This window comes from Myripristis murdjan, chromosome 17, assembly GCF_902150065.1.
Source record: "Myripristis murdjan chromosome 17, fMyrMur1.1, whole genome shotgun sequence".
Classification (NCBI taxonomy): Eukaryota; Metazoa; Chordata; class Actinopteri; order Holocentriformes; family Holocentridae; genus Myripristis; species Myripristis murdjan.
Window position 1 is genome coordinate 22,530,518 of NC_043996.1, and position 71,470 is coordinate 22,601,987.

The 71,470-nt window shown below is 41.3% G+C and overlaps 5 protein-coding genes across 6 annotated transcripts; 1 reads left to right on the top strand and 4 right to left on the bottom strand.

Moving 5' to 3' along the window:
• Positions 1–10,837: 10,837 nt before the first annotated feature.
• snap47 (synaptosome associated protein 47) lies at positions 10,838–19,996 on the bottom strand. 2 transcript variants are annotated; one of them, XM_030074045.1, is made up of 6 exons: positions 19,774–19,996; positions 19,103–19,641; positions 18,141–18,640; positions 16,911–17,035; positions 14,269–14,460; positions 10,838–13,759 (listed from the first exon to the last, which is right to left on the bottom strand). In XM_030074045.1, the coding sequence occupies exons 2-5, from the start codon at positions 19,612–19,614 to the stop codon at positions 14,314–14,316; spliced, it is 1,284 nt and encodes a 427-aa protein (XP_029929905.1). In that variant the 5' UTR covers positions 19,615–19,641; positions 19,774–19,996; the 3' UTR covers positions 10,838–13,759; positions 14,269–14,313. The 2 variants fall into 2 exon arrangements, with proteins under 2 accessions (XP_029929905.1, XP_029929904.1); XM_030074044.1 differs by having other exon boundaries at positions 19,767–19,996.
• Positions 19,997–20,038: 42 nt separating this feature from the next.
• Positions 20,039–23,070, top strand: jmjd4 (jumonji domain containing 4). The gene is made up of 6 exons (XM_030074043.1): positions 20,039–20,712; positions 20,808–20,973; positions 21,082–21,207; positions 21,306–21,573; positions 22,302–22,448; positions 22,531–23,070. The coding sequence occupies exons 1-6, from the start codon at positions 20,460–20,462 to the stop codon at positions 22,861–22,863; spliced, it is 1,293 nt and encodes a 430-aa protein (XP_029929903.1). The 5' UTR covers positions 20,039–20,459; the 3' UTR covers positions 22,864–23,070.
• A 4-nt stretch (positions 23,071–23,074) lies between these two features.
• On the bottom strand, positions 23,075–25,868 carry iba57 (iron-sulfur cluster assembly factor IBA57). The gene is made up of 3 exons (XM_030074046.1): positions 25,371–25,868; positions 23,885–24,240; positions 23,075–23,759 (listed from the first exon to the last, which is right to left on the bottom strand). Exons 1-3 carry the CDS (start codon positions 25,733–25,735, stop codon positions 23,374–23,376), a joined length of 1,107 nt encoding a protein of 368 aa, XP_029929906.1. The 5' UTR covers positions 25,736–25,868; the 3' UTR covers positions 23,075–23,373.
• Positions 25,869–27,908: 2,040 nt separating this feature from the next.
• Positions 27,909–35,207, bottom strand: gjc2 (gap junction protein gamma 2). The gene is made up of 2 exons (XM_030075470.1): positions 34,777–35,207; positions 27,909–30,321 (listed from the first exon to the last, which is right to left on the bottom strand). The coding sequence occupies exon 2, from the start codon at positions 30,290–30,292 to the stop codon at positions 29,039–29,041; it is 1,254 nt and encodes a 417-aa protein (XP_029931330.1). The 5' UTR covers positions 30,293–30,321; positions 34,777–35,207; the 3' UTR covers positions 27,909–29,038.
• Positions 35,208–62,198: 26,991 nt separating this feature from the next.
• Positions 62,199–63,763, bottom strand: LOC115375222 (7-alpha-hydroxycholest-4-en-3-one 12-alpha-hydroxylase-like). The gene has a single exon (XM_030074611.1). The coding sequence runs from the start codon at positions 63,752–63,754 to the stop codon at positions 62,219–62,221; it is 1,536 nt and encodes a 511-aa protein (XP_029930471.1). The 5' UTR covers positions 63,755–63,763; the 3' UTR covers positions 62,199–62,218.
• Positions 63,764–71,470: the final 7,707 nt, after the last annotated feature.

Below are 71,470 nucleotides of genomic sequence, written 5' to 3' on the forward strand. Positions count from 1 at the left end.
ATCCCCTTGGCCTTTGTGTCTTACGCAAAGAGAAGAGGAGAATGGCTTGTGTTGGCTAATCCACTCGCCAAATGCAGCCAGAAACTGAGTTGTTCTGGCATAATTAGAACCTGCTGCAGATGTCTGAGGTATTACCTCATAGCAAAGTACACGGCTTCCCCAGCTAACAGCCCCAGCTGCCTGGATCTGGATTCTGTTCCACTACTGATCAATGGGGAGCTCCCTGCGCTTACGGCCGCATCTAGTACTATATATTGAACCAGTCAAGCGAGGGAGGGGAACTGGGGGTAAGATTCACTCTTCCATCAGGCTCTTTGCTGAGCTGGAGCCAGATTTCCTGCATGAAATTGGCTGGAGTGCGTGCATTAGGGCATCACACCCAAGGTCGTCCAGGAGAAACTGTTTCCTCTTCACAGATATGTGTTTTATTCACTGGGGACACTGGGCTTGAATCCTAGACACTCTTCCTTTTTGATGGATGGTGCACTAATATCCTCCTATTGCGAATATGCACATACAGTCACTAGGGGAGCCAGTAAAGTGATGTATACTCGGCAGTATCAGATGTGAAAACGCACATGCAAAATACTGGATAGTCCCATTACAATCTGATAAGTATCCAGAAATCATTCATAAAACAATAATTCGAATGCAGAATATAAAATGTTATATACGGCATTGTGTGGTCATTGTGCAGACTCTACTATGTCTGTGTGCACTTCCCTGCTGGCATAGCATAAACAGACTCTCACAATAAAATTGTAAGGGACAGGCCGGGGATCAAGGCTGTCTCCAAGGTCTCCCAACTGCCTGAATATAAACTTAAGGTCATTCCTCTGCTGCTCGACCAATTACCCATGCACGCAGCTCTGCAGATTCTCAGCCAGACGCGTTGGCTGAATTGTTCCAGCACATCTTCCTGTGGGTTTACATTGGAAATACGGGCTGCCAACGACTGACATTTTTCCATCAACCACCAATATGCAGGAAAAGATTGGAGGACAAGGTAGGGCGTAAGGGATTGATTTTGCCACTTTAGTCTGATATTAACTTGCATTGTGGCTGGGGGTTACTACCTCTCTTGTTTTCTTTTCTGTTCTCTCTTTTGTAGCTGGTAAGGCAAAACACGGCATCTTAGATTCCTTCTGTGATTGGAGAACTGATTGTTGAAGAGTATTCAATGACATATCACTGCTTGTATGACCACAACATGAAGCCAGCACATTTTGATAATTTTCATATCTCCAAGGAAATATAGCGACTTACTCTGATACTTTCTCAAGGATGTGAACGTTTTTAGTTGTCTGAGACTTGGTGTCATTGACATCAGGCGCATATTTCTAGACACTGTTTGGTGGGGTGAGTCATCTGATTGGTCTGTATGTGTGTTCCATAACCCCCGGTCCCTGTAGGGAATCTCATTACAAGGAAAACGGCAGTGATTGTTTTTTGTGATGGGAGGAGGAATCCAGATATGTCAAAGCATAGGCGCACACCGTGTAGGAAATTATGAGGACGCCTGCAAATGTAAGTGATATTAATGACCAAACATAACCAAAGAGACAACTGTGTTAGTAGTGACGTCAATCCGGCACGACTATCGGAGGTGTGCTTCTGATTTTCAAGACCAAATACATGCACAAGACTCTTACCTAAGACAAAAGTCAATTCAATTACACTATCATGTCTGGCTTTCCTGTCAAAAGCTTCTAGTAACTTGATTAGAAAAGGCAGGGATCCAGGGGCCATGTGCGCTCTATAAAGTATTGAAAAACGTCAACACAGCAGGTCAAAGACCAGTTTGTGTGGTAAACTGAGAGGTGAGTACAGATCAGCAATCAATTTTTTGGAAGATTCATGAACATGATTCCACGGTAGAATGAATGAAATCATCACTGTTAAGCGGACGTCATGCAGCAGTGATTTACATGCACACAATTGATCTTCAACAAATGTAAGAAAATCCTGCCTTACCTCAGTCTCCACAAACGGCAGCACTGGCTCTGACGATAACTGATTCACTGGAGCTGCTGACTTGTTTGACATGTCAAAAATGTCTCTGTTGTATTCTGTGGGCCCAGGACATGATTATTTTGTCCTAATTTCCAGCCTTTGTTTCCATTCCTCTTTCCTTTTGCAGCTGAGGGACAGAGGTTTAACCGATGCTCGTTGAACCCAGTGCACTTTGTAAGATCACTGTGCGATGCTGAAGATAAAGTATGACAAGAGAGATTCTCGTGATTTTGCTGGAGACAGTGCTCTCATCAAAATGCAAAATAGCAATAATAAGCAGCACCACTGTCAGGAAGGAACTTTTTGTACATTTTCACATACAAAGAACACTGGCAGACTGTATATATCTGCATCCGATTCATACTCATTTGGGGCGGATAGATACAGTTTGCCTGTGCTCTTGGGCAGGAAATATTTCCCAACAAAACTCTTTACCCCCAAAGGCTGTGGATTATGCCAGGTATCTGTATCATTATTTTTTGAAAGAGCTATTTTGTAGATTTTTTATTTTTTATTTATTTATTTATTATTTATTTTTGGCATGTCCAGCCCCACTGCATTGGGGTGAAGGGATACAAGGGAAGACAATGGCAGACTGGAAACCTCTCCAAATCACTCAGAAACTCTCTGAATAAATTGTAACAGGGGCAAGTGAGAAAATATCTTTTTCTTTCTTTCTTTATTTATTTCTTAGGAATGTTCTATTGCGCAAATGCCACACAAATTTGCTCTCACAAGTCAGAGCATTTGAATTTCATCCAGCATGAGATGTAGTTTCAAGGGATTTTTTTTTAAGGAACACTGAAGACAAATGAAAGAAAACAACTTTGATGCCTATGTGTGCGCACATGTTTGTATCTATCTGTAAACTGTACATGTGCATCTACTAAATGCATTGTACCTGTAGATGCATCTGCCAAGTCAAATCTGCTGATGCACTAAAAAGTTCATTTCAAACCCCATTTACAAAATGGACATGCTCTATTCCTATTGAAAGCCCCAGACAGAGTGTGTCCATTTTGATTTATGGAGAGGAAATAGTTGCGTTCTCCTTGCGGGTGGGCCTGTAAAACCCATGTCCCCCTTGCTCTGGCCTTGTGTAAGCTGCAGTGTAAGCCCAAATCACAGGAGGTCACCATCCCCAATAGTCAGTTGTGAGTCTTAAATTACGGCTTGGTCACTGCGGAGAAATATTCCCAGATGTAGCTTCAGTTTGAGGAGTGAACCAGAAAGAAGATACTCGATCACCCCAAGAACTCTGAGCAGTAAAGGCTGTCTTCCAGTCCTTTTAGCGGACAGAGTGGAGTGAATCTCTCGACCACTGAGATGAAGAGAAAAGCTGGTACTTATTAAAACTGGAAAAGCTATTCATAGAGCAAAACTAATGTGTAGCAGGTACTCACGCTCATCTACAAGACAATGAGCATGAAGTATGCTGTTGTTATAGCGACCAATGTATGAACTGGTTTATGACACATGAATGTAATAATAAAACCAGACATGGAGTCATTTTTTGAAAACTCATTTACAGCTTCTCTCGCTCTGAGTACTTTTTCTATGGAGTATGAAAAAGCAGGATGTGTTCCATGAATTCCCATAATCGATGGTGGTTATTACCTCCCCGAAGACCTTGAGGAGAACGTATCAGGAGCAGGTGTGCGCATGCAAAAAGCGTTCCAAAAGCACAGCATATGACTTCGCAAAATGAAGAGACAAAAATAACTTTATCCAGCACCTGGAAAAATTTATAATAATACAGCACAGTGGGCATATGAAACTAAAACAATCATCCAAGGAGGTTAATAGGGGTCTATAGCCATGAAGAGAAATATTATGGTAAAGCACTCCAAACCAGTTCAGATGTCATGCGTTGCCTCCAACAAAGGAAGTTATTTTCTTGAGGATGATCAATTCCAAATTATTCCTCACACAAAGCTGTGACATCTATGTTGGCCCACTTGTCCGCGAGACATGATGTAACTGTGATTTGCTGGTTGGTTTTGTTATCACGTCTGAATAATCGGCTCATGGTGTCGTTGAGCAACGTGTTTGTGCGCTCCAAGGACCTTGGACCCAAACGGGAGGAAGCTGCTTAATAGTTCTGTAACTGATCTAACAAGCACAACATTTATTTTTCATTTTCTCACAAAGGTCTGGCATATCTCTGCGGAAAACAAATTGTGAGGACCAAACTAATAAATTCTAGTTTTTATACACTGTGAAATATTAAACCCCTATAAATCAAGTTAAGAAACTTGTGACAATGGGTGTGAGCAAGGGACCCACCAAAACTCTGGTGTTTCACTTATTGGAGTGAATTGAAGCACAGGGCTTTAAGTGCTGTATATCTGCTGCACTGCGATGCATGCAAACCCTACAACATTAAATCAATAAAAAATATCGATCTCTGTGGCTCTGAAATCATCCATTTAGTAACAAAGCAAACTATTCTTCACTGATGATTCACGACTATTTTTAAATCCATTTACAATGTTCACTACTCAGTTTAAATTTGTCCAGTATGTTTTTCCAAGAAGTGGTCAAATCCTGTCAAGGCATGGTATGCCTCAGAAAAGTGATAGCGTGGATCATTGCAATAGGTCCAAGAGGACAAATGAATAAATAATAAAACATAACAGAATTTAGGCGCTAAAATACATCATATTTGACAGTGGTGGGCTGATAAATTTGATGCATGTTTTTTTATGAGGCCCGCTGTGCAGGAGAAATTCCTTGCAAAGGTCTTCATTCATAAAGATCTTCATTCATTCATTCATTCATTCATTCATGCATATTCAGTTGTATCACTGGTGTCTCTTTGCTGCACTGACGTCTGGTGTTTTACTGTTTCAACAGAAATTTTGCCAGAATTTTGTCGACACACCAAACACTGACTTCTATTTCATCAGCAAAGTCATGTTTGTTATGTAGATGAGATTGTCATGTTATTGTAACAATCTTCATAACGGATTACATCAGCGTGTAAGAGGTCACACACTGTCCAATGCACAGATTGGTCACACTCTGAATGTGGACTACGCAATGCCTAGAAACCAGAAACACCCTGCTGTCTAATAGACATCAGGTATGTAAGTTCCCATCCAGATAAACAGCTGAAACAGGTGCATATAAAAAGAGCTGCCGTGAACAATATGACTTAAGGCAATACTTTTGGTCTAAGTTATTCCTTTATATTTACTGCTTTTCTTCTTTGGAATAATGGTAACACTTTACAATAAGAGTACAACAATTAACGTTAGTTAATGTTGTAATAAACATTAAGTAACAGGTAATAAACATTAAGTAACAGTTAACTAACTGTTAACTAATGTGGCTAAGAATCATTTACTAATGCTGTTCATGCTAAGGTATTAATTTATATGTTATTTAAGGATTACTGTATATATTATTAACATTAGTAAATGCCATAATGATCATTAACTAACAGTTAATTAACCATGACAGCATACTTTCAAACCATAACGTTAACTAACGTTAATTGTTATTATAAAGTGTTACCGGAATAATCTATGAATGCTGCCATGGCTTAATATGCTCATAAGATGCTCAGTAATCTTCATTTAACAGCCAGTGAGACACATGAATTACATATCAGTTAGCTGCCCATTGAAAGGGAAACTCTCATCACTGTCTTCCTGTTTGCAGATGTAAGCAATATTTAATGATTTACCCCTCTAATTTGGAGATTAAAGCTCACCACTAATGACAGAACGCCACTGTAGCTTATAGATCTCCCCGGTCCAGAAAACCACAGGGGAGGAGAGGAGGGAGGAGAGTGACGCACGTTGTCATATATATAGCCAGGGTGATTCCACCTCTCTCTCACCAGAATGGAAAGAATGTCTTGATAGGTCCAGCCCGATCAAGACACGTACACACACACACACACACACACACACACACACACACACCAAAAACAAAACAAAACAAAAAAAACCTTGCAAAAACTTCAGCTCAGGACTATAACGTTAATGTGCAACCACTCTAGGAAGTAAAAAGCTACAAGAGTCATTACACACTTGTCCAGTGTGAAACAAGTAAAGAAGTACACTCAGTGCAATGCAAATACATTGACATATGTGTGTTGGTTCAGTATGTGTCCCATATGACAACAGTATTGCTGCATAATTGTCAGTTATGCTATGACATAATACAGAATACGTCAAAAAAAAAAAAAAAAAAAAAAAAAGTTGACAGGGGCTGCAAAAACAATGACATAAACTGCAATCTGCTAACACTCAGTTTGGACATGAGATGATCTAATCAAAGCGGTTGGCACGTACCACTATTATTACCACCAGTGTAACTCCGTGACGCCTGCCATGCAGCAGGATGGGAAGTGCTGGGCTTCCATCTCCAAAGCTGTTAGCCTGTGTCAGTCTCAGTATCTTTGATCCAAGTTTGGTTTTTCTGTCTGCTCGGTATGGTAATGCCAATACGTCATGGTGAGTTTACGGTTAAATGGTTCATGATGAATGACAAATTACGTTGTAGGCCTACTGTGAAATCGAGGGCTCAAAAACTCAAGCAGCATGCAACTCTATTGTCCCAGTTGACCTTACTCGGTCACATGCAGTCTGAGATTGTTTTTGGGATGAAGTTGGATTCCTCCACAGGAGAAAAAGAACGCAAATATTCAATGTTTCTGACTCTCAAAACATTGGTCTACCACAGGTGCAAGTTTTCCATACCAATTAGCAAGTGCTCCACCCACAAATTTTCCATCAAAATAAACTGGGAACACATAAAAAATGCACATTAAAATGGGAGTGATTGTCTTTGATATTCAATGCTTTAATTGAAACCAGGCAGCAGAATTACAGAGCTGTTTTGACGGCTCCATGGTTTCCATCAGTAAAAAAGGGGATTCCTGACTGATATCCCGAGGAGCCCTACATTTCCTTTAGAGGAAAACCAACCAACATAGCACGTCATTGTTTTCCATTAGCTTCATGGTCAACTGGCATTATAGTTTTTTTTTTCTACCTGTAATGGACACTGGGTCAAAGGTTCACACTCTCCTTCTGTCTGCCACTCACACATTTTGCACATAAGTTCAGTAACCACCTCACATATGGCAGGGCTGGGTAAACATCTGGTAATCTTTGTTTCAGCTTCTCAATAGCTCACCAGGCTATGGTCTCTCTGTGTGTACTCAATCTTCTCCAATTACATAGTTGCTGGCTGCTCCCCTGAGGTTACGTGGACAAACCGTTTGGGATTGCGGAAGGAGTTTCCACAAAATAGGTGTTGTCCAAAAATTCCTCGCAGTTATGGAAATAAACCCACAAAAAGAGGAAGAGATATAGAGACTGAGAAAAATAGAGAGAAGGAGCATGTGTGCGTGCCCAGTGTTGGTGTGCTGTTTTGGGTACATTCATGCAGGAGTCTTGGAGTAGTCTTTGTCTTCAGACTCTATGGTTAAGTGGAATACCTCCAGTGACAAAATATTTCAAAAGATATTTAAGTAAAAGCAGACAAAACAGAGAACATATGGGAAGAGGGAGTGCATGGTGAGCACACATCAAAAAATGTCTGCGATATAAATTGATGAACTCTGAAGGCATCAGGACTGCAGAGGTTTCACTCCGTTCCTAAATTAAACCCATTCTCAGCTCAAAGATGGTTATAATTATTCTTTCCGTTTAGGGTTGTATTCACTTGAGAAGTCACAGCCAGTGGTATTAGACTGGCGGCTTCCTTTTGGAAGTTCTTAAAAGACTACGTCACAATTATTCCAACCTGACCTTGCTGGTCCCCACCCTCGTTACAGGCCCGCACCATTGTCCTGGCATGGTTTCACTTTGTCAAACATGCTCTCTGCATTCTGTTGACTTAAACCTACAACCGATTCTGCCTTTGTATTCATTTGCATTTAAGAAGTGGCGCATCTGGACAATGACTTCACAGGTCCCACTGTCAAGGCTGTTCTTACCATGCTGGCAGAGAGCCAGGCGAGGCTGCCGGCCCAGGCTCCTTTTCCCAAGTCCCACCCAGACGCTGCGTGCGCCGTCATCCTGCTGAAATGTAAACCCCAGATTCAGCTGTGTTTGTTATGGTTGCACCGGCCCTCAGTGAACACACAACGCTGTCACAACGTAGCTATAACAGCGGGGCAATATTTCAACAACAATCTATTTGGTCAGCTGCAATTACATCACTAGGTGGTCAAACACATAAGTTTGCAGGAATGATAATTAGGATTATTTAGCGGGCACTCTTAGCGAGGGAACTAGACACAGTTCTTATTTCCTAACGCACCTGGACATTCAATACAGAAGTTTAAGTCAAGTGCTTTTAAGTATGTTGTCACAGTGTCTGAACTCGACCCCAGCGGACTGTGTTCAAAGCAGAACCATCATTACTTTGCTCCGTGGGGGAGCTCAGTTCAACAGCAGGGCCTACTACACAACATTGTCTCTTTTAATTATAGAACTATAAACAACAGTTTAGACTGAATAGTAGTGTTGCCCCCAGGATCACTGGCCTGCTGCACTAATGGCTATTTACTTTCCAGAGAAAATGAGTAACCAAGACTAAGTCTATTTCTATCCTGAAATGACCCCCGTCTCAACCCCACCGAGGTGAGAGGGGGACAAGTCCTTAACTTTAATCAAACCGCTGGCCTTGAACGCTGCATGCTAGTACAACAACCTCGATGTCATTAATTTTATTCTGTGTTATTGTGTCAGTTCATGCAATTCAAAGTCACCATAATGCAGTTAATTTGGAAAAGGCCAAATATGAAAAATCCATAGTCTGTTGTCTGTGCCTAGCAGCAGCAGAGCTGGGGGTCCATGCAGCGTGGCATCACTCCGGTGGGTAATTTATTGTGGGAGCTAAGTGTTTCCATTTGCAGCAAGAGCCACTAAAAACAGTCTTGCTGAAGGTTTCTGGGGGGCCCACTCGTAAAAGAACTGATGCGGTGTGAGCTGGCTCCTAGCCTGACAACCTGTTTGGGGAGCTGTATAGATGGGATTTTAATGAATACATGATCCAGTCATCACAAAAATGACTCCTCACACTTGCCAAAGGCACACTCTTGACCATTGTGTTTTTATTCACCTGATGCAGGGGAGTGTGATGCATTTTTAGTAGAGGTTTCAGAAAGAAAACAAGACCTGCTGAGACATTTCTCGTTGGTGGTTTCCATTACTATGCTTTCCGTAAATTTCCATATGCAAGGATTAAAATGTGGGGCAGACCTTTCATTTTTACTCATGACTAAGACAAAACAGGTGACCCTGACTGCCATTAAAATGAAGAAATAGAGAAAAGCATTGATTCATGGATGTATTTTAGCTTTCCAAACACAGGCCAACAAATGACGACAACATATAAAATTAAGTGTATATTTATAAAGTATATAAATGTAAGTTATTATCCCAAGGCACAGTACAATATCTCTGCCAGTCCTGTACAGTAGCTGCATAAAAGTGTCAACAAATTAAAACTATCTTCATTACAATAGTCAAAACGTATTTGAATGCCATGTTTTCTGTTGATCAATTAAATCTCATAATCAGCAACTCACTGCTGCCCTCTATTGAAGCTCATGAATACACATAACACAACAATCATGAGAATCTGCTCTCACCTCAACTAGAAATAGAATTTGCCCATTGCACCCCTGCCATAATAAACCTGCTACAGATCCTCCACACAGACAGCAGGATAACTTGGGCGCAAAAAAAAAAGAAAAAATAAGAAAAAAAGAAAGTCCTGTGGGGTGGGGTGGGTGGGCGTAGGAGATATTCTGAAAAGGAATAATTTCTTTAAACCCTGAGGTGGTATGGCAGCAGCCTCAGATCCATTTCACTTCTCTGCGGGAATACTCAACAAAGACACACATGATACAGTATGCTTTTGCTATACAGTCCTTCAAAAGAGTTCAGGTAGGTTGTAATGTGGGATTTTACCTGGAGGTGGTTTGACCCCAGACATATACTACTGTATGAAACCACTGTCAAAGTTTGGTTTGGCTGCCCAGCTGTTAGCAATGTCAAACAGAAAGGAGAAGGGTTTAGGAAACAAAAGCCAGAAAGCCAAAGTGCGCCTCAGAAACCAAAGAAAACATAACAATAAGTGCAAGAGCACATGATATCATCATGCCACTCAGCATCTGGGAAAGTACCATATTAACAGCCATGCAGAGGGCATTTTTGGTTTACCTTACCCCACAAAAGATTTCAAAGTCCAAATCCAAACAACATATCTGCAAAGAATGTAAAATCACTATGAAATGACACGAGCCAAAAAAAAGTCCATGGGTAATGCCTGTAATGGTGATTGATGCGAAGAGAGAATAGGAAGTGTTACTACACTGATAGCCAAACACTGGTGTTGACGTGGTGTGTCATATCACTTTCTTTTGGAGACTACATACGCCCCCCCTGGTTGGACTCAAGCACCTTCCTTCCAAGAACGTTTTCTCCCAGTTCTAACATTAACCAACAGGCCTTATTTCCTGAAACCAGAAACTCCCTCAGCAAAAGGAAACCCAGCAACACCTGCATCAGTAAGAGGCCAGCCAGGACGTGAGTCAAAAATCAGGCCATTACACTCAGACGTGGTCTAATAGTGCACTGGAAGTGAAAATATGTATTTGTCCGATTTCCACTTAATAGGTTTCAGGTTTACCACAGATCAACAGCTGAGATTTAGACTAGTAAATGTTGATAGATAAAGGTTGCATACTGTTAATATATCAGCAAAACAAATACAAAAGGTTACTTGACAGGATAAATAGAGAACAAAAGAACCACAAGATTATTTCCTAAATAATTCAAAATGAGCAACAAGGCAAGAGGAAGGACGTAGTTTAATTTCACAAGGTTGTTACAATTAAAATTCATAGATATTTTCCTAAGAATGACAAATCTAACTTGGTTTATATTACAGTTACATGGCTCCTTCTTTTAGAGCAGAGTGCAACCCACATGTGCCCTCACAGCCCACAAACTCAGGCTGCTTTTTCCCAGCAAGAGTTGATTGATTTGCCATCAATTGAGACACGCTCCTCGAATGAGAGCGCTCACCGCAGGACTATCAAGTAAACAGACTTGGAAGTCAAGGCCAGCAAAATCCCTCGTGTCTCCATACCATCCGTTAGGAAGGCAAAGCCGGATCTCATGTATCTGTGGTCAGACAAGACCGCCACCACTTCCTCGTATTGCGAGGCTGCTTCAAAACCACGCCAGTATGTGCTCTATTTCCCTAACCTTTTTTAGGGGTTGGAATTCACATAACCATGTGGTATGCTTCTGGAGTTTGAGAATTCCAAAATCTGACTGTTTATCACTCAAATCAACAAAAATAAACAGTCCACAGGGAAAACATATTCAACCATGCCGGAGGAGCTTTTCCTAATGTCATATCTGGGCATCCCGTTCGTGTTATCCCGTGCTTGTGTGGTTTGGGTCGCTCACATCTTTCATGACGGGCTGTGTTTAATAGAAGTGATAAGTTCATACTAACTGGGACCAGACGGCTCAATGAGGCTGTCAGTCTTCTTCCAAACTCCTTTGTCAGACGCTTCTTCCTGATTCATAGCCACTTGTCAAATCAAATGCATCTGGTGGTCCACTGTTGGCACGAGGCAGCTCCCCTTCCTCTCTCTCTCTCGTGAACGTGGTCTGACAGGGGTGGTCAGCAGATGCCAAAGTCCCGGTGCCAACAGGATGTTATAATAACAGGCTAGTTTACAAAGCAAGCCACTTCCATGCAACGGCATGCACAGCAGTGGACACAGTAAATAGTTCCCGTTTCTAGTTTGCATTTGTTTGGATATTCTCTGTGGCAGTTTGTCACATGGGAGTGCAGATTGATGTCACCTATTGCTTTTCAATGCATATCTTGAGGCACTATTATATTTTTCATATCAGTGTTTGCAAAACAGAGAAAAAAAAAATTACCATTCAAATGACCTAAAGTGAAAGAACCTACCATACCGATATTACCTTTTATTTAGCATTTCATTCATGAGACATTCAAAATGATACAGTAAAAGTTCAGACAATTCAGTGATTAAGCATAAGAGGAAAAAAAACAAACAAACAAAAAACCTAAAGAAGAGGAAGTTTTCATTAAATAATTCTGATGAGATGAAATACGTCACTTTAAACCAAACAAACAACCAAACAGAAAATCAGAACGGCAAGCAAGAATAAAACCAGACTAGAAAACAAAATCTAATGACAACAAGATAAAACATGATGGAAAACAACAGAATGACAATAAGATCCATCACTACCAAGGAAATAAAACAAAATTAAAACAGCTGTACTACAGACAATGAAGTCCTTGAAGAAGTCAGTGTGGTAATGATTGTGAGTTCCTGTGTGTACATGCATGAGTGGACGAGGAGGTAAAGAAAGGGAATGTGTGTGTTGAGTTACCAAGGCAGACTCACACAGCTTCTTAAGAGTTTATATGAAATGGAATCTATTATTCACTGAGATCCTACTTCTGTTTGTTTTGAAGAATTAATGGTGAGTACTGAAGCATGTGGACGGTGCAGGTTGTGTCTAGTGGTGTGAGTGTGAACTTGTTAATTCACCTTCAAGTGAAGGGATTCCAGCTGATTTACAGTTTGTATTTATTTTTTAGATTTTTTTTTTTTGGCATTTCTGCTTTTTATTTGTGAGTCACAGTAGAGAGAGACAGGAAGGGCAGGGAAGAGAGGGGGGACGACATGCAGCAAAGGACCTGAGGTTGGATTCGAACCCAGGACACTGCAATCAGGACTCAGCCTTGGTAAATGGTACGCGCTCTGATCCGCTGAGCCACCGGGGCGCCCACAGGTTGTTTTTCTTGGTGGTGGTGAGGGATAAGCACTGCTACTTAAAGTGGCTCACCAGGCCTCATGACTCGTCTCTAAAATGGATCTTGAGGAGACTGGTGGCGAACAAGGAAGCCCAGGGCAAGCAGTACGTGAGGTAAGTGTAAATCAAAATATAGTGTTATAAGTATGTAATCAAACCATCAATCTTGTCGATTTGAAACTTGGTCATTTAACAACAAACAAAACTATTAGTTTTTACTTACTCTCATGACTTATAAGAATCTCATTTTTAGGAAATTTGTGTGGTTGCATTTATTGTTTTTCTGTTTTTTGTTTGTTTTTTTCCTATGAAAATGATGAATCTGTTTTTTTATTATTATTATTACTATAATCGGGAATAATCTGTGTAGCTCTAATCACTGGGAGAGATTTTTTTAGACAAGCATTCCCTTCTGTTAATACAAGATCTTCATATGTGTCAAGATAAGGTTGGTATCATCAGCAAAAAGAGTAAGAATTATTGATTTGGATGCAGCATCCAGGTCATTATTGTAAAACATGATATAGATATTTCAAGTTTGACTAACGGCTCATTACAAGTTCACAATATTAACAGACCACAATAAAATTACAGTATTACAATATATGTGCAAGTCCTTTACAGATAATACAGGTATCCATCTCTAGCAATACATATACATACAGATCATGTACCATGGAGTATTTTATGTTTAAATTATTAAGAACAGAGGAAAGGGGTGTGTTCTGTTCTGTGTTCTTCCCAGGACTTAGTTGCACATTCACAATCTCTCCCTATACGCTGATAATGATGGGACATTTCCACTTGATGCAATACAGAGCGGCAATATTGAGACATGCAACACTTTAAGCCGAAGGGAAACTGTGTCCATGGGGGATTACTGACACCTGGGACCTGCGGACCTGAGAAAGGTCAAGTGTCAAGTGAAAAACTGTTACAAAACAGAATAAAAGAATGATGGTTCAGCAACTGAAACGGTGATATTAATGACATTGGCAAACTGCCTCTAATAGGCTCTTAATCTGAACTCATTTTGAAATATTCTGAAACATTTTCCACTGTGTGATGTATTGGGCCCTTTAGCAAATACAAAATAGAAACCATGAAAATGAAGCAGCAGGATGATATTCACTCTACACTTTATGAACAGGATCAGTATCACCTCATTGGTGTGTCTAATTTGAAGCAAAACATACATTTTAGTTTTTTGGGGTTTTTTTTAAGCAATTTCTTAGATCTTTTGCTGTTGTTTTGGGGATATTTTCTTGACAATGCAATTTTCAGATTTACTGCAAATGAATATCAGCCCTAAATTCCCTAAATAATCATTACTGGTATCAGCCCAGAAAAATAAATTGAATAATGTTCTGACTTTTTAATTCAATCTGATAAGGAGAGGAGAGAAACTTACGGTGCATTTCTCAGCAGTGACATGGTGACTGCTGGACTGTCGGAGCTAGAGCAGCCTTTTCATGCGGCAGGTGTGCTTGTCTATGTGCATGGTGGCCCGGTCCGTGGAGCTGGTCAGGACATCCAGAGCCTCGTCTTGGCGTTCCAGCTCTGTCTCCGCCTCCAGGGCCAGGTTCTTCAGCTGCATCAGCATCTGGATCCGGACACATGCACATGCAAACAAGCGCACACATGCACACACACACACACACACACACACACACAGACAGACACAAATATAAAGACAGCATGACAGAGTATACATCATTAGTTTGAGTAATTACACACCAACCCCCAAGTGAACTGCAGGCCACGAGCAACAGCAGATTCGGTGTGGAAATCAACAGAGAACGGGGGAGTTGTCAGGGGCTGGAACTTGTGCTTGTGCGCCATATGTGGAGAGGTGTAAAGTTGGGGTCACTGAGTTAGAACGGGAGTGAGTCAGTGGAATAGAGACAGAGGAGCAACAACGAGTCAGAGTTCATTTTATTCAGAGTCCTCACAGACAGTGAGCAACAGCTAAACGTCTGCGGACAAGAAGGCAAAGCCGCAATCCAATACCAGCCATGATGCAATAACAGCTACTCATGTGGCAGGTATTTAATAGTTATAATTTCAAGTACATGATACTTGAGAACATGGCTGAGGAGAGGTACTGGCCTGTCTCCTGGGGTCGCTGATATCAGACAGACAACAGAGCTTGTTTTCTGCTTTCACCGTGTTCAAGAAATACTGCAACTCCGTCTCCATGGTCCAACAACTGTGTATGTTATGGTTGATGGAACAACTTAAATATAACATGATGTGCCAAGCAAAACCTAATAAACACTCACTCCAAACCCCACCACCGTGGTTTCTAAACTAATATTATGTTATCCTACACACACACACACACACACACACATACACACACCCATCGAAATTATGTCAGTTTTCACTGGCCAGTAAACGCGGACATTGCAACCGAGTACAGGAACTGCTCCAGACAGCAGTTAGAAAACAGATAGTATGTCAATACACACCAAAGAACAACTGTATTCAATCGCTCAGGTCTGTGACTTCACAATCTAAACCAGGATAATATGACTGAATCACGCCTTACAGTTAGTAACATTTACAGGAGCTCTGGTGTGTCATAGAAAAAACACTGAAAATTGCTATTTTTAGCTGCTGCTTATGCAGCGGCTCGAGGGCTTAAGTCATGTAGAAACCCCCAAAATTAAACATTTAGGCTAGATCTAATGCAAAAATATATGAGCTAAAAATGCTTGTCATGCACATGAGCGAGGCAGTTTCTAAGAACTGTAAAGCCTGTGAGCTAATACACAAATAAATGAGATAAAAACGGCGTTATCGTATATATGGGCTGAGGCGGCTTCTAGGAAATTGTTAACGACGAGGAATTTTCAACTTCAAAAAGCAACGCTCATTTGAATATGCTTGGACAAAAGGGGAATATTTGCTAAAGCACTTAGGACAGGACGCTAAACTGTGAGAGCCTCTCTACAAGTTGCCCCGTGGTAGACTGTAATCTTAACATGAGTTACATTAAGTGTAGGGTGTGTACAAAAGTGTAGCATTAAGTCAAAATTGGTAGCCTTTGAAGTTTGAACAATGATAACTTATCAGCGACAGACAATACGCCATCGATATGGAAACAATAGACAAGCATAAATGTGTGACTGACCCAGCACTGTCACTGCGATGATGAATTTGTTTGAGAAACGATTATATAGACAAAAATGAGAGTGAACGACGCTATGAAACAAAATGTTGACATTGTCATAATGTACAATAATTAACTAAATCTCAGGTATAAAGAGGTAACAATGCCTCATTCAGGTTTTTATAGGCCGGCTATAATATAGTTTCAGCCCCAGCTGCTCCTAGTAATTGGCATCAGCTACTGAAGTCTAGACTCATGCTAAATATGACATGTTTATCTGAGCATGGTCTAGCGACGAAAGCCGTGTATTGAAAACGTTTTGCACCAAGAATGTCGTCCCGAGCAACCTGCAATAGTCCGCCAAACACAAAAAAGGATGGCTTTGCGTCACTGTATAAGTCTTGCCATGCCTCTAACCCCGCTCAACGTTATACGGCTCTGAATGGAAAGACTTTGTACAGTCTGACCAAACGACTGACCATGTCTCTTTCCCTCTCTTAAACCCAATACGGACTTTGGTTTGTGGTCTCACCAACTAACATTTAAAACATACAGGATGAAAAACAAAAATCATTACGCTGAATTGTGGTTTGGATGGGAAACAACGGTCATACCCGCTCTAACATTCGCTCTCTTTTTTTTTTTGTTTGTTTTCATTTTTATGTAAAACAGAGCTTATTTTCTCAGACTTACTGTAATGACATCAGTTCTACACTCCATAAAAGAGCTAATGGTCAAAATATGTGTTATTGTAACTATAGGATGATTTACATTAACGTTGGCACCATGTGAGGCAAGTGTCGAGGTAATTTGTCGCCTGTAGACATAACATTTGTATTACCTGCCTTGTGCACACAAATATGAACAAATCTAAGCGTAACAACAGGCGCGAGTCATATACCTCCACGGGCAGGGGAAGCCAAAGCTATGGAGCTCACCTGTTTGAGCTCCTGGGCCTCAGCCTGACTGACAGATGGCTGGAGGACATGCACTTGCAACTGGGACAGCTCCCCTGCTGGGACCTCCACTGGGAGCTCTGTGTCCTGGCACCTCTGCAGCAAACCTGACTCCATGGGTGGAGATGGGAAGAAAGGGCACAGTGCACGTGCTGTTTATGACGAGGCCAGAGAGCAAAGTCGAGGTGCAACAACTGGGATTTACTATGATGAACTAACTCTCATTAAGCAGCATTTCTCTCAAGGAATCACACCGACAACCTTGTACTAAAGGCACAAGCAGGGGAAGTTTTTTTTTTTTTTTTTTTACACATGGCTGCTCACTGAAAAATAGACAGAACATTAGAGCTTTGCTGCCACATGGTGGTCAGAGTCACAATATGGTGCAGCACATTAAAGGAACAGTTCACCCAAAAAATTTTAAAAAGTTTTTTTTCCGCTTATCCCTTGTGCTATTGATTCATCCAGATAGTTTCTGTGTGATTTGACATGGTTTCCAGTCTGCTGGCATAATCCACAGTTTTCAAGGGGCCAGAAATACATCGAGAACTTTTACCTGCTGAAGAAACTGCAGGCTATATGCAGATAGATGCAGTTTGCTGGTGGTCTTCAGGAGGAAATAGTCCCAAATGAAACTCTTCTGGATATCTGTGTCAGTATTTTTTGGAAAGAGCTGTTGTTGTTGCTCACTCACCTTGATGCCACCTTGATGCCAAGCTTTCTCCTCTGTACAGAGTAGAAAATCCCCCAAAAAGATCCCCGATCATTGTGGAAATGGGAGTAAGCTAAGGCAACCTACACATTGTCCTCTCATTGATCTCTCAGTTTGTCCATCTGAGTTTGAATTGTGCAACTTTTAGCCGTCCAAATGATTTGTACAAATCTTGTCAATGGCATGATTGAATATTCCCCCTGAGAGCTTTGCCTTTGCCTGGGTAAATATATTCTGCAGGACAGGCTGAAGTGTAAATGGAAGCCCCAACATTATCTCCATCCAGTAAAACCAGTTTAAGGGAACAGGGAAGCTTCATCAAGGCTCAAGCTTCATCAGCCTCTTTGTATTGGGGTGCCAGGAGAAAAAACAAATCAAACAGAAACTATCTGGATAAACAGATGGCACTTTTTTCTTTATTTTGGGCAAACTCTTCATTTATGTATACAACAAGCAAACATTAAACACATTGCTGTCATTGTGAGATCTGTGCTGCTTACCTTCATTCCAGAAGGAGCCCTCTCTGTCACACGGAGATGTGGCTGGAGTCGTCCTGAAGGCGGTGTACTCACTGGTGTACTCCACCTTCTTCTTGTACTGCATCTCCAGCACTGACATCGCCTCTGGCATCTTGGCAGACAGGAGCCGGTAGCATATATCTGGCTTTCCAATGAACCGCTGTCTGACGCTGATCTCGTAAGGGTTGTGTACCCTGATTTCGTCGACCTCATTTCGCTCAAAGTGGTGAAGCAGCTGGTAGTTTGTGTCTCGCACTTCCAGGGAGGACACCATCACCAGCAAGCATCCGGGTTTCAAGTTTGAGTCCCCGCCTTTGGACACCACAGCTGGAACGCTGGCGATCACCTTGTTTCTCCCCGATCCCCTGCCAGCAGCGGCGGCGGCAGCTCTCGCAGCATCTTCTGCCTTGGCCTCCTGCTGAGCCCTCCAGGGGAGTTTACCAAACGGCCACCATGACGGAGACTCCAGCTCTGACAGGAGTCTGTGGACAGAGCAGAGAGGGATAAAAGGAATCCATAACAACGACTACAACAGCCCTTTTTTGTTTGAGCAGCTAATAAAACATTTAGCTCACTTAGACTTAGTAAAAATATACAGTACGTTGTAGCAAAATGAAGTTTAATTATTCCTAAACAAGCACAGGGATGAGACAATATGGTTTTCTTGGTATCTATCTATCATAATATCCTATCTTCACACCCATAATGGCAGGGACTGATATGCATAATAGAAATGCAAGTGCAAAACAAGTTAACTGCTTAAAGATTATCAGGTGTTTTGGGATTTTTTTGGACAAAATACTATCAGCTTCACTCCGGTGCTGATTTTACAGTTGTATTAAATGACCCTGGAAGTGATATTGGATTGCTTTTCACAGCTGACGTTGCACAACACTGATTTTCTGCTGTTATGTCAGTCCAGTCAGAAAATATTAGGTGATTACTTGTCAGCCACGCCCAGATCGGAGTCAATCTTCTCCAGCCCCTGCATCATGTTGTCAAACTGCTCTCCCTGGTGGCTGAGGACTCGGCCCGTGTCCTCCAGTCTTCTCTGGGCCCCTGCCACCAGGTTGATCAGCTCTCGGCCCTTGGACGGCTGGGACTCGGCCCCCTGCGCCTCGGCCCCCTGCGCCTCCGCGGTGGGAGACAGAAGGCGCTCTCTCCAGAAATGCTCCAGCACATTGTAAACCACCACCCTGTTGGGCTTGAGCGACCCGAACCAGTGCTTCACGTTGCCCTCCTCGAGCACCGTGAGCGTGCTGAAGATGAAGCTGGACGACTCCATCTTGATCTCCATGATCTTGGAGAGGCGGAAGCTGGCGAGAGTGTCTTTGCTGTGGTCGGAGGTGAAGCGCACCGTGGTCCTGGTGAGGGACAGGGTGCCGCTCTCCCATCTCTTCTCACTGTTGATGTAGTAGGAGCCAGGCCAGCTGTGGATGGGAATGTCCCGGCTCATGTTGGAAGCAGGTGGAGATGCGCTCACCTAGGAGAGGGGGACAAATCAGTTCCATTTAAACATGAAGCACCCACATACAACCACCGGTGCTGTTTTCATCTCAGATTACTCTCGCACTGATGTGTGTGTGTGTGTGTGGCTGCTGGACCTACTGTTTACAGTGTAATGAAGGATCCAGGCGGCAGGAGCGTCCACTCTGTCACTTCCAGCCGTGCAGGGCCTCGCTGTCCGACCGGCCGCAAAACGAGTGCGTCATTATCGTGGCGTGAATCCCGTCTCAACACCGCTCACTTCCTCCTAGTAAAACACAGCCGTCCCACTCGCCACTCGACAGCATTATGTTGCTGAGCGGAACGTGACGTTGGACACCCCACAACACTAGTGTTTATCTCGGAAGTGACGTCACCGATTTGTACAGTAGTATTTACTGTCCGACTCGAAAATTGGACTGCCTGATGTTGATGTGTCGGGGTTTTTGTCAAGACAGCGACAAAAGCGGATGAATTAAGATAGCGTGTAGTGTTCGCATCATTAAAAACATCAGTATATGCGAGGGTAATGTGCTAAAATAGATTAGCAATAGCGTTATTGATCATGTGCATCGCTGTGGTGTTATTCCCTGCGGTCCACGGGATGGAGGCGCATGGAGTGACCTGTCGCATTTTGGCTTAACCTTAATTTTTGACTTTAAGCAGGCATGAAGGGGTGCACCAAAAGTGGACAGAGATGTGTTATGTAATGCCAAATCATTTAGTGCTGTAGCTTGTAGTGACAGTTCTCGCCAAACAGACAGTGACTAGTGACAGCTCAGCAAGCTAAGCGGCTAGCCCAGACAGTGCTGGATCATGGACAGGGAGTCGTACCATACCTGCTGCAGCCTGGTCAAAATACCGAGACAATCCTACGAGCAGTTTTGGTCCTCCCATTTTGTGGACTACATCGACAAGGAGCTGAGCTATTCCAAGTTCTTCAAGAAATACCTGCTTCCCAACCACCCGTGCATGTTTTCAAGGAGGTTCACTGAGGACTGGAAGTGTAGAAAGCAATGGGTGACCGAGGAGGGGAAGCCTAATTTCCAGAAGCTGCTGCAAGAGTTTGGTAAATGCATGAGCTGTTATCGTGGTCGTGCATGCAGCTGCTGCAAGAGATGCTGTCATGTGTTAAAAAAAAAAAATGTGTTGTGTTCATTGCAGATGAGGCTCCAGTTCCTGTTGCCAACTGCAATGCAAAGGAATACAATGCCAACCCCAAACAAATGATGCCTTTTAAAGAATTCATTCACTACTGGAAGGAATACATCCAGAATGGTCACTCATCACCCAAAGGATGTCTCTATCTTAAAGACTGGCACATGTCAAGGTCATGCATTAATCCCCATTTCACTATATTTTTGTTTTATGGAGTATAGTATGTGCTTGGATCATTCAGTATGACTGACTGTTCATTTTTAATATTTATTTACAACAGGAACTTTCCAGATCACAATGTTTACACCACACCAGTGCTTTTCTCCTCTGATTGGCTCAATGAGTACTGGGATACACTTGAAGTGGACGACTACCGGTTTGTCTACATGGGGCCCAAAGGTTCATGGTATGAAGACGTCAGTGTTAACACAGCCCACAGTACAAGTGTGAACACCTGGCTCAGTGTCTTTGTACAATGACTCTCTGTCTTGCTCCTTTCATTAGGACTCCGTTCCATGCTGATGTTTTCCGCTCCTACAGTTGGTCTGCAAACATCTGTGGCAGGAAGAAGTGGCTCCTGTACCCGCCGGGCCAGGAGGAGTTTTTACGAGATACCCACGGCAACCTTGTTTATGATGTGACTTCATCCGAGCTTCGAGATAAAGGCCTTTTTCCACACTCCGATGAAGCCTGTCAGCCTCTGGAGATTATTCAAGAGGCGGGAGAAATCATTTTCGTACCCAGTGGCTGGCATCACCAGGTTTATAATTTGGTAAGATGCATCACTTGTACGCTCAGCTTGTACGTTCTCATGAACAGGTAAAGGCGCAGTGATATATCTGATCCATTTTGAATTGCTCAACAGGTGGCAACAAAATTACATCAGATGCTTAGGAAATATTCACCTAAAACAGAAGTGACATACAATGCTCTTGTAATCTTGGACAGAATCCTATGAATTATATGCTTTAACAAACACAGTTTGGTTAAAATCATACATTAAATGGCATATGTTGTGGTTATATGCTGGTTCTCACACCCTTTCACTGATAAAATTCCATAACTTTCTCATGAAAACTTTTCAAATTTCCTTGAACAAATTTGAATGAGACTGAATTAAAAAGCAACAAACTATCAACTACATATAAAATTTAAGCATGCGTTTATTTTTCGCTTTAAAATCAGAATTTTAACAAAAAAACAGCAACCAACATTTCACTTAAAGAAGGAAGTGTAGAATTATTTGGAACCAGTCCTAACTTTTTGTGATGTTTTAGAGAAATCCAGGAGAAATACACAAATTTAACTAATGTATTTTATTTATTTATTTAATTTTACAAAAACTACAAAATTCTGCCTGGGAAAATACAATTTTAAAATTCCATGACTTTCTGTATTTTCCTGCAATGAGTGAACTTCAGTGTTTTTGGTTTGACACATTAATTGTTATATGACCCTGATCCTGACTTGATCCTGATGTTTTATTTAACTGCATTACAGGAAGACACCATCTCAATCAATCATAACTGGCTAAATGGCTGCAACATTGACATCATGTGGCAGTTCCTGCAGAATGAGCTGTCCTCTGTCCAAAGAGAGATAGAGGAGTGGAGAAACACCATGGACTCTTGGCATCAGCACTGCCAGGTACCTTCGCCAAAACATTATTCAACTGATATGTTGTCGAGGAACTGAAAGAGTATAACTATGTTGTGCGTTACTTTTCCAGGTCATCATGAAGTCTTGCACTGGGATCGACTATGGGGAATTTGCTTCGTTCCTGAAAATCATCGCTGACAACCGCATCTCTTTCCTGAGCTCTTGTTCGTCGGGGGACTCCGATTACCCGAGGCACCTGTCAGAGACCCTCACCACGCTTGGACCTCACCACGCCGCCTTTGACCTACAAAGGGTGGCTCATATTCTCGAATGCCTACTCTGCAACGAGGACTTTAAGCGGATCGACTATTCGTCTCTGAGCTTACAACCCGAGAGCCTGTTGCAGCAAATCCGAGAGGCCATACACTCCACAAGAGGGCAGCATCTCCTCTACCAGGAGTAGACCATGTTCATGTTGTCTCTTTAAGATGTAAACCTAACCTGGCAGTGGCTTGAATCAAAACTGTGCCAATTTGTGTGGTGTGAATTAGATGTTGATAAAGACAATACTACACATTTGGTCTGAGATGTCGTGCAATCTCACGTGTGTCTGTTACTATGTGGAATTTGCATTTGCACTGTAATAAAATGGCTAAAAAAACTCAACTTGTTTTTTTTTTTTTGGATTGTTTATCCATATTTATTTAACAATACAGCTATATATCATGTTTAATAGCTCTGTAGTAATAGCATACTGCTGAAGTGGATGGAAATTTACAATTTGGAGATAAATAGTGTCAAGGAACATTTTTACTGCAAACAAATCAACAGTGGGAACATTCTCAAATATGCATTAGTGCAACACACCAGGAAAAGGCAGTGACAGTGTAACATGCCTCGGGAGCCTCTCTACTAGAGGTCAGCCATTTGTGATGTAGGTCACATTTCTGGGAACAATAAAACATCACACTTTTCACTTCAAGTCTTTAGGCCACCAGTGTGGCAGAGAAGCCTGGAGTGTTACTGTGCTATCGTCAGAAGATTTGACCGTCAGCACCTCGTTGGCATGAGCGATGCGGATTAGGCTCAGACCGAACTCGCCGACACCTGCCCTGTGTTTCCCCGCTGGTTTGCCAGACTCGGTGTGCAGCGAAGCGCCATCCTCCAGGTGTTCGACTGGAGCGGACGAGCGCACAGGCATCAGGCGTTTCCGAATCACGCCGGTGTGATGAGTCCTGGCTGTAAGCTCCTGGCCGATGTAACAGCCCTTACTAAAGCTGATGCCCTGCATGAAGACCAGATTGGACTCTAGCGGGAGTGCCACCCCAGGAGGAAGGTCCTTCACACCTTCAGGAAGTCCTAGACAGCAGTGACAATAAAAAAAAAATGTCACTAACTTTCTGAAGCACATGCATAAGGAGCCACACTTCAGTCTCCATGCTTCTTGTAATACTGAGCCACTCTAACTGCCTGCTTGTACTTACCTATTGCATAGCGGTGTTTGTGATAGTCCTCGATGTCACCTTGCTGGCACGATGCAATGATATCCAAGGGGTCAACCTGGCTGTCCAACACCAGCCTCCAGCCCATGGTATCGGTGCGAGGATCAGCCTCCAATATCAAAGCCTTTTCTGGGGAGGAGATATCAGGTTTAGCCCCCTCTTGAGCCGGGGTCTTCTGCTGGGGAAGCAGCGCCCACACAGCCAGCTCTGGGCAGGGGCTTATGTTTACCTTCCGTCGGATCTTGTACACCTTCAAATGTTTCAGGATTGAGTCCTTTACTGCGCTGTCACACTCGAGGAGAACGCCCCAGCCTGCCTCTTCTTCTTCTTCTTTCAGTCTGAAAAAAAAAAAGCAAGCAATCTCTCTGATTCTAAGGGGCTGACCCTAAAACGTGATGACCACTTTTAATGCTCCAGACAGAGAAGCGGTCCTAACCAGCCTCCTCGACCCATGATACAACTCCAGAATAAATACATACAAATAGATTAATCATAATCATTATGATTCCTGAGCCATGCAATCAAACTACAGCTGTAAAGGACGTCTAGACCATAGAAACTGAATGGGTAATTGAGTTATTGAATAATCAATAACTGAGTGAACAAAACACGATCTTTCATGACACGTGATGCCATTCAGGTCTGGCTCTTTTATTCTCGGGAATAAGAGATGCACCACCAATCGATAAAATGGACACATGAATTTATAATACCCCTCAAACAGCTTCCTAAACAAAATTACAAAAAAGGTTAAGGGTGGGTTCCTCCTTTAATTTGGATCAGGGAATAAGTCTTTGACAAGTAAGCTTAAAGTGTGTACGTGCTCAAGTTAGTTAGTTAGTATGTGAGCGGAATCACCATTTTCCATATGGACTCCCTATTTAAGCTGGGTCAAACTCATATCTTCCAAGTCCAAAGTCCTATTATGAATACTGCCTGTATTTTTTTTTTCTTTTTTCCCCAAATTGTTTGTGCTTACTTTCTTTTATCTCTCTTGTCTCATGGAAACTATAAACCATATCGCATGAGTGTATACTGTTTGTCTGTTAATGAAAAGGTAGGCATACCGGCATTCATAATACTTGGATATTTGTGTTGTCAATATGCAATGCTATATCATGAGTCTTTTTCTTTTACTTTCTTTTGAATTATTGGTATGACATACAAACTGCGTATACTTATCTCCAGTGATATGCTGCCTGATAAATGCCACTTATCAAGCCCTTTGAGGGTTTCAGGTTTTATGATAAAGTTTCTCATATGTGTCAATACACAAACCAAACTAAAGGCATACACAACAATACTGACATCTGCCACTGCACCGGTGCCATGCCCCAGTAACTGCATTACAGAGATAAGTAAGCGGCCACACCCACATGTTGACTGCACAGTAAAGCAGATTTAACACACACTGAGTTCACTGTAACACCTCTAATAGAAAACGCAATGCATTCAAAGTGACCTGTACCTGTACAACATGATGTCGTACAGTGTCCTCCCCTGCACGTTGAGCATGTGTGAGTACAGAGCCGTGTGTTCAGCCTCCTGGAAGAGATCCACGTCGTTGGTGATGATGCCCTGCAGGAACGAGCTCGTGTCCCGGCCGCGGATTTTCAACAAGGTCCGGTGAAGGAGGTTGTAGCAGCGGAACTGTCCCGCAGCGCTGCCGCCCGTCCGCTGGCTGTACGTCCTGACGCGGCTCCCTGCTGGATGGGAAGCCCCGGGGAGCGGCACACACACACGCCGCCCGGTGTACGAGCCCGCACGGCGCACATGAACACCGAGCCAGCCGCCGGAGGTCAGCGCCGCCCGGGCCACGCCGAGCAGCCCCATGTCACACAGCACCAGGGGCGGATCGGCACAGAAAACCAGCGCGTAACTTTACTACGTCCTTTAGCGACACGGCTACATAAGATAGGACACAACACTGGACTTCCTCAGCAAGCGCTCCATGTTGAAATCCCACAATGCATTGCTCGATAATATTGGAACACGTGGGCGGCTGGTTAGATTTTTTTTTTCTTTTGCCACACCTCCCCCGCCTTACACAAGAGAGTTTTTGCAATCCTTACACCATATGCACTTTTTTTTTTGACACTTTTCAAACTGGGCATTTGGAGACAGTTAAAGCACTTTGATCCAAAACTGATGACCATATATTATGTCATTTTGAAATCTGTTTATTTGGGATAAAAACTTGGAGAATGTGTGAAAGTCACTTAACTCTTACATGCAGTGCAGATAAGTGACTGGGCCCTACTGTTTTCCATGTGTAGGTAAAAAAAAAAAAAAAAAAACCCTCATTAGATTCAATGCATTTTTCAATAACTTAAGATGGTTATTTTCATCCTTTTTGCTAAAATTTATTTTAGAAAAACAACAACAAAAAAACACCTGTTCACAACAGTGATTTCTGATTTACACACACACATTTTAAAGTGTATTTAACAAGTGGATAATAGGTTTACTTACCATCCAGTCAAACTAGTAGCCCTCTTACTATAAATGTGTCCAAACTAATTATGTGCTTCCTCTCTATCTACCTTTTCTTGTAGCTCTATTCCATCTGAAAAACACACATGCAGCCTATAATAATGTTTGCAGATGTTTTGAATAATACCAGACAAATAAAACTACAGTTACTAACTAGTGAACTTAACTGCATGGCGCTAGCTGTAAAATAATATGCAAAAGAGTCTTGACAAGTGGTTACGCTACTGGCATTTGAAGTGTGTAATAATTAAATGTTTTTTTTTAAGGAACACCAAGAACATGGGAAGATTAAATATTTTCATGGGAAAGTTATTGAAAAAAAAAAAAACTGACACGGGTCATTGTTGATCCACTTACACGTCTAAAGATTAACAAACAGCAGGTTTCATTATGATGTAACAACTTTCCTTTGAAATCACTCATAGATAGGCTAATAATCCAAAAAGAGAGGCTATAAACTGTACTTCTTGTTGTGCACACACAAAAAACATTACTACACATTACTGAAATTGTATGTACACACTTGTAATTATTTATGAGGTTTAACTCAGGGGGCATCATCCTGTTGTAAAGTTGTGGACATGTAAAGACCTTTGAGACCCTAAACAGTGAAATACCTATAGGGCTTTAAATAAACTTGAACGTATGTTTTATTTATTTAACAAAATATTGGTCATGGTTGCAATAATGTCCTGCTATGAGAAATGTTGGCATCTCTGAGATTTATAAAACGTTTGAACAGTCCAGTAGGCTACATCTTGTTCCTTGATTGCAAAATGTTTCATTTGTAAATGTACGTTTGCGAGTTAAAATATTTTTCATATTCTATATTAAGCAATACATACGTCCAAACAGAAATCTTGTCTCAAAGAAAACGGACTGGGCTGGAGTGCTGCAGAGCTTTCAGTGCAGAAATGGTTCACAAGCACATCCTTAAACCATATAAATCATTTAACAAATTTGAAACCATCAAATGTGTTTCGGTGAGGGCCATGTTGCCTGAAATGGTTTGAGCTATTTTAAATATGTTTAACCACACAGAATGCTTTTTAATATATATATTTTTTGTGCCTTTTAAAGACAAGAAATCTTGCCTTTCCTGCAAGGTCTTCTGTACCCCCACCTACTTTTGTGTATTTATACTGGTGTTTCTGTGCTTTTCGGCTTTTCAATCAAAAGCTCCCTGCACACTCAGTGGGAGGTGACGTGCGTGTGAGTTTGGCAAGGTCACATCACATTTACATGCATGGTTTCTGACACTTGGAATGACAGACCTCAGGCTCCGTCAAGATCTGCTGTTTTATAGCAACCTTCAAGCCTATGCACACAAACTTGATCATGCTGAACTGAATACTAAATAACATGAATCAGAAAATTATTGTGGCCCATGCATAACATTAAAAGCATTTTATTTAGCAGTTACTCTATGTGTGACAGAAAGAATGAGAGACAGACAAAGAAAGGAAATACCTTAAAATGAGATGATAGAGGTTTCAAATCGGTTTATTTCTTCATCAATAAAACACTTGAACAATCTTAAAAAGTTTGAGGCACTTTGGAGTAGAATAGTAATGAAGGCAGGATTAAGTATTACTATGAAACCACTTTTAGAAACATACTGGTTCATTGACAGGAAACATAAAATGCTCATCATCAAGACATACCATGCCTAAACGTAAGATAAATGTCGAGCTAATTGAATAACTAAGGACGGGATTTCTACCGTAACCTATGTGTATACTGTATGAGCCTATTTGTAAAGCATGCATTATCTGCTTCAGACTGCAGAAACTATCAGTATTTAGTTTACAAATATTCAGATTTTCAGTTCACTTACCTTTGCTCCTTCAAATGTGCCACAGCAGGGCTTTGGAAAATGAATAGATAAAGGCTTTTCACTTTGCACTTGCAGATCATCACAGACCAGATTTTAACTGGAAGACGCTCTACTGACACAACCCCATTTCATTATTTTCATCAAAATATTTCACATTTAGTCTGCTTCCAGCAACACTCACACAAACCACATCCAAAATATTTCCTCAGATATTACACATGCATCTTTTCAAAAATCTCAGTACATCTCCAGTGAATTTTATTTCCCCCCCGTATTCTGGTTGAACTTAGGACTCCTCAAACAATCATGATTCTTCAGGAATATGTCATTGTGCAACTATGCAGTGTTTTGCGCTGCATTTTCATAATTTGACTTAGGCCACAATCGTACATAATTTTCTTGGTGAATCCAGTTCAACAGCAGCGAGGGTAGATCAAATAAATAGCTCAAAGCAATGAAAGTCTGTGTATATTCTGACATTTTAGCTGAAATTAGAGATGTTTAAATAAGTGAAGCACAAGTTAGTCATGACCAAAAGCTATGGTAAGCACAAAATGACACAAAAGTAACAAAGAAGATTCATAGCACTGTATTTGGCAGTTTATAGGTTCCCCCAATACTACTGATATTGTTCTGATGTCACTTGGAGATCTGTGTGTCCTGTATACCTCACTGTGATTGATAATGTGTTTTCCAACTGTTATTGTACAATGTCACATCATACACACCCTCAATTCATCTCTCAGTGTAGTCCTGGAGCTTGAAAAGGTTCTATCGTTGATTTACCATACGGTATCGAGCATTTGCTAGATCCAAACCGAGGTCTTTCCATTTTTTACAATGGTCGCAGTTTTCTCCGTGGCTGATTTCGGCCTGGCTCCTTGTTTCTCCTGGACGGCGTTGACCCGATTTTGCTCTGCCATGGTGCCCCCGGACACAGGACTACTGGTTCTGGAGGTTTGCTGGTTGTTTTTGGTGCTGTATGTTTGGAAGGCCATATCAAGCTGCTCCTGGGCCACCCGAAGATGACGGTGTAGGCTGGCCAGATCAGAGGGTATGTTCTCGTCTGGGCTGGTGCATTGCTGCTCCTGGGCCACGTTGGCCATGTTCTGCTCGTGGGTGATGAGGCTGTTGGGGATTCTGCTGGGTTTGTCCGACTTCATGACAAGGTTGTAGCCCGGAGGAGAGGCTGGAATGTTACGAGAGAACGGGTAGCCGTAGGACGTCCGTCGGCCCCTGTTCCTTTTCTGGCGGAGGGTGTCCCGAAAAGTGCCGATTCCCAAGTGAAACATCTCACACACATTTAGGAGAAGACAGAGGCAGCTTACCACATACATGATGAGGAGGAAGATTGTTTTCTCCGTGGGCCTAGAGATGAAACAGTCCACTCTGTGTGGACAGGGTACCCTGTTGCATACATATGAAGGGCTAACACGGAAGCCATAGAGAAGATACTGGCCAGCGAGGAAGCTGATTTCAAAAATAGCTCGCGACATGAGTTGAAGAACGTAGATTCTCATCAGTCCTTCTTGCATAATTCTTCGGCGGCCATCGTGTTTTTGTGGCTCTCGGTTGGTGCTGGCTGCGGCTTCAGGCTTTGCCTCCTGCACCTCCAGTGTATCCTCATAGATCATAGGTTCAGCATCGTCATCCTCATCCTCCTCCAAGACATCCTCTAGGTGGTGGCTCTCTCTCCACCTGGCGTGAGGTGGCTTCTTGCGGAGCCTGTGGTGCTTCTTGCGCTCCTCCTCGGAGGTACGGGCTATTTTGTGGATGGCATAACCCAGGTACATGATGGAGGGGGTGGAGATCATGATGATCTGGAAGACCCAGAAGCGGACATGCGAGAGGGGGGCGAAGGCATCGTAGCACACGTTGTCGCAGCCCGGCTGTTTGGTGTTGCAAGTGAACTTGGTCTGCTCGTCCGAGTAGATGGACTCACCTCCCACCGCTGTGAGGACGATGCGGAAGATGATGAGCACCGTCAGCCACACTTTACCCACAAAGGTGGAGTGGTTGGAGATTTCTTCCAGCAGACGAGTGAGAAAGCTCCAGCTCATGGTGGTCCAACAAGCTTTTCAACTAGAATCTGTAAAGATAAAAAAGAATCGATTAATATGATCTAAGAAAATTTCAAAGGCATGTGTTGCCAGTGGATTATAAATTATAGTTTATTGTTGGGGAAATGTTTAGGCTACTATCAGCAATCACCCGTCAAGTCAAGTTTAATTTATTTACAGACCAACATACTATGGCATGCCATAAAGCCACAATGAGATGAAAAATAAGTTTTTCAACTTTTCAACATTAGCTAATTTCTCATGCCAGAATAGTCACCTACAAATACCAAGCAAATTCTTTTTCATTTGTCAAAATTGCATTACTTCTACATCCTTAAAAACAGTGCAACCAGAGGCTGAACCAGAAGGTGTGAACAAAAAAAAAGAATCACATTTCTGAGCAATCACACATTTCCCGTCAAATAAAAGACAGTTTCTGAAAGACACTTCTGTGTTACGACAAACTATTTCAACAGGAAGTGCATCAAACCAAGGCAACAGGCTCTCAAAATGCTGTGACTTTAAAGGGCTTAAGAAAAATAAAATCTAAAAAAAAAAAAAAAAAAAAAGCTCACAGTACAAACAAATACAATAAAATTCACAATAAAATAATTAGAAATAATGTCACAGGGTTGTTATGATAAGACCAACTAGACTTGGTCACACGTGAACACACAGTGAGCTTTACTCCATATTATTGTCATTATAGCCTTTTATTCTCTATGAACATACCCCTAAAGATACACTTGTCTTTGGTTTATTTGCAACATTTGTGTTGTTATATATGCATAGTCCAACTGACAAAGATTAAAATCCTAGACTGTTAACAAAAGAATTGGGCATGCAGGTTTTCAAAGGGAGGTAACAAAATAATAGTAACAATTTTAATCTTTTGGCCTAAGACAGAACAGTGGCTGGTGGTTAAAGCATCTGCAACCAGGATGATGCCATTCAGTTTCTATAGCCTTTTCCAACACATGCAGAATTTCTGATGTTTTTAAATTAACGAAAACACATTCTTTTTTTTTTTTTTTTTTTTTTTTTTTTTTTTTTTTTGAACATGGCAATTCTGGTTCCATTCAAGCAGAGTGAGAAATACTTGAATTTCATGAACATACATACATTTTTGTGAAATGGCTGAAAATACATCGGAAAGGAAAGTAAAAATCACATTATTATGAGCCACATATAAAATCTCCTGCCATCATGTCTTGTCGGTCAGCGTGGATGCCATTTAATTAATGTCTTTGGGTAATATTTAATGCTTTATTGCATTTGTGAAAAGGACATTCTGCTACCAAAGTTTGCTGTGCTCAGAGTGACACTTGAGAAACAGTGAGCTCGCTGCTGGAACATTTCACATTAAGGGACAGGATCGGAAAACGAACCGCATGAAGCCAGTGAGCTGTCATCTATTAGCACATGGACCGTTTCAGAAGTTCAAACTAAGCGGTCATTGTTTCTCCTCATGGTGTCATTAAGTCCACTAAAAAGCTTTTACTATAAACATTCGTGCTGTCTAATGTTGTATTGTCAAGTGGGATATTGTCTAATAAATTCTATGAGGAGACAAATAGGTGAAGCTTTGCTCAGAAAAAGGATTAGCATGTGTTAGGGCCACATGGAGGAAACTCAAATGTCCCACTGTAATTTTCAGTGAAATATCTTTTTTTTTTTTTTTTATCAGTTTTTGGAACAAGTCAGCGATTGAATAACTTTGGACATATAATTAGATAAATAAATTCAGACATAGGCCTATAACAGGCCTATAGCACAACAAAAACAGCAGCAGTCAGCAAGAGCTGTGATGCCTAATAACTGGCATGGTTTCATGTTTGTGTTTTGACTTTGCCATGTGCGCTTCCCGTGTTTCCTTTGTAGATTTTTCTGACAATAAATAGTTTTTTCGTCTCTGCAACCCGCCTCGGCGTTTGGGTCCGGCCACCCCAACCTCCACTTGTGTCAGAATGAATGGACCAATACAGGACCCAGCGGAGCGATATTTTTATTTGGAGAGACCATGGCCTGCCACCTACATCCAACAACCCATTTCTGGGAACCCGTCTAGCCCTGGGGGGTCCGTTCATTGTTTCGTCTTTGCTACGTGTATGTATTCCTGTGTTCCCAGTGCTTCCTGCGTTTCCCTAGAGTTTATTAAAGATTTTGTTGTCCTTTCAGTTCCTTGCCTGCTTGCTCTTTGCATTTGGGTCCGACCAACCACCTACCTTCATGACAATAACAATATGGGATGAATTTAGACTGGTGATTGGTGGATCAGAAGTCAGGAGCTTCCACAGTTTCTTGCCTGTATTTGTCTTCCCGCTGGTTCTTAACATGATAGCACAGCCACGCCAAATTTCTGCACTGAAATCATCCTACAAGTTCAGCAGTGACGGATGATTTGATGATTTTTCCATAATTTCTTGATTCTTTTCTTCAGGTGGGATTTGCAATTTTTACCCACCTACCAATGCTGATATGCTCATAACTGATATGATGGCTACCTGAGGATTTTTAGCATTATTTGTCTCTTTTGCAATCGTAAAAACACAATCCAGGGCAATACATGTAACTTATACACATGAATTAGTGTCTGTGGCTGTTGTCAAGATACTAGTTTCTATATGCTTCCTTTTTTGAGGAATCATTAAAACCCTTATTACACACCTAACATATATTTTCTACAACAGGCAAAAATGTGAAATCAAGTGAATTTTCAACGTGTTATCAAAGATCACTGGATCACTGGATCTGTTGCAAACCACAGCCATTCACTCTTCTCTCAATCACTGCTCAGTTTAACATGTAAGCGAAGCTGCGTAGAGGCGATGGTGTAATGCCTCTGTCCCCTCATTCATGGGGCAGAGCTGCAGAGTTCATGCTGATCTCATCACTGTTGCACTGTGTTCCCTGGCGTGGGATGTGCCATGTCCCCTGCCATCTGAGTGAACAGGAGAGGCTTGTTGGTCTGCCACGAGGCCTCCCCTCCAGATCCAGCACTGATGACACTGGGGAGGGGTGCAGCCACATGGAGACAGATGGTAGGGAAATCATATCAGCCTGAGGATGGCATGACAGGAGGGCCACTTCACTAAAGATTTATACAGAAGTTTGATTAAGTCTGTTTTTTTAATCATAGCAATGATAGCACACTAAAACATTTAACAGTAATATCCTTCCGCTGTTGGTGTATTTTGAGTTGGATTTTATTTTTTGTTATACTGTGTCAGCATAATGAGCGGTCCTGTCTATCGCTGAGTTTATGTTCTGCTGCTGTTTTGGCCAAGTTACCTTTTAAAAAGAGATTTTGAACCTCAGTGGGACTTGCGTGGTAAAACGTAGGTTAGATTTTTGTGATGATTTAACCGTTTCACACTGAAAGCATCATTATACTGCATCGATGTTATTATGCATGATAAAACAAAACATGTATGAGTCTATTAAAAATTCAGTAAAGTTATGCATTAAGCATCATAAGGTGGGTTCACAAATTTGCACATAAAGACATTGTTTAGTGTCTTCAACATGTTATATGAAGCCAGTTACAAATTATGAAAGCGTAAGCCAGTTTTCATGTTGAAATAAGGAAAAAGAAGCATTGGTCAGGGTCACCATATTCTGTTGGATTTAAATTGTCCAGAAAACCACCTTGTCTCACAATAACACCAAAAATATTGTGCCTCTGCCTTTGAACCATAGCAGTAGGTCACTTAAAGGATTTTAATTCCAGCCAACACCAGTGTCACCTCTTATTAGAAGTGTAATGCACAAAGAGTGTGCAGAGTAAAGTAAAGAGCAAAAAGTAATTCAGTTGATTTGAATTTTAATGACATTTTCAACACTTTTTGTTCACTCACAACTCAAACATGCCAGGCACCAGTGGCGATGATATTGCCATTTATTGCCATTTAAACAACAGAGCTGATAGGAATACATCTTGCTGTGCCCTTGAAGATGACAGCAGCAGCGACACAAAATCATAACACAAATAATATATGGCAATAGGAACAACAACAACACACAGTAACAACGCAAATAGAACAGTATACAATTGTGATAAATTAAAGGAGCAGCATGTAGTAAAGTGCATACAGTGGAAAAGGGTCAGTGCATATTAATAATGCTTTTAGTATGTGGAGGAAAAACAAATAATTAGGATAAAAAAAAAAAAATCCACTTAATGCTAATGCAGGCCTATATGTTACATTATTAAAATTATACATATGATACTGCTGCACCAAGATTAGATTTTGAACTGCTAAGTGAAAAGGCTAAATTGTCTTGCATTTTAGAGAAGAAATTTTTATCTGAATATCTTTTGCACTGACTTGGAGTAATATGCCAGCAGGCTTAATTCAGACATAGGGGCTTACAAGCTGTCAGCAGTGCAATATTTACACACATTTACACAGCTAATTTGACATGCGCATCATAAACCTTCATCTGAAAAATGCCAACAAATGTCAGAGACTGAAACAACCCACCTGGAAAAGCTGAAAATGCACTCCCCATCCTGAAGATTGTCCATATCTCCTCTGCTCTCCCTATATATCCCTCGCACAGCCTGATCCATGGAATACCAGCTCCATCCTAACGTCCTGGCCCTTGACGGCTTATTAATTACTTCCAAAATGATTAAAAATGAGGGAAAAACAAAAACAAAACAAAACAAAAAAAAAGATGATGAAACTTAGGAGGCTAGGCAGTGCAAGCTTTCTGTTTATCTTGTTTTCCAACTCTGTGCAGAAGTGAGGTCTGGCCGCTGTTGAATGCCTCACATTCTGACTTGTGTCTGGTTTCTATTACACCAGCCTTCTGCCCAAGAAGGAAGTATAAAAAAGAGAGGCAGGAAAAAAAAAATCCTCCTCTGGCAACTGACCCTCGACTAAGAGGTCAGACTTGAGGACATCTAACTGCAGATTGAAATGAACACCCAACTGAGGAAGCGTGTTAATCGCAACACGGCCAACCCCCCCACCCCCCTCTCCTCCTCCTTCTCTCCCATGTGCAAGACTTATAACCCAGATGATGGGGGTTTCTCTCTCTCTCTCTCTCTCTCTCTTTCTCTCTCTCTCTTGCAAGGTTGCTGGTCTCCTCCCAACCATCTATGCAGTAGCACTGATATCTCACTCTGAAAAAATAATGACCCAAATATCAAAAAAAAAAAAAAAAAAAAAAAAGCATTTCTCTGTATTTCCCTGGTTCTCTCTCACGTGCACACACATCGTACATACACACAGTCACCCTACATGCAAATGAACAACCTCTATATTATCTGTCAATTACGTAACAGTTTACAGTGGGTGGCAGCTATGAAAAAAACAACACTGGGGCGAGAAAGACGAGGAGTTTAAGGACAGAAGTGTCACACAGACATAAGCCACCTTGCCTCAGTGCAGATCCGCTAGAATGTATCCAACAGGTACGCTCAGTCATATCAAGTGTCATAATATTTACATCTTCCATCCAGGCAAACGGCCAGATATTAGACCGGCAGACAGGTCATACTCTGTACTCCAATACATGTCTTTTCCGACTTGCTGTTTATACTTCAAGCTTTCACCTCGCTCTGTGGAACGCAATAGCACACAATGTCACTTGAGGCATGTGTCTGATTGTTTCACATGATTACCATGGCAGCTACATGTGGACAAGGGTCACACGCACGCACACACACACTTTTCATTTCTTTTTTTTTTTTTTGACATTAGTCAGAAATGATGAGACGAAAATTACACAAGAGGAGATGATTCATGAGAGATTAAAATCGGAAAGGAATTCCTCCACTTCTTTATCGTGTGCCAGGCCTTGCTGTCAAGTTTGGAAAGGGATCTAAACTCAGTCGCTTCTGACAGGGAACACATAAACGGTTTAGTGTCTGGCTTACATTAATGAAATGTGTCTGGTCATTGTCACAGTGGCCATATTACTCTGTTACTTACTCAAGGCCTTCAATAACCCTTAATTATAACTTGTGTAAGGATACAGCTATAAAGCAAAGAGTTATGTTGTGCGTCACTTTAAGTATTAATGTCCTCCATCAATCAGATCCCTTGTTTCAGTAACATTTGACCTGTCTTACTATATTACAGGAATATTAGCCGGCGTTTGGGAGTCTGAGAGGAAGTATGTAAGCTAAGACAATGGGAGGAAGGATTGTTTTCGAGAATATGACAGTGCACACAAAGGAACAGGCTTTGCCATTTCATTTAGATCTCATTCTGTATGTAGTTTGTGGACTAAGTGGGCGCTGAGACTGAAAGCTAGCCAGCTGGGCCTGCAGGACTCATCCTCCACAGGCCTCGCCGCTAAACATTCCCCCTCTGTCTGACTGAGGAGATGTGGCATAGCATGCACCCCTGGTGCAACATGGAGGAAGAGGAGAGAGGGGATGCTGCTGGAACAACTAGAGCATGTGGGGTTCAGGCATGTGCTGTCCCTGAGGGACAGATTAGCACGTGTTTCTAAGTTGCATTGCATGTCTCTCCCTCCAAAATCTTCCTGTCATCCAAAAGACACAGATGGTCCAGTTAAGATGTTTGGTACGTGAGTAGTGCTGTGATTCAGAAGTCAGTGAGAGATGTTCCTCGAGAGCTGACAGAGCATGCTGTCCATAGTTGTGATTTTTAATTAAAATTATGTCTAGGTCTCACCCTGCACCGACAAATGCATTTTTTTTTTTTTTTTTTTTTTTACATGTAATGCTAAGAAACACACTTATACTTACACACATTAATAACCTCCTGGCAGAACCTTACAGTGTTCAAGCTTTTACTTTGGAAGCAGCAGCTGTGGCATAATTACAACCATGGCTCACTAACCCCCAGGTTTTAACAATAATTTGAGTTATAATACAGCCCATTTTTCAATATTTTTTTCTTCAACAATTAATCAGTCTCTGAGATGGTGTCAGCATATTTGAATGAGTTAACCAAAGTAAATACACAAAGACACGACCACAGAAAGATAAAATATTTGCAAAATATCAAAAAAGCAATGTGATTGTCTGTTTTCTGTTTTCTGCCTTCGTCCTAGGACAGTTAGGTCTTTTCTAGCTTTGGGGAAATAGTAGTTCAGTGTTGATAAATACTGATTGCACTGCCCCAAGCCTGGAGAATATCATGGCATTCCCCTTTAAGACATTGTTTGACATCTCTGTTGTTACAAGGACTGGCATTATGTGCCAGCCACAAGTGAACGTTTAATATTGAAGTGTATTAAAGGTACATTTCATTTTAAAAGACTGGAATATATTTGAAATAATCTTTCTGCATCCATATTTTACATCAATTTTCTGTATATTACTGACATGCAAAAACATTGTCAGGCAATGTTGTGTTGATCTTTCTGATTGTGCCTCTAAAAGGAATGAAATTGGTTTCATTTGTAGTTAGTCACTCTGTAACTAGAGGAATCTTTTCCATGTTACAAGACACCATGTTATTCATGTCTTGAAAAAGGTTCTTGTAACTGAAATAACTCAGCGCAGAGGTGAAAAAGTGTGTGCGAGTATTGACTTCTTTCTTTGGAAATGGATCTTCAGGGCCTTTGATTCCCTGCACCACACAAGAGAAAAAACAAGGGCTGTGCATGTTGCCTTCAACTCATCTTACGTCACGAGAGATGTCATAAATATTTTGACAGAATGAAAGCTTATTCCCAGCCGTGTGTCACCTTGAAGAGGTCAGCGAGAGTTGTGAGCGTTTGCAGCGTCGCCGAGTTTGTTAGTGATGCAACCGTCAGGGGACAACATGGAGGAGCGAGCATCTCGACAACTCTCCGTGGCCCCCGCCAATGTCATCACAAGAGTTTTATCTACATGTATTAACTGAACAAAGTTGATGCGAGCAGACTGGGGGCTATGGAGGTCTATGTTTATGTAACAGATCGAGCTCGACCATGTGACTTGAATGTGCCCCCCCGCCCCTGGAGAAAAGAGTGACACAAGACACCAGAGCAAAAACATGCAACTTGGTGCGAGGCTCCTCTTCTCTCCTCTCTCCCACCGCTATCATCAAGCTGCTCTCGCCAGGCTGTGGAGGGCTATCCCATAGGCTGCCTGAGAGTGGTGGCAGTCCTATCTCATTTGTTCATTTTTCTCCCAGTTTCTCAGCCAAGCCTATCCTACCCCCGGGGTGAGTGCGTCCCGTGCCAGTTTGACGAAGGCTGGACTCCACTGAAGCGACTGAGATGAAGGCCTTGAGGTGGATGCCAACATCACCCCAGAACAACTTCCCTCCGCAAGGCCTCCATGTCTCCTACAAGTGAGCAAAGCAAGTCGCTTTGGATGTGCACTTATGCTGTATTAGCACTGTGCTGTCTTGGCTTGATAGACGTGTACTTCAACTCTCATAGCCACATCAACCCACATGGAAATCTAATATATGAACACATATGCCCCTATACCAGTGAAATGTGTCGTGTATGTTACAACCAAGATTATTATAATGGTGCTGATGTTTATTGAGACTGGGACGTTGATATGACTGGGAGTCAGCTGCCTTCACAAAGTGTTGGGTTTGTACTATAATACCTACTCTGAACTGAAACTAATAAAAACAAAACTAAACCTAAACATTTTTAAACAGTAACTAAACTGAGAGGAGCAAAACCACTCTGCAAATTAATTGAAACTAAACTGAATTGAAAACAAAATTAGAAACGACATGAAAACAAAAACTAAAGAAAAATGCAAAACTATAATAACCCTGGTTACAGCTGTAACTATTTTTAAACCAAACACATGCATCCCCCATTGGATATGGTTATATACATGTAACGAACATATGTTTAACATATATTTGTAAATTATGTGGATGTCGGAAAACAATGGGGAGGATGCATGTAGTTGTAATGTATGTTAAATATACACTCAGTGGCCACTTTATCAGGTCCACCTGCACAATTTAATGCTTTTCTGCTGCCTATAATGTTCAGGTTTTCTTTTTGTCACAGTAATAGAGATGTTCATGCAATTCTATGTTTGGCATTGAGCTCATAGTTAGTGCTGCTGTTGTACTGGACTGCATTTTATTGAGAGGTGTTTCCACTATTCTGTCCCCCCTCATCTATATAATGCGACAAAAAAATTTTGAAAATGTGACAATTGCTAATACACTTCCTGTATGGTTTTCCAATGTTGTCATATGGAGATCATCTGTAATTGCATCTGTTACATTTTCTATTTGAGTATTGTACAAAACAATGAAATGTATCCGATTAATATTCTTGATTGTGTGGAGGAAGGAAAACCAAACCCTTCTGAATATTGATTAAACATTATCAGAAAGCTTATCTTCGAGTTCAAGTCCAAGTTTATTCAGAGCCCCAAATGACCGGGGCTCTAAGGGCTTTACAGGCCCACAGCTCACATGAAACAAAACAGGACAGCAGCCCCCGACGTGAGCCTTCATACGCCTTCAACTCTCCAAAATACCCAGAGATAACAGGGAAAAGGGGCGAGAATTCTTGTTCACTGCTCTTACTTTAGGCAACAACCTCTGTGTGAAATTAGTGCAAATAAGGGGATTGGAGCGGCTACAAAAAAAAAAAGACGAGGCGCTGCTAGAAAAGGCCTGTTACTTGTCTCAACAGGAGGCTTTGGTTTTACTGGTCGGTGCAACTCTAAACATGCTTATAGTTTAGGTGTGCAGTTTAGCAGGAAGGTGTCCCAGAAAATACTCTTTAAATACCGAATGTGTCCGCGTGGATGTTTTACAAGAGGCAGAGACACTCATCAGAGGCCTGACCCGGAGGAAAGACACCGTGAACTCAAATATATGTCTCATTTATGTTTATGTAAGTTGTGAGCTAGAGAGGAAATGCAATTAAAAAAAAGAGACTGACTGTTTGAGATTGACTGTTTGGAAGTCATATATGTTTCTGCTTTAGACAAAAAGAGTACAAACTGAGGATGTATGTTAAAATAGCAAAATGGACTTATTTTTCTTCTGTAAGAAACAGTTTCTAGCTTCTTATTATCATCCAGCAATGCCAGTTTATGTTTTCTGATTTTTTCCCTTGCCTCAGTGCTGGTATGATGATTATATAAAACATGTATTACTCCATTCCTAACCACTCTTTGATAAATGTTTAAATTTGTGAGCTTGGCATGTCCCCTAACACTCAGATTCAAACACACTCGGGGCATACTCATACATATATACATATATATGTGTGTGTGTGTGTGTGTGTGTGTGTGTGTGTGTGTGTGTCAGATATGCCCAGAGGAATCAATTTTCATATTCACAAGGGCCTCAGGTGAAAGCTTTAGTGAACCTAATGTAAACACTTGGCTCAGTGTCACTGTTTCTGGCAACACAGCAATACATTTGGTGCATAACGTGATCATGATCTTTTCAGTTAAATGGCCATCAAGACCAAAGTTCAGTCATAACAAATAAGGAATGATTAAATACTTAGATTGGATTATTATTGTCATCTGGGATCAAATGGTGCATTGAGGTCAATAGATGTAAAAAAAAAAAAAAGTCTTCACTGTTATTTTTATACTTACTGAATGATGAACTTTTCCATTAGGACAGAACCACCCCCTACACAAGAATCCCTCCAAATAAACAAAATAACAAAGCTTTGCTTGGGGAGCTGGAGGGTCTTAATCTTTGACATTATCTTGTCATAACTGGCCTTGTCATGGCTTGATCTGGGGCAAGCCCAAAGGAGCAGCAGACCTAGTCAGGGTCATTTGGACTACCAGAGATATGTTTACTCAAACTCCTCCTTCCAGACGCCTTTGTGCCATTGCCCTTCTCCAACTCAGTGAACTTGAGACACTGGTAGCAACGCTGCAGGCCCGCAATCACAACAGCAGCAGCGCACACCCTCTCTCTCTCTCTCTCTTTGGTGTCGACTTGTGCAGCATTAGCTCACATCAAAACTCTGCATGTGAAGAAATGCTGCAGTTGTTAATGCACGAATCATTTAAAATGGAAAGCCTGACTAGCTTTGGTAAGAATAGGTTGTGTATCAGCAAAATCAACTCTTGGGTTTGGTTTGCAAGTCATTCTTCAAAGGAAAAAAGACACGCAGGCGCAAAATATTAACTTTTAAGGTCGTGTAGCAGTGTTCGATAATGCTATCCTGAACAGTGTGAGAACCTGCACACCTGTGGATTGCAGTTACAGCTGCAGAAAGCCCCAGGACTAGAATCCAAAAACATGTAATGCTGTACAAAAATGTATAAAATACTTTTTATATTCTCTTTATAGCTGCAAATGTCTCTGCTCTTGCCAGTGAAACATTCACTCAGGTATTTATGTCCTTATGGATCCACATATGACACCAGTTAACAAAAGAGCTTCCAAAACACACTTGGAGAATTTTTTTCTCATCCACTAATTTTTTCTCATCCAGTTGTTTATTGTCACTGTGTTCTACGTATTGTTAATATTTTTTTTGTTTTGTTTTGGGCTGTTTGCTTTTTCTCAACTACATGTTGTCATTTTGTTTGAATTGAATAGCTGCTGCAACTGTGCCAGCTAAAGATGATCTAAGTAAAAAAATAAATGTTATGTTTTCTTCTCTCTTTTTTCTTTTTTTTTCTTTTACTTTAAAATTATCGTTATGACACATACAAATTGTGCACACTTAATTGCAGAAGATTGGCCTGGAGAATGTCACTTTTCAAGCCACTTGTTTTTTTATTGTTTGTTTTGTTGTTTTAAGGCACTTCTCCCTCAAATTTATCTGCTAATGTATTCATTTATTTTGTAGCATTTATAAAATTTAAATGATCTATAAACAAACCAAACCAACCAAATGGAATAAGAATAAAATGGGGTTTTAAAAAAGTTATTGTAATCAATTTGTTTCCATTAAATATTGATTTGAGTTTGGGATAACGCCTCTATGTTCAGCCCTTTGCTAAAAATGGTCATTGTAATTAACAGCCTTTCTAGCTTGCTCAGTGGCAGCTTTGAGCCACTAGATGGCAGCCATGTACTGAATTAACATGAACATGCACTAACATGAACTGTTTGAGCAGGAAGGATAAAAGTGTGAAAAGTTTCTTGCTGTAGGGGAGGATGATGCTCCAGACGCTTCTTTAATGGGACTAATGGCCTGACTAGAGTGTCACCCTCCTCTTCATCAAACAGTTGTCCACACTGGGACAAATCACCCCATCGACATTATAATAACACTCTTCAGCTGTGAGGCTTGAAAACAAAACTGTGTGGGCTCTTCATGTCAGTCTGTCTCTGCGGCTGAATGATTTACACACTTTTAATTGCTTCATGGCTGCAGCATTTCAAGCCAGTTAATTTCACAATAAAATGCATGTAAGTGGAATTATGGAGGAGTAATTCCAGATTCAAAGCCCCCAAAATGATGACAGTTACTGTAAAGGTGAACAGGAAAGTTTTTCTTTTCTTTTTTTTTTTATGCAGTCTCATTCTCTCGCTGTCAGTGACATGGGAGAGGTTTTACTCCAACAGCTCACATTTTTGTATCAGGAGGAAAAAACATGAATATTGGCACTCATAGTAACCTCTGAAAATAGTTTACACTTTAATTCAAAACAAGTTACGGTACACTTGCTTTTGTGCATTCATTTCTGGATCTTAACTGGATCTTAGCTTTAGTTGTGCCGTGCTTTATATGAGAGGCACATATTAACTTGGACTTCCGCAGCAACAAAAGGACATTGTTCAGATAATGTGAGCTTCTGCTTTTAAGTGCAAAAGAATACCAACACACTGATGCAATATCATGCAAAACACAGGAACTGATTATTTAGTCCTCAGATCCTGATGGTCAAACTATCATCACTAAAAAAATATGTCTGTGTGAAAAAAAAAAACATAACTCTGCAAACTTTACTTGGCTATTTCAGTTCTGCACACTTGGCACACCAAGTTATTGACTGCAGGTTTTTAGAGTTCAAAAGACAGATTTCTGAAGCTTGATTGGTGCTCTAAATCCCCTTTGGTGCATAAAAAAAGATGTGGTTGAATTTAGTCACACTCAAACTCCACATTTCTGCAACGTTTTGGACAGCAATTATGGTGCTTTGAGGCACACTCTCCAAACACTGTCTACCCACTCTGAACACATGGTCTGGTAAAAATTAGGTACAAATCTTGGGTAAAGACAACACTGCTGCTTGTAAGCTCCCTGCAAGTATGTAAGTATGAACAGTTACATTTCTAATTCAAATGCTGGCGCAAAACTGAATTAAACACATAAAACAAACCACTCCACAATTTAATAGCCTCAAGCAGAATCCACAGCACCACAGTGAAAATGGATAGAGAAAGGTTGCACCTACCTGTCCATGTGGATAATGCAGAGGGGGTTTCTATGCTTTATGGTGGAGCATCCTGGGCGAGCATCCAGAGGCATCGTTTCACTGCTCAGGCTCAGAGGCAGGATGAGAGAGACAATGGGTCATTTTTCTTCAAAACCCCTCACCACCAAGTACAGGCAGGGCACTCAGGAGTCCAGCATCGTGCTAAAGGCCCCATTGTTCCCCAGCTTGTCTGCCTCCATGACTGGGATTCGATTATTTATTTATTTCATCCAGGATGACTTGGGCTACAGCCCCATTCATTCACCCAGAAGTTAACAGTGATGCAGCTCCAGACCTCTGCTGCCTTGTGACTTAAATGTGTGTGAGGGTGTTTAAGTGTGCGTATGTGTGTGTGTGTGTATGTGTGTGAAGGACATTTTTAGAGGACATTTTGGGTGGCTCTCACAAAGGAAAAAAGCTATAGCAAAACTAATGTATGTACGTGTGTGTGTGTGTGTGTGTGTGTGTGTATGCACGAGACAGCTTCCACAGCTATTGTAAGTAACCTACATTATTTCTAAATAAACAAAAAAAAAAAGCTAGACACAGAGTCTTCAATATATTAATTGAGCAAACATTTAAGTAAGTACACTTTGTTCTCCCCAAGGGGGCAATTCATTGAACAGCCAGCAGAGAACACACACACACTCTCTCTGTTGCGGTGTGCTACCATCAGTCCAGCACTACCTCTCTGATTCATATTTTAGTTTTCCATTTATGCTCGCAGGAGGATGACAGTGAAGCTGCAGTCATCCAACCATGCAGGCTGGCCTCATGTCTAAACAGTTAAGAGTCTCCTTACATTTCAAATGATGTTGCTGCAAAGGCCAACAAAGTAAGTGTCAGTTATTTTTTGAGGAGCCTGCAGGTATTTACACTGCACACCAAAAGCATGTTAATCATTTAATGTCATATAGTTTATATAATTCATATGATTTATATCAGCAAATGCAAGGGTTTCAACATGTATGTATGTATGTTTAAAGTATATTTCAAGAAAAGAGTAGCACACTGTATGCTCTATAAATCTTGTGTACTGTGATTTGGATTGATATAAAAAATACATGCACATTTCATATTTAACATATTGCTAATTGTTTCACAACTTAAAACAAGCCTTGCTGCCAACAATCAGTAAAAACTCTTCCAGTCTGCTCCCAGATCACAGCACAACCTAGAAACAGCTCTCCTTCAAGTCACTAATGTCTGTCTCCTTTCTCTTGGCGAAAGCTGCAGCGCTCTCATTCTGCTTGGCCTCAGTTCATGCAACACTATCAACCATTCCATCTTCCTCACCCGTCTCCCTTGGATCAACAAACACAGTCCCTCCCTTGACTCTTTGAAACAAAATGCTACATTGCACACCAATTTTCTCAAACTGCCCTGTGATAAATCTGGAATCACTATCGCTGGTCCTAAATCTCTCTTGCCATGTCCACCCGTTCTTTCACCCTCACTATCAGCAGCACACCTCCACTTTGAACACATCAGAGACTCCCTGCTATTTCCACATTAAAAAAAAAAAAAAAAAAAAAAAGAAGAAGCTCAAAACACACCTTGTGCATGCGTTTAATTTCTTATTCCAGTTCGACCATTTGCACCCTATGTATTTTTAATGAGTATCATCTCTATTTTTTTTTCTCTCCTCCACGCCTGTACTTGCGTGGGTTACTTATTTGATTTCATTCATTCATTCATTCATTCATTTGTGTGTGTAATATTTAGAAAAGGTTCTGCATAAAATACACATTATAATCGTTGTTATTATTATTATTGTTGTTGTTTGTTGTTGTCACAGTGCTCTCTGACATTAGCCTTTATCTCAGAAATTCCTGGCAGGTCATGCTCAGCTGGTTGAATGTGTCTCTGCTTTTTATCTTGCAATGGGGCCCGACCACATTACAGTCCAATTCTAGGTGGCGAGACTCACCTATAATTATCTGTAAAACTCACTTATGATTAACTGTCACTTTGGTTTGATAAGCATTCCTGTGTGGCAGCTCTGTCACAGTAATCAGCTCTTGAACTTAACTGCTCCCTACAGTAAGTTGCATTTTATGAGCGAGGCTGGTTAAGTGCCTGTGGCTAAGAACATGGCCTTGGCAACACAACAGCATGTTTCTTAAGACCGGTCAAATATTAAGAGAGGCATCATGATTGCCAAGCACATAAATCATAAATCACACTTCAATGGCATGAATCAGGGTTAATGAGTAATACATGACAAAAATCTATATACGTGACATTTAGATGTATAAGAGATTATTAGTAAATTTCCACAATAACATGTATATGCTATATTTTTGTCATCCAATGATTGACATTGTTATTTCTTTTCACATTGTTTTACTTATGTTTTCTTTCCCTCTGCATCTTCGTCCATCCAAATGACACCTCCACCCAAACAAAACAAGGGTTCTGTGACTCCTTCCTCACCCTATCCGTTCAGTCTTCCTCACATTGTTCTGGTTAGGATGTTGATCAATTGTGCACACAGCCAAAAGTGTGGGTAGCCCTGCAAACCACCTCCAGCTTCATTATTTTAGATTAAGCAATTTGCAGCCCACCAGTCAATGAGAAATTGCTGTTTGGCTCATGAAAATAAACAGTGCAGCAAGTAGCTTTGTTTTTTTGTTTTTTTTTTTTTTACTGTTCTTCCGGATGATTGGATACACATTTTTTAAAAAAAAAAAATTAGTTAATGATATGTATGTTTTTTTCCCTTTCCTTCCAAAAAATCTTGGGGGCTGGATGAGTCCTGCTTAACACCAGATTTGGTCAGCTGGCCGTTTTGCTGACATCTCTGTTCTAAAGATAAAGAGCGTGTCAGACATGCATGTTAAAGTAAGGGCAGTGGTGTCATATTTCAGCAGTAGGCAGCTCAGGTCAGCTGTGTTTAGTCACCAGACTTCCTTGCAACTGACAACACTGGGTGTGCACACCAACTGGAACAGCGACTTTGTCATGCTGGGAGGTTTCTGGGTGCAACAGCCTGATGTTGTGAACACGCTGCTTTCCGGAGAACTTGTGACTGTCACCATGTCTGAATATGACATGGAGCTCATTGAAAAGGTGAGCTCTACCAAAGTGACAACCAGACTTCAACTCAATGCACCAGAGCCCAAAATTTGACTTACTGATATCACTCAATGTGGCAAAATCTATTTATAATTGGTTGAAAAGATCCATAAAATTTTCTTATAATAAGTTTTCTTGAGTGGGAGCTTTGTCACAGTAATTACCACCCCCCACAGTAAATTATAATTTAGAGCGTGGTGCATGTCCTCGTTCAATATTGTGACTGGTATCATTTTAAAAAGTTCCTTCTGTGAATCTTTCTGACAAATACAGGCGTTGCTTGAGCTCTTCAAACTGACAATGACACATTTCAGGTTCAGGTGACTTTATGTGTATCTGTAGGTAGATTTGTTTTGCAGTAAAAGGGGCGTCCATGAACAAAGGGCGTCCTTGTTAGTAAGACAAAAACATTTGACAATAAAAACACTAAAAACACTGACAAAGTACATATGCAAAACAAAGACGTGACACAGACACAAACGGGTACTCACAAGCAAAGACTAAAAAACTAAAAACAGGACTCAAGAGAAACCACTAAAAGACCGTCAGTATAAAATCAGTGTGCAAAGGGCAAATAAATAGTTTCCATAAATAAATAAATAATTAACCTCTTAGGACCTGGCGTACACATGCGTGGACATCACATTTTGGGTTATTTTACTGTAGTAGTTAATTCTGCTTACCTGGGGCCGTCTGGCCACATATGTGGACCCTTACACTACCTACCACTACTTGTTTTATATTTTGTTACAAGCATATGATGCCTTACTGAAGCTGTGACTGTCCAAAGGGGGCAAACATGTTGTTACTTCATTTTGTTTTTTGCACTGTGATATTCAAAACACGTTCAAAAATATGTTTGTATGTGTTATTAATGCAAGACAAAGCAGTCAGGACAAAAACTGCGATGTTCAGGGTGGAAATAAAGACTTTTGCATTCTATTACACAAAGGCGATTTTATTGTGTTTTAAGGAAATTGAGAACCAGTGTCCACATATTTGGACATCATTTTTCTCTAAGACTACACCATGTAAAAAGACAATGCTTAGTTTTTATACTTATCAGGGTCCAATAAGCCAAAATAGAATCATATGTATATCAAACAAGAGCCCTGGTCTTAAGAGAATAAATAAATAAATAAATAAATAAATAAATAAATGCAAACCCTTCTAAGCTTTGTTCAAGAGGGCAATCGCAGATGCAATAAAGCTGTTCCTGTAGCACTTTGTCCTACACCTTGGGACTTTGAACCTACGACCAGAAGGTAGGAGCTGGAATTCGTTAGCCCAAGGATGGGAATCATCACTTGTGATGCAGCTGGCTATCCGTTGTAACTGTTTGGTGTACTGGGAGTCTAAGCTCAGCTGCGACTCACCAATCAGCTGACTGGACCATTTAATGATCTGACACAATCTGTTCCTGTCCTTCAGTGTCAGACTGCCAAACCATGCCACCAAAGAAAAAGATAAAAGAGACTCAATAAAAGCACGATAAAATAGTGTTAACATGGTTTGGCCGATGTGGAAGTAGGACAGCTTCCTGAGGCAGAACAAGCGCTGGTGCCCCTTCCTGCGCACAGCCTCACAGTTTGCCTCAAAGTCAAGTGAATTATCAATGATAGTCCCAAGGTATTTATAGGTTTGCACAACTTCAACTGATTGAACATTAATTATTGCATTTTCAGGTGTGCTGGCATGCTTCCTGAAATCACTGACCATATCTTTGGCTTTTAATATATTGAGCTGAAGATATGAGTCCTCACACCATTTGACAAAGTGGTCAACTATAGGGCTGTGGCTGCTCTCATTGTCCTGAAGCAGACTGACAATAACTGTGTCATCCACATATTTTAAAATGAACCTATTTTTAAAAGTGCTCTGACACATATTAGTATAAAGAATAAATAACAAAGGTGAGAGCACGCACCCTTGGGTCGAGCCAGTGGAAGAACACACTTTGTCTGATAAAAACCCATTCACACTGACTCTCCGTGCTCTGTTTGTTAAAAAGTCTAAAATCCAGCCCACAAGATTGTTGCTTGGGTTAAAATGTTCTGAACGCCTTTGGGTTAAAATACAAGGTTGAATTGTGTTAAAAGCTGAGGAGAAGTCATGACACCCACCTCCCTTCAGATGTCTAAAAAGCAGGTTAAGCAGAGTGAGTGTGGCATCCTCCACTCCTCTCTTAGGCCTCTAAGCAAACTGCAACGGGTCAAGTGCATGCATAGTGCTTTCTAGCATTTCTGACCGTACCAATTTCTCAAAGATTATCATCGGGATTGATGTTAGGGCAACAGGCCTAAAGTCATCCAAAGTTGTGGGATTGCTGGATTTAGGAACTGGAACACCAACAGCATCTTTCCACACTTTGTGAACATGTTGTGTTTCCAAGGACTGGTTAAAAATATAGTGAAAAACTGGGCTCAGTTCTTTTGCACAAGATTTAAGTAAGTGGCTGCAGATATTGTCTGGTCCATGACTCTTGTTTACTTTTGTGCTAAGGAAGGCTTTTTCAATATCCTTTTGGTTAAAGGAAAAATGCCATGGGTCACGGAGCTTGAGGCTAAGTTCCTGGGTTTCCTTCCTAAAAATCAGATGTGTTAAAACAATTATAAAAGCAATTAAGAGCATTGGCTAGTTCAGTGTCTGAGTTAAAACTATTTAAAGTGACGTTTGTGCTATTTTTCATGTTTTGGAGGCCTGCAATAGCCTTCATGCTGGACCATGCTGACCCAAGGTTGTTAGCAGCCATCTTATTCTCCAGCTCAGACTTGTAGCTCTGTTTTGCTTTTAGAATCTCTATTTTAGGCTCCTTGGTGGCTAAAAGAAGGTCTAATGCTACTCCCTTTTTAAAAGTACACATCTTTTTCTTCATCTTTTCACTGTTTAGTGACCCATGGTCTTTGTTGGGGTAAATTTTAACCCTCTTACAGGGGACAATCATGTCTCTACAAAAAGAGACATAAGAGCAAATGGCATCAGTGAGTTATTCAAGTCATCACAGGACTGCTTAAACATGTCCCAGTCAGTACAGTTAAAACATGCCTGTAGGGAGAGCTCAGAGTCAACAGTCCAGACTTTCACCTACTTGGTTTGTGCTTTTTCCCTCTTTAACCCTCCAGTTATGTTCACATTTTCTAACATCTTTTATGTTTGGGGCCAATTTGACTCCGGAAGTTTAAACCTCTACAAAATTATTATAACTAAAACTGTTACCAAAGTTTATGTGTCAGGTACTTTATGTTTCTTTGTTGACTACCTAAATAGCCCTTTAAATAAAACGTAACCCCCACCCCACCCCCACTTATACATACAGTATTCCTATTACGTGACTATGGAAAAATATGCAAATCACCATAAAATCTCACTGATTGATCTAAAATTGAAAAGAAATATTAATTTTTGGTGTTTTAATGGCTTTATATTATTTCTAAGTACAGATTTTTGTTATTTATAACCGATGCATTACAAAGTGTGTACAGGACATTGAAAACATCATCATCATGTGAATTTCAGGTTCATCAGGTAGTACCCATTACATTAGGAACACTCTTTAAATATGAAGCAAAAAAAAAAAAAAAAAATGATGTTAATAATTTATTTAGAGATGGCTGGGGTCACATTGACCCCTTCCTGTTATAGGAGAGTTAATACAGTCTTGTAAGTTGGCAGAAAAGGTGCACAAAATTGTGATCTGCTGAACCCAAAGGGGGAAGAGGGAGTGATTTAAAAGCGTCTTTAATTGACCCGTAACATAAATCCAAAGTCTTACCACACTTGGTTGGGCAGATAACATATTGATAGAAATTTGTTAGGGTTTTTTTTTTTTCAGAGAGACATGGTTAAAATCACCCAATATGAAATAAGGAGCATCAGGTGAAATGGACTGCAATTTTTGGACGACATCAAAAATAGTGCTGGAAGCACAGGCAGCATTTGCCTTTGGGTGAATGTATAGTATTGTTATAAAAAGTTGGGGAAATTCACGGGGCAAGTAAAAAGGATGCAGTGACGCAGATAAAAGTTCAACATCTGGCGTGCAGATTTTCTCTGTGACAGTCACAGAGCTGCAGTATTGTTTGTTGGCATACAAACATACCCCGCCTCCTTGTGTTTTCACTGTCACTTCAGCCTTATGATCGAAACGAAAGGGCGCTCCAAAACCATCGATGAGCAGATTGGTGTCCTGGTCGTGCTCAGTAAGCCACGTCTCCGTAAAGGCCATGACTTTCTCTGGAGTAGATTTGACGTGTCTCTGTCGGATTGACAGCTCCGGTGAGATCGCTCACAAGCAGGGCATAAAGTAAAAGCCACAATGCAAAATTTCAGAGAGTAATCGCTGTCTGGCACGATTGTACATCTCTCTCTGAACTCTCTTATGCTCCTTTGAAATGTGCCATTAAGTGCTGAGCCCTCAGCATGTTCATAGGTTTTAAATAATGCTATTAAAAGCAATAATCCTAATTTCTTTACTCACTGTTCTATTTCCACTACAGTCCATCAAAGTAGCTTTACAAGAACTAGAAACTCAAAATAAGCTCTAAAACTACAGGAAATACCTTGAATAATCCAACTACATCAAACTATTCTTCAAAAAAAATTATTGTAGTGTCAACAAAAAACAAAGCAAGATATGGCATCAAATAGTGACATACAGTATATGTTTGAGCTGTACACTGTCCCTTTTAGATCAAATAAGAAAATGAAATGAAACTATGCCACAAAATAATGCAGTTTAAAATGCAAAAAATAGATATCTATCTAGAGACAAACTCAAAATATCAGTAAGATATGAACTATTTCTGACATTAATATCCTGACAGACGTTTTGAAAGAATAAAAAGCTCAGTATTTGCTCCTCCTGTGGTCTGTCCTCTCTCTCCCTCACTGTCCTGCACTCGCTTCAGCTTGGAAACAATCATTAGCTGTTAGCTTAAACAGAGAGCTGAAAGAGGCAGGTTTTGGACCAAGCAGGGGAAAAATATCGCTTTTCATATTACAACCTTGTGCTTGGTGAACAAGTGGTGTGATAAATGACTCACTGGCTTTCACTTGAGGAGGTTTTCTTGCTAGTTCTCATCAGTCTGTTGCCTCTCCGGCTGACGGAGTCGGACTGACTGAAAGTTACCGAGCTGCCGCTGTGCCTGCAGCAGGATGCGGACCAAACCACTGTGAGGCATGGGGGAGGTCATAACTTTTAAACACTTAAAAACCCACTATTTTACATTTATAATTAGCACCGCTTGCATTGCACTTTCATTGAATATTACTATATTATTCAAAATTTATGGATGGAGGGGTCTTGTCCCCCCCGACACCCCCGGGATTTCCGCCTATGTTTTCACGTACCCCCTGCAATGTGCTCGCGTACCCCTAGGGGTACGCGTACCCCCGGTTGGGAAACACTGCTTTACACAACGGCTTTTCCTGACAGTTTCATCACAGTTTATAAACTAATACACTTTCTGTTAGTCATGTGGCCCTTTGCTATGAGGACACCAAAAGTGGGAAGCCACTCACTGTGGGAGAATGCTGTTATTGGAATTGCTTTTGCAGCTTTGTTTTCCTCATACCAAAGAATGGCACAGCTCTTTCAGGAATTGAGGTTGGCTCTCTCAGTAGTCCATATGTACAATGGCTTCTCTAAAACATTAGATATCCATCTCAGAAGACAAAGAGAGTGTTTGTGCTACTTGTAGAGAGTCGGCGAAGCGGTGACTCCTCATTCTGCGTGGTGGAGAATAAGTAGAACGGAGTGGATTCTCTCTTTAGCCTTCACTTGGCATATTTATTGTGCATCATATAACATTGCACGAACATGACTGCTCCGCAGTCCATCATTTCTTCTCTCAACCGCACACACGACTGGAGCGCGCTACCTGTGCGTCAGCGTGATGACATCATCACATTATCATAATAACACAACAGAATGTCAACAGGACATTTAGTACAATAATACAGAGTAAGGGCGCATTTATAGAGCAGTACTTAACACCCCCACTCGCACTTATCTCACTGGGTTACCTGAAAACAACAATAATAACAAGGTTCCCTCTTAGGCAAATAAAAACAAATACACTCTGCACTTTGCACATCTAAGTGCCAAACATCTCCTGAGCAAATCTTCTTAACTTTAGTTTAGTGGCTGGTTTTGTCAACACATCAGCAACCATTTGCTCAGTAGGACAGTACTCCAATATTATCCTTCCACTATTTACATGTTCCCTGATGAAGTGGTACTTGATATCTATATGCTTGCACCTTTGCCTGTTTACTGGGTTCCTGGCTAGTGCAATAGTACCCTGGTTGTCTTCGTATACTTTTGTCTGTGCATACTGGTATCTGTCTATGCCTCCTAGTAGCTGTTCTAAGTAAATACATTCCTGTATGGCTGATGCTAAAGACATGTACTCTGCCTCACATGTAGATAAAGCTACTGTTGGTTGTTTTCTCGTTTTCCATGAGATGAGAGAGCTTCCCCCACTCATGCTGACACAATATCCTGTTGTACTATGTCTGTCTGTTACGTCTGATGCCCAGTCAGCATCACAATACACTCTGAGACCTAGTCTCTCTGTGTTGTTTCTTTTGAAGCATAACTCCTTCCCTGTAGTACCTTTCAGGTATCTGAATACATGTTTAACTGTGTTCCAGTGTTCTACTGTTGGATCAGCAAAGTGTTGAGATAGTTTACTGACCACATAACTTAGATCTGGTCGAGTGCATGTGGACAAGTAAATTAAACTTCCCACTGCTTCTCTATACTTCCTTGCCTCTTTCATTTTCTGAGCATCCTCTGAGTACTCAAGTTTTGACTCACATGGGGTCTCTCTGGGCCTGCAATCCTGCATTTCAAATCTGTCCAGTATCTTGTTCACATACCTCTTCTGAGACATTGTAACCTGGCCCTCTGTTTGGTTAAAGTCTATCCCCAAGAAATGATTCAATCTCCCCAAGTCTTTCATCTTAAACCTGTTTGCAAGCATTTTCTTTACATTGTTCAGTACACTTTCATTACTAGCTGCTATAATGAGATCATCTACCCATATAAGCAAGATCACCTTTCCATTCTTGTTTTCTCTTATGTATACACAGTGATCTGCAGGATTTTGTTCAAAACCATTTTCACTCAAATATGTATGTAGTATCACATTCCAATTTCTGCCTGACTGCTTTAAACCATATAGAGACTTCTGTAGTTTACACACCATCTTTTCACCATTTTCAGACTCTTTTTCATAACCTTGTGGCTGTTCCATATATATATCACAGTCAATTGGTGCATGCAAATAGGCTGTCTTAACATCCATTTGGTGTAAAACAAGATTCTCCTGCGCTGCCTTTTGCATTACTACTCTCACACTCGTCATATCAGCTGTAGGTGAGAATGTCTCCTCATAATCAGTCCCTTGTTTTTGACTGTAGCCTTTTGCTACAAATCTTGCTTTGTACTTGTCTGACCCGTCAATGTCACTTTTGAGTGCATAGACCCATTTACCCCCCACTACCTGTTTACCCGGTGGTAACTGGGTGAGGCTGAAGGTCTTGTTCTCCTCCAGTGATCTCATTTCTTCGTTCATTGCATCTCTCCACTGCTTGGACTTTGTTGACACAATGGCATCCTGGTAGGTTTGAGGAATGTCACATACAGCTCTGTAACAAAAATCCACGCATGTTATCAGTTTGTCAACCGTGTCCTCAGTCTCAAACTCCTGCAGGTGACTTGGAAGTCTCCTGTTTCTTGGGGGGTTCTTTCTGGTTACAGTCTCGGTGGCTCTACCCCGCGGTGTACGTTCAGTCATGTCAGGTAGAGTCCCGGAAACACCACTTTGAGTACACTCATCTGGTACATTTACACACTCATTATCAACATTTTCATCCTTGTTGACTCTGGGATGTATCTCTTTATCACTACATTCTATGTGTGACTCAGGCATTTGTGTTTCTTTTTCTTTGGCTGCTTCAGTGAATTTCACCAATCTGTGCTTCTGAACCTTCTCTTTATCTGGATAGTATAACAGGTAAGCTGGGCTGTTCTTGTCATATCCCACGAACACACCCTGCTCGCACCTAGACTCTAGCTTGTCCTTTTCTTGTTTATAGGCAAAACACACTGACCCAAACTTCTGTAGTTTGGATACATTTGGTTCTCTGCCATTTAACAGTTCGTATGGTGTTTTCTTTGTACGCCTGCTGTAGCATCTGTTTCTTATATAAGCTGCAGTCTGGATAGCATAGTTCCACAGTTTGTCTGGTAGCTTACTGTCTATGAGAAAACACCTGCCCATATCATACAGTGTTCGCCACCCTCTCTCTGCAGTGCCATTTTGGTGGGGCGAATACGGTGCAGACGTCTCATGTCTTATTCTGTTCTTCCTCAACATTGCTTGAAAGTCTCGACTTGTAAACTCAGTGCCATTGTCTGAACGGATACATTTTACTTCTCCATAAGGTGCAATGTCTGCCAAAAACTGTTCTGTGGCTTGTATGGTATCACTCTTAGATTTCAGAAAATACACCAATATGGTACCTGAGTAGTCATCTATGAAACATTGTGCATATCTGTGCCCTTCTATGCTTGGTGTACGCATGGGACCCGCTAAATCAGTATGTACTAGTTCTAGGGGCTTCTGAGCCTTACTGTCTGGCTCCCTGTTCCTTGTCTGGGTAAATTTTCCCTGTGTGCATATCTCACAAAATGCTGGTTTTACCGCATTGCCCTTAATCTCCATGCCCTTCACTACACCTTGTAAGTTTTGTACGTCATCATAGTTACAATGACCTAAAATCTCGTGCCAAGTTTGCACATCATGACACACACATTGTTTACATTGATCAATAACATTCTTTTCAACAGTTGGCAAGTAAAACAGGTTACCACTCTCATGGATATCAAACCTGCTACCATCTTTGGTAATCATGTGACTGTTCTCTTTCATGAAGGTGATGGTTGCCCCTCCATTTGTTGCTCTTGCCACCGAAAAGATGTTGTGGGGGTATGACGGTATGTACAGCGCCTCTCTCAGCTGCGCTGTCTGCTGTCGTCCGGTGCTGTCTTGTATGTAGATCACCGCTGTTCCTCTGCGTTGTGCTATTCCGCTGCATTTTGTCCCGTCGGCCAATTCCACTGAATGGGATCCAGGCTTGAATGAGTCATCAAAGTTCTTGAATTTCCCAATGTCATTCACGATATGGGATGTAGCTCCCCCATCCACCATGATACCTTTCATTTTCACGTTGGCTGGTGGTCTCTCCTTCACGTGCTTGACCTTGAAGAACTGGTCCTGGTCGCCAGTCTCTTCCTCTGTGACTCGTCTTGCTCCATCTTGGGTCCCCTTTTTCCTGCATATGGACTCCTGGTGTGTGTTGCTCCTGCAGTGGCCACACCACACCTTTCTGGAGCATCCTCTTGACTTGTGCCCTTTTGTTCCACACTTGTAGCATATCAGGTCAGCAACATCTTCACCTTTTCTATTGTTGGTGTGCTTCTTGGTGGAGCCTCGGCCTGGCTTCACACAGGTCTTCATCACGTTGTCCGCAGAGTCTGCTGGTTTGATTTTCTCAGCCTCTTCATAGATCCGTAGCCTTCTCTTGAAGTCTGTGAATGTAACTGTATCTTCGTTCTGTGTTACATGCACGGCTAGCGGCTTGAAAGAATCTGGTAGGCCATTTAGCATCATGGCTATAGTCAGTCCATCACTCATGGTCTCACCCGCATCCCGCAGAGCAGTAATGAAGTTCTCTGCTCTTATCATATAGTCTGTAACACTCTCGTTCTCTGTCATGCTTAGTTTAGTCAACGATGTGTACAAGCTTATAATTCTGGGTTTGCTTTTACTTGAATAATGTTCTCTCAGCATTTTGAGGGCTTTTCTTCCGTTATCAGCTGCATCATGTCTGATCAGCGACAGGCTCTTATCATCCAACAGTCTAATGAGCTCTGCATAACAGTCCGCATTCTTAGCGGCATCCTGCGTCAGTTGATCCGCGCTGGCGTCGGCTGCGGGCTCATTCAAAATTGTCCATTTTAGCTTGCGAATGTGCAAGTGGCCCAGGAATCTTGTTTCCCATAGTTCATATTTTTCTTCTGAACCATCGAATAAAAGTTGTCCTGCAATGATTCCTGCGGTTGTACTTGCCATCGTCGCCGACATGCGCCAAATTTTACTAGGCGTCAACTAGCCTCTTTGCTAATTTGCTAAAACACTTTCACTTGTTAGGCTAGCTCGTTAGCTTCTTTATCGTTTGCGTTATGTGTGTCGCAACTCACGTTTTACTTCTTCCGAGAATCTTAATATGTCTACTTATCTCCAAGCTGGTACACGTAGTTTTTCTGGTGGCCTAGTACGAGTTCCACGTTAATACTTCGCGGTAACTTCTTCCGATACTAGCCAACTTTACTTTTGCTTGTGTCCAAACTTTTCCCCTGGGCCCATAACCTGTAGAGAGTCGGCGAAGCGGTGACTCCTCATTCTGCGTGGTGGAGAATAAGTAGAACGGAGTGGATTCTCTCTTTAGCCTTCACTTGGCATATTTATTGTGCATCATATAACATTGCACGAACATGACTGCTCCGCAGTCCATCATTTCTTCTCTCAACCGCACACACGACTGGAGCGCGCTACCTGTGCGTCAGCGTGATGACATCATCACATTATCATAATAACACAACAGAATGTCAACAGGACATTTAGTACAATAATACAGAGTAAGGGCGCATTTATAGAGCAGTACTTAACACTACTTAAATGAAACTAGACCTGTCCAATTGGTTTGTATTATCTCCAATCTGGTGCAAAACATAAGGTCATGGGGGTGAATACAGCAGTGACAGAGCCTGAGAGCGTTCCCTCAGATGTCCATACACCTCTACATTATGAGAGAAGTTAAAATCAGCTTTCTGGTTTTCTGTCTCAGCTTGGGCTTTTAGCTCTGCAACATTCTTCAACATTTTTCAATGAGGGTCCAATGTTCAGTGCAGCTTTGTATTTAAAACAGGACTGTGAAGACATATCCCTCTAAGGGCCCACTCACATTGGCAAGTTTGAGCCCGTATCGTGCTAAAGCCAAAATCCCCCCCTCCCCAGTCCCCGGCTGGCCTGCACTCACATTACCTAAAGCCCAAACGCGCCCAAGCACGATTGCCCCCGGTGTGCACGTCATCACGTTGAAATACTACAATAGGCATGGCCCGACGTCATTATAAATCAATGTAGTTCAAATACATTTATCATGTCTTCCTTTTAACTAAAAAACGTTTTTGGTCCTTTTAATCAGACATGGGATGTTTATTTACCTTGACAGTTTCGGAGGTAACTTCATCCTTCTTCAGAAAGGTCCAACTGACAGCCGGAGTGGCACCTGTCAGATCCGGCAGACCTGGGGGTGACCGGGTGGCCGCACACCGCGCGGTGCTGCGGCCAGTGCCAGCCGGTGCCAACGCGGTGCCGGCCAGCACCAGGTCTGCCGGATCTCCACACACAGACTGCTGTACTTTCATTATAAACCGACTTTTGTTTATACGCGGTTGCAGCAGCACAACGGACAATGACACAGACAACATGGTTGATTATTGATTGCGCAACGCGGCCATTCGCCGGTAATCAAGCTGCGCATATTAAACAATTTTGCAGAGGCAGGAGGAAAGTTGCATGATTTACGTCCGCGCATTGTGTGCGTGACCGTGCATGTGCTCGTGTATGCGCCCGTACCACGCTGAAGCACACCCCCTCCAACCGTGCCAGAGCGGGGGAAGTGTACTGTATTCAAGCACGATACGGAGCGATCACACTGGTCAAAGAATCCGGATTTTAGGGGCAATCGTGCTTGGGCGCGGATCAAACTTGCCAGTGTGAGTGGACTCTAAGTGTATCACTGAGACATGTTTGATGTGCAAACAGATGTGTCCCTGTTCCATGCAAAACAGTTTTGGAGCTGTCACACTGCCTCAGGACATATTGTCTGATTGTCTTTTCCTGAAGCCTCTTGAGAATCCTCACAAATGTTAACGTTCACAATCTGGAAGATTTCTGCCGTCTGAGAACGGAAAGACAGCATATATTTATATTCCAAATAAATTTATTTATTTCACTCTTTTGATTCCAGCTGTTTTATGGAGTGCAATTGTCAGGAAACTGACATACAACAGGGAGCAAGAGAGAGAGAGCGAGACAGGGGGAGTGCAAGACAGGCACAGGACAAAGGGCATCCAACTCTACAGGACAAGGACATTGAGCCCGTCTATAAAGTTCATTAGTGGTTTGTCTCCGTATATGGAGTACAGTAAAACTGTAGTGATGCATGCCAATCCTGCTGTTTGATAAGAGGCATGTACCACTCCATTTAGTCTGGGTCAGGCAAATGACTATGAACATGACGTATCTTCTCCACTGTTTGGCTTGGTGGGGGTGGGAGGGATTTTCTGTAAATAGGGGTTGTGTTGGCCTACGTTTTGCTGGATCACACCACAACTGCAGCAGAGATGTTAAAGTGGGTATAAACATCTCAAAGAAATGTGTGTCCAAAGGAAGAGTAGCGGTCTATGGGATTGCCCCAGACTTTATGCCCACTATCACAAGCTCAAGCTCTGTGGTTTCAGACTTTTGGGGAGTTTGTTCATGTTAAGAGATATTTATTAGAATCAATGAAATCTCCTCGCACTGGAAGGCAGCAGGAACGTGCGACAAATTAAGACAAACAGATCCTCCGCACACTGACGCAGACTTTTACTTAATCACTTTATTAGAGGGACAACAACGCATTTCGCCTCAGCGTCTTCAGGTTCACCTCAGGTCTGACCTGATCGTTTCCAGGTGTGTTTTAAATGCTTATTGGTCACCTGACCAATTTCACTCTTTAGAGCCCGACTCAGGCAGAGAACACATCACAGTGTCCAGTGAAAAATACAGGGTATAATACAGTATACTGGAACAACAAACTAACAAAAATATTAACCATATTATGAAGTAAAAAACTTATTTACAATATTACAATATTTATTAGACCTTAGGAATGACATAGGTGAATTTGTTAAACTGAGAGACCTTCTATTTAAAAGGCAAAAAATAAGCAGCTCAGAGTACATTTGTTAACATCACACCAGAGAAATCAATTAAACTCACTGGAATTAGTTAATTAGAAAACTAACTAATTCGTTTTGTTGTTTTTCCCCTTCTCAACATGTGATGCACAAAAAAGCTAAGAAAAAAGCATGAAAAATGGTAAAAGGCAAAATAATATATTGTCCTGCAATTCTTTAAAGTTGTGTTAGACTAGGCTGGGTGAAAATGCTGAAATATGGCAATCTCCACAGTTAATCCAACACACCAATCCAACATCATTGAGAAATTTGCGGATGACACAGTGGTGGTAGGCCTGATCTCCAACAACAACGAGACCGCCTATCTGGAGGAGGTGGAGCTGCTGTCTTCATGGTGTAAGGACAACAACTTGGACCTGAACGTCGCCAAAACCAAGGAGGTGGTGGTCGACTTCAGGAGAGAGAGGCAGAGGATCCACTATGCACCACTCAGGATCGACGGGACCCCGGTGGAGAGAGTAAGCAACTACAGGTACCTCGGGGTTCACATCTCTGAGGACCTGACCTGGACCACACACACCACCACCCTGGTGAAGGAGGCTAGGCAGTGTTTATACCACCTCAGGCGGCTGGGGAAATTTAAGATCTCCACCACGCTGCTGAAAACCCTTTATACCGCCACAGTGGGGTCTGTGCTCTCTGTGAGCATCACTGCCTGGTACCTGCAGCTCCCAGGACAGGAAGGCCCTGCACAGAGTGATCCCGTGCAGCACTGTCCTGCCTCCAGGACATCTACACCTGGCGGTGCAGGTCCAGGGCAAGTTGGATCATCAAAGACACTCACCATCCCAACCATAGACTGTTCCAGTGTCTGCCCTCAGGCAAGCGGCTTTGCTCCATCAGCTTCTTCCCTCAGGCCACACGGATCCTGAACACTTAGTAACATAATAAACACTATAACAGCCGACTCTGAACTTCCGTCGGAACGTGTTGTTCCTCAGGGTTTTGGCAGCTCAGTAACAGACGTGGGTCAGTGCCTATTCACGTTCCCATTCATCCATTCATTTTTCTATGCCCTTTTGTACTTTCTATGTATTATATAATGCACATTTTATGTCCATATTGTACATAGGATTGTATATAGGAGTGTATATTTATACTTATACTTTCTATTTTATTTTTTATTTTTATCTATTTTTTTACTTGGACAGTGCTGGAGTTGTTGCCTTTGCATTTCACTGCTGCTGTACTTGTACATTCATGCATGTGACAAATAAAATCTTGAATCTTGAATCTTGAATCTTAAAGCAAATACAACTCATCTTGGAATGTCTGTGTTTACAGTAGCACATATGAACTTGGCAGCTGCTAAACAGAATAAAAAGTGATGCAAGGTTATATGAGGACACCAGAGTACTTTTATCAGTGATTGTCCAGTTGTTGGTAATGATGTAGAACTTCAGTCTCATTTCAACTGAAACACCAACCAGCTAACAAAATAAAATCACACATGGTAAACATTCATTTGAAATGTGTTTATGTAATTGTGCGCATGTGTATGCGTGTGTGTGAGTGTGTGTATTGTGTGTGTCCTCAGAGAACCTGCATGTGTGCCTGGAATGTGTTTGGCAGTTTTTTTTTCAGTCAGTCACAGCCACCAGTCACATGCGGGAGTGCATGCCTGCCATTTGAATCACCTTTTGTTAGACTTTTGTTAAATGCTGATATATTCACTGTCAGCATCAAACTTTGCATCCAAAAAAAAAAAAAAAAACCTTTCAGAAAGAAAAAAGTCCTGTTTGTGACCAACCAACTGGGTTTTGAAAGTGCTTCATACAACAAAGTTGCTGTGTTTGCAAAGAGTTAATTATTACACAAAGTATGTGCATGTATCTCTAGCTGTAGTCATTGTACAGAAAGTCAAACAAGTAATGCTATCCAATTATTTTATTTTAAAAGACCTCAAACAATGACAAAATTAGCATGTTTTGGAGATACAGGGACCAGCATGCATACTCAACCACCTGAACAAAATTTCAGTTACATGATACATTATTTATATGACCTTAAAAATCATATGACAGATATGAGGCTATGATTCTACAAACATAAAAATAGACATATAGAAAATCAAGGATCAATAGCATGTAAAAATTACAGTGTTTACCCCTTTCAGAGACAAATAAACTTTCAAGACTTCTCACTTAGCAGCAAAACATTTAATTGTTTCTCCCTTTTCATGACATGTTTCTTAACTTGTTGTGTACAGGGAAATACACCGGGTATCTACCATGATGTTTAAACATTTAAATACACTGTCCTGTGAAATTAATGTCAAAGTTTATCAAAATTTGCAAGAAAAGAGAAACATATGAAACATGAAACTTATCTTTTCAAAAGAAAAAATAATCAGACTGTCAGGAGAAAAGCCACCGAGACAATCAGTCTCAAATGATAGATGCTTTATCACAGGCAAATTATACACTCTGTGGTGGTCGGTTTAAAATCTGAGTCTGTACCGGAACCGAACATCTCTGGTGGGCTGCATGGTTCCGAATCCCAAACGCTTGACGTCAATATCAGGTATCTCCTCGTCGGGATTCTTCAACTCACAATCAAAGTATATTAACAAGAGGAAAACGAACTGCTTCAGCTCATTGGTGGCAAAGAAACGCCCTGGGCACATGGAGACCCCAGCGCCCCAGGGCATGTTGAAATACTTAAGCTTCTTCCCTGCCTTGTAAAAATCTGTTTTCTTGCTCCCATCTGGATTAAGAAAGCGGTCGTATTTGAATGAAAGCGGGTCAGGGTGGACTTCGGGGTCCAACTGAACAGCAGTATAAGGAAAGAGCGAAACTCTGTCACCCTGGCGAAGATTGTACTCACAGCCATCAGCCATCCTGAAGGTTATATTCTGGATCACGGCCCTGGTGAGGACAGGTGCAGCTGCCAGACGGAGGGTCTCCTCTACAGCACTGTCAAGGATTGGCGTTTTCATCAGCATGTCACGGGTCAGGTTGATGAGCGGGCCACCATGGCGGACTTCCTGCCCGGTTTGCTTCAGAACCTCTTCTACCTCCCTTCTGACGGCCTTCATGGCTTCCGGATGCTTCATGAGGTAGAGGAGCAGCCAGAATGCAGCAGGTCCGGTGTTGCCCTGGGAGGCCCACAGAAGCAGAAACATGTGTCTGGTTTGCATGAACTCCTTCATCCCATTGTCCTCTTTGTACTGTTGCATGTCCCGCACCCAGCCACTGATGTTGTCCTTGGTCCTGACCTTCTGCACAGACAGAGTGCTCCAGAAGTGCTTCAGCAGTCTGTCTGCCTCCATCTTTTCTCTGGGAGGCAGGACCCCATATGCAAGTTTGGGGAAAAGTTGGTCATATTTGCGAAACTCATAGAATAGAGCATCTGAATCTCCTCTGTCTATCTCTTTGGCTTTCTCCACACTCAGTGATGTTGAAGGTGTCTGATTGCCAAACAGAGCTAGGTAGCCAGCCCTAAACACAATATTGTAGCTGTACATAAACAGTCCATCCTCTATCCAAGCCTTTTCACCTTTCTCAGAGCCTGCACTGTGCAGCATTAGGTTCTGCAAATTAGTCATCATAGCTTGTGTCATTATTTCCAGTCCATCTCCCATTAGGTGCTTGTTGCTGGACAGCTGGAGAATCCTGTGCTCATTCTCCAGTGGTACATAACCAAAGACTCTGCGTACCAGGTGCACTGCAAATTTGTTGAAGTCCAGTTTTGTACGAGCCTCTTTAACAAATGGCCCAAAAGATAGAGGGTCCATGATGAAAGTGAAGTAAAATCCTCCCAGCTGTACTGTGAATATATCCCCATGCTTTTGTTTCATTCTCTCTAGGAACTTTGCAGTGTTCCTGCGAAACTCTAACACATGGCCAAGCCAGGGGATGGGTCCCTTATCCAAAGGGGGTTCTCCTGGGCGCCGCTGTCGAAATGCACCAAGAAGGTACAGCCCTCCTATCAGAGAGACAAGAACACCAAGCAGGACTGGCAGCAGAATTGCCATGATGCTCACTCCTTGCAGCCACAGAGAGATCTGAGGGAAAGCTCAAATTCCTCTAAGATAAATACACTGTGCTCCTCCCCCTTCAGCGGGGACTGTCATTATTCCTGGAAATAAGGGTTACTCAACATTTTTGTTTAAAGTGCAAACTAAAACTTAAAACAAAGACATGGAAAGTTTTCCATTTCTTCCTTTATTTCTTTTTTCTTTCTTTCCTCTCCAATAAAGCAGACTCTGCTGACCCACCTTGTGAACAAACCAAAGATTGGTACTATCTTGTGTAAACTATCCAGAGATAAAAAAAAAATATGTGTATGCAGTACTCAAGTTGAGGGGGGATGAGGGTGGATGGCATCCCCCCTGAAATAAACGTGGTCAAAATCATCCCCCCTGTAAAACTGTCATCCTCACTTTTCATCAAGTGAAAAAAATTGAGCATCCCCCCTGAATTTTTTTTTACAACTCGACTACTGTGTGTATGTATGTATCTTTCACCTGTAATTATTCTCCAAAAAGTCAAATAATGTTAATGGATCTCAAGCAATGTCAAAATGATAAAACACTGTTATGGACATGCAGGGAGAATACAGTAACTCTATCTTGTATAAACAGCCCAGAGAAAATACAAACATTCGGAAATATAAATATTAACTGTCAAGGTCATTTTATGTTGTTGTGAACCTGTATTTTTTCCCATGTGTCGTTTTAATATATTATCAACACTAAAAACAGGAGATGCAGTGTTTTTTCCCCTTTTGGAACCATATTTATTTGGTGGAGAAAAAGGTATATTTGGCCCTTAAACAGCTGAGTTTATTTAAGTCACATCAGTGAGGTCACAGAAACTATCCTTTGTTCCTGTGTAATAAAGTGTAATAAAGCTATGTTACCATAGCAAAATTTACAATATATTCTTGAAAAGTCTAGTTTCTCTAATGAATCATTATAATCCAAAGTTAGCCATAGATTTGTAATACAATGTAAATGATGAACAAACAATTTGTAGATAGTAAAAATGTTTTTGGCCAGTCCATATCTGGTTGTCTACAGCAGTGTTCCCCAACCCAGTCCTCAAGGGCCCCCTGTCCTGCAGGTTTGGGTTTCAGCTCTACTCTTCAGCCAATCAGTATCAAGGCCTTACACTGATCCGGCGTGAAAGAGTAGAGCTGACACGGTCCTCGAGGATTGTGTTGGGGACCACTGGTCTACAGTACCTGATTTGAAGAAAAGGTAACAGTTAAATTTTCATAAAACTGATATATCTTGTAATTCTTTGGCTGAGGTGTACAGGTTGGCTCCTTCCTAAAATAAAGTCAGTCATCACTGTGTTAAGCAGACAATCTACATCCAGAATGGGGTCTCAATATGACCATAAAAATGGGGAAATGTGTCTCGTGGAGAAGGTGTTTGTCACATGTTTCATCTTTGTAAATGTCTGTTAATCTGTACAAATAATATATCAAGCCATGTGAAATGAGTTATTGATAGGGTAAGCACACCTCATGCAATCACATGTGACCAACAAGATGTGATTATTGTCTGCATTGTTTGTGCTGAGAGATGGGAAGTCTTCCTTGACATGTGCAAGTTTACTCACTTTCATTTGTTTTGTCAAAGAAATCACCAGGAATCACCAGGATTGCAGGAGTATGAACATCATGTGATTACATGGGTTAGATGTGGTTGTACTTACTGTGCAAGATCCTGCAATCCTACAAGATCTGTGTACTTATCGCCCACTAATTGTATCATGGTGCAATGAAGCTCAAAGACCACATAGTACAGATGAGCCCACTCAAGGAAAAAATGCCCTGTTGCAATGCCAGTCCTTTTGAAATTCCCCTTATCTGAATGCACTGTGAACGGAGCACCCTGAGAAGAGAATTTGACCTCTTGATAAACTAGTCTATAAAATATTACTTAAATCGAGGTTTGGAACAAGGCAAAACTGATGGAATAGCACTCTAAATTTCACATCCCATTTAGCACAAACACCATATGGGCACTATAAAGCTCAGGCATCTTGGTTTAAACGCTCCCAGATGAGTTCCTTACTTCATCAAATGATCAGGTAAATTATTTGTGGCAAATATGTTGATCAGTTACACCATGTTTGAAGAACAAATGACATGTCCTCTTGCAATGCAAATGTACATTCTGAATATAGCTAATCCAGTGCAGTGCCATTCCCTCTGTGTGCATCTCTTGAAATCACAGAAAATGACATTTTGTTTGGATGGAAAATAGCAGTTACCTTGAATGAGCTCCATATTCAACTGCTGTTGAATATGAACTATGCCCATGGTCAATTCTCTGAATATGGGCATAGCCCTCTAACAGGCTTTGCTACTGGCTAATCCCCCTAGGACTCCACCCCGCCATCCTGAAAACTTTGATGCTCCCTCAGACCAATCATGGAGCTGGCCGACTACCTCGGCATGGCCAACGTAATGGTGACCCAGACCCAGCTCATCTCCTGAGTGAACTGAGCACAATTCAAGTCACCAAAGACAGCTGGACCTGGTGTCAGAGGGAAATACACCTCATAGACTTGAAATTGCATCTAGGTTAACTGCTGTTTCTCGTTCATATGGGCTTCCACCCTGTAACTGCCTTCGCTATTGGCACTTTTGTTTCAAAGTGATTGTAAGATTTTGGAGCTAACTTTTAAAGCTTTACATGATCAGGCCCCGAAAGCTACATTTGGATCTGCTTTAAGGTCTTTTCAGTCTAAGTTGTGGAACTCGCTGCCCTAACCCTAACCCTAACCCAGAAACATCAATATCGTCTTTTAAATCACTTCTTAAGACTCATCTTTATACTAACGCCTTTTCATCATTTTATTGATTTGTTCTCTGTGTGTCCACCACCTCCTTCATTTGTTTTATATGTTTTAGATCTTTTACAAAGTGATTTACAAATGAAGTTTATTGTTGTTGTTGTTGTTATTGTTGTTAGTAATAGTAATAGTAGTAGTTTATTATTAGTAATGCTACTACTACTACTACTACTACTACTACTACTACTACTACTACTAATAATAATAATAATAATAATAATAATGGTGTGCCAGAAATAAACGTAGTCATCGTAAAATAAACATACCTTCATTTATACATGCCTCATTCTATATGGGTGAAACATCTTTTTTTTTTTTTTTTTTTTGGTAGATGTTGCTGCCACCTAGTGGAGAAACACAACACCTCTCGTTTAAAATATTACCTGCAGACACACAAACAGGAAGCAGCTGTTTCAACAGAGTGACATGAAACTAAATAGTACATGGAGACGATCCACCAATGCAGGCGCATTCAGTAGGACTAACATCAACAGGCAAATAAAAGCCATAAAAACAGGAAAATAAGAAAATTAACAAAAGTGTGCTTACACCAGTTATGAATGTGTGGAGGGCCTCCTAGGAATATGTGCATGGTTTTTGTTTAACTGTGTGCCTGTGAGCCTGATGGTTTAGTCACCATTTAGCTGGCTTGAAGACGTTTCAGCCAGAGTCATGTAGTACAAATACTGGTCTCCTGGTTGTATGACAATGTTGTATTTTTAAGAGCCATTCGTTTTGTTGTAAGCTGTATCCATGTTCTAGCTTATGTGACGATGTCAGGAAACAGCAAAGAATTTGGAGAGGACAATGACAAGATGGTAATAAAAGATAGACACATCAGCACTCTCTACTGTTAATTAAGCTCTAACTAATGCAACATTTGTACATAAACATGAATCTGAGACCTCTTCAGGACAAGATTTAATTTTAAAAAAAGAAGAAGAAGAAATAGGATAAGGCTTTACGGCAAGTGTGAAATGTTCTGTGTCGTGAGCTCAGTTGAGGGTCTTCTGTTCCTTGTGAAAACAGAAGCTGGACAGGGCATTAGAGAAAAAAAATCCTCTGGCTCTTATTCTATGGATGATATAACACAGTTTCTTTCTGGGCCATTTAAAAATAAAAACGGCAGAAGCCAACAGCAGACATCAGGATGTTTATATGAAGGGCCAAAATCTGGTGGTCCCCAGATTAAGAGACACTCTCCTGCAGGAACCAGATCCTCATGCTCAGTTACATACTGTCCCTGACTGTCCCTGTCCCAGACATGACACAGAGAGAGAGAGAGAGAGAGAGAGAGAGAGAGAGAGAGAGAGAGAGAGAGAGAGAGAGAGAGAGAGAGAGAGAGAGAGAGAGAGAGAGAGATGTATTGTCATGGGGACAAGAGGCAAAACTGTATTTGCATCAGGAAGCAATGAGCTTTATGGGAAATGTAGACCTTATTTTAGAAACACTACATTGACAATACCACTGATGTGAAAATATGGCTCCCACTGCACTGTGCTCGTGACAGACTCTAATAATATGGATGTAATGTGAGTGTGAGTGAAGTTTTCTACCTGACAGTTGTACTCACTCTCTCTGCTAGTCCACACCGACCCAACCTTCCCTAATGGAGGTGCAAGGAGCGTGACCAAGGTTTGGAGAAAGTTGATGCTCATTTTGGAGCTTTTTAGGGACTCTGAACATTGAGGCCCTTTTCCCTTCAGTTGCTTGGGAGGGACTGACGTGGAACTGCTTGTAAGAACTTCAGTGGTGTTGTGATGGAGTTGGACATGGGTAAATAAGGACAGTTTTCATTTTGGTGTGGATTGTTTCCTTTTATTCTGTATGTATTATGATAATAATAACAATAATGAGTGGGAACAGGAATCAGCAACCACCGGGCAAAGTGATAATACTAGCAATCTCCAGCAAACATATCAAATTTACAGCACATCAAATATACCTAATATACCAAATGACAAATATGTCACAAGCATCATCCAACCAATCTGGCAGTCCTGTTCCTCCTGTTTCAATATCACGCTGACAATCTCCAACAAAAACAAAAATCATCCTCCAAAATCATCCACTCCCCCACATCCAGTCTCTCAGACATGAATGACAGAGCCATCACACACCTTGCACTCACAGTAATGAACGACTCCCGTCACCCCCTCAACCCTAACACTTTACACTGCTGCCACCAGGCCGTAGATTCAGGACTGGGAAACAGAGAGGAGCTCGCTTTGGCAGACGTTTCGTCCCCTCTGCCATAGCAGCACTAAACAAACTGACCCAGAGTAGACCCAGGCTTATCTGTGTGTGTGATGCATGTGATGGGGGAGGACTGAACGATATTTGCTTATGTATCTGTGTACTTACGGGCTGTTAATAACTGTTTATTTTTATCTGTACTATGTTCCCTTTCCTCCCTCTCTCTCTCTCTCTCTCTCTCTCTTTTGATGTATTTGGTTGGCACCAAAAACATCAGTTTCAAGTAAAGGGTCTAACCTACATCATGGGCCACAGTGAGTTGAACTGAGCTCCATTTCATGAATGAACAGAGGCTGGGCTGTTTCTTTGTGCGCAACATTACTGCCTCACTCAGGGTTGTTTAACTGCTGAGTCATACAAGGATAAAGATATGGATAAAGATATTTAATTGTCATTCAAGAACATGTCGTCCATGAAAGGGAATAAAATGAGGTACTTGGATCCCGGTGCCGGCAATAACAATAGTAAAAGCAAGTAAAGAGAAGCATACTGTATAAATATATAATTATAAGTATAAGGCAAGCATATTAAAAGCCGCCATGACGTGTAGGTCAGACATACAGGAAGTGTTCTGTAGCACACACCTGGAGAAGGAAATGAGGAGCGAATAAATGCCAGGGCCAGCAGCCTTCAGCCTCCTCAAATATTGATTTATAATAAATATTTGAACTTCAACATCATTTCCTTATCACTGCACTTCCTCTCTGCCACCTGGTATCACCTTTGACGACTCTAAATATGAACAAGGAATAGAAAAATGGATTGAAAGCTTATTTTTACTGTAGATATTAAAGATAATAAACAATTAAGAGAAACAGAAAAAGCAACTGACAAATCAAAAATGTAATAATCAGTAACTTGGTTATAACATCAACGTAGGTCATTTCAATTTTATTATAATTTTCATTTATCAGTTGATTCATTGCTGACCTGTTGTTTTGTCAATTTATTGATTTATTTTTGTTGTCATTTAATTTGTTTTTAATCACCAAATGGTCAGTTTTTTTTATATTGTTTTATCCATTCATTTAACAATGTCTTTCATTTCTTTATTACTGTTCCTTTAACTGATTACTGATTTGTCAGCTGATTTATCTATTGATCAATTGATGATTGTATCACAAACAGCCGTCCCTCAGTATAACCCACCTGCAGATTTAATTGAGAGACACCAGTACAACAAAGAGCACATCAAAGTGTACGTTACATTATGTTTTCAGTGTTTTCCGTGGCTGCTCTGGTTGGAAAGTGGGTGTTTTCTCTACTGCTCCTTTCTCCTCTCTGTGTTTGCCACAGTTTAGGCCCTGGCTCATGATCAGAGGAAACTTAATGGGCTGTATTTGCGTAAAGGATGTGCCTCAGACTCATTAGAGCTGCAGAGCTGTCCAGTCAAGAGGCCGAGCACAAGTGAGAAACCCACACTGAGGGCTGCTGATGGGTAATTCAAAGACACCCTAATAAATATCTAACTATATATATTTTATATGAAAAATTATGTTTCACGAATGCAATTTTGTTATATAAAAAAATAACCAACCATCTCTTAGGCTTTTCCAGAGAAGGTTAAACACATCAATAAACACATCAGCCTTTTATTAGTAACAGTGTTATTGGTTAATTAATTACTGCGGTGAATAACCTCGTAACATCAAACATAAAGCGTACTGGAGCCTTTTGAAAATAGGCTTCAGAAATACAATTTGCCCCGCCCCTGAGGCCGAACCGGCACGTTGCGGAAACGTGCCAAGCGATTACATCACAGCAGAGACGTAACACGCTGGAAAGGTTACGCCCACTTACGGCGACCACGCTGCAGGAAGTAAATTTACGATTACAAAAAAAAAAAAAAAAAAAAAAAAAAAGTATTTCTAGAGCATCAATTCGTATCTGGCGCCAGTCCCATAGACTGATTGACTAAATTAATTCTGAACAAAATGATATTCAAAAAAGATTAAAAGCGGCAAGGTACAACACCTTCGCTGTATGAATATATGACTGGGAATTTTTCCTTCCAGACACCTACGTGCCAGCTCGGTTGGCACATGCATTGGCAATTATTGCAAAGTCACAATGAAACGGCACTGAAGCGCATTAACAAAACCATCAGGGCGTGACCGCGTTCATGGTGCGTTCAACTGCACCTCGGTAACACTGGAAGTTTCTGAATTTACCACCGGAAGTCGTATATACTCGTGGTATGACTTTACCTGGGCACATTATAGGCTAAAAAGATTTATAATTCATTATTATAATATTCAATATTATAATATTCAAATACCTTGACTTGCGTTTTCTATCATGCTCTGTGTAAAATATTGCAACAGTTAGTGATCATGTAGGTCAGCCAACAGTGATCTGAATAATTTACTCCTGACATCCACCGCTCAGATCTAAATGTATGTATTATATGTGTCATTGACCCATTTACAGTTAGAATTAGATGAGAAAATACAATACACATTCGTACATTTTCTGGGCATTCAACGTTAACAGGGCGTACACTTTTATATTTCCCATGCACATTGAATGCAGCATTATAAACAATTTGGTGACGTCAAACATACGTGAAATTAAGCGAGTGCGCTCTTTTTGGACGCCATGTACGCCGCTGGCGCACCGGGTAG

Coding starts and splice junctions, on each gene's coding strand:
- iba57 (XM_030074046.1), bottom strand. CDS start 25,735: ATGGGGCTGCTCGGCGTGGCCCGGGCGGCGCTGACCTCCGGCGGCTGG. Junction 24,241..25,370: donor TACGACATCATGTTGTACAG/GTACAGGTCACT, acceptor TTTTTTTTTCAG/ACTGAAAGAAGAAGAAGAAG. Junction 23,760..23,884: donor CAAACACCGCTATGCAATAG/GTAAGTACAAGC, acceptor ACTGCTGTCTAG/GACTTCCTGAAGGTGTGAAG.
- jmjd4 (XM_030074043.1), top strand. CDS start 20,460: ATGGACAGGGAGTCGTACCATACCTGCTGCAGCCTGGTCAAAATACCG. Junction 20,713..20,807: donor GAAGCTGCTGCAAGAGTTTG/GTAAATGCATGA, acceptor TGTTCATTGCAG/ATGAGGCTCCAGTTCCTGTT. Junction 21,208..21,305: donor ATGGGGCCCAAAGGTTCATG/GTATGAAGACGT, acceptor TCCTTTCATTAG/GACTCCGTTCCATGCTGATG.
- LOC115375222 (XM_030074611.1), bottom strand. CDS start 63,754: ATGGCAATTCTGCTGCCAGTCCTGCTTGGTGTTCTTGTCTCTCTGATA.
- gjc2 (XM_030075470.1), bottom strand. CDS start 30,292: ATGAGCTGGAGCTTTCTCACTCGTCTGCTGGAAGAAATCTCCAACCAC.
- snap47 (XM_030074045.1), bottom strand. CDS start 19,614: ATGAGCCGGGACATTCCCATCCACAGCTGGCCTGGCTCCTACTACATC. Junction 18,641..19,102: donor GATCTGGGCGTGGCTGACAA/GTAATCACCTAA, acceptor CTCTGTCCACAG/ACTCCTGTCAGAGCTGGAGT. Junction 17,036..18,140: donor GGGCTCCTTCTGGAATGAAG/GTAAGCAGCACA, acceptor CCATGGAGTCAG/GTTTGCTGCAGAGGTGCCAG.